Source organism: Rhodamnia argentea, chromosome 2 (assembly GCF_020921035.1).
Source record: "Rhodamnia argentea isolate NSW1041297 chromosome 2, ASM2092103v1, whole genome shotgun sequence".
Classification (NCBI taxonomy): domain Eukaryota; kingdom Viridiplantae; phylum Streptophyta; class Magnoliopsida; order Myrtales; family Myrtaceae; genus Rhodamnia; species Rhodamnia argentea.
In genome coordinates this window covers 17,094,816-17,166,904 of record NC_063151.1, presented here as the reverse complement: position 1 = coordinate 17,166,904, position 72,089 = coordinate 17,094,816, and the positions used below count along the sequence as shown (strand labels likewise).

At 39.1% G+C, this 72,089-nt stretch overlaps 3 protein-coding genes and 4 pseudogenes across 3 annotated transcripts; 1 reads left to right on the top strand and 6 right to left on the bottom strand.

Annotated features, from left to right (window-relative positions):
* Positions 1–6,447: 6,447 nt before the first annotated feature.
* LOC125313654 lies at positions 6,448–7,681 on the bottom strand. Its single transcript, XM_048273458.1, has 2 exons — positions 7,289–7,681; positions 6,448–6,882 (listed from the first exon to the last, which is right to left on the bottom strand). Exons 1-2 carry the CDS (start codon positions 7,679–7,681, stop codon positions 6,448–6,450), a joined length of 828 nt encoding a protein of 275 aa, XP_048129415.1.
* A 3,690-nt stretch (positions 7,682–11,371) lies between these two features.
* On the bottom strand, positions 11,372–14,492 carry LOC115730868. The gene is made up of 2 exons (XM_048273457.1): positions 14,151–14,492; positions 11,372–12,793 (listed from the first exon to the last, which is right to left on the bottom strand). Exons 1-2 carry the CDS (start codon positions 14,490–14,492, stop codon positions 11,372–11,374), a joined length of 1,764 nt encoding a protein of 587 aa, XP_048129414.1.
* Positions 14,493–21,878: 7,386 nt separating this feature from the next.
* Positions 21,879–24,052, bottom strand: LOC115727806 (F-box/FBD/LRR-repeat protein At1g13570-like). Its single transcript, XM_030658089.2, has 3 exons — positions 23,192–24,052; positions 22,905–23,060; positions 21,879–22,225 (listed from the first exon to the last, which is right to left on the bottom strand). Exons 1-3 carry the CDS (start codon positions 24,002–24,004, stop codon positions 21,917–21,919), a joined length of 1,278 nt encoding a protein of 425 aa, XP_030513949.1. The 5' UTR covers positions 24,005–24,052; the 3' UTR covers positions 21,879–21,916.
* Positions 24,053–32,895: 8,843 nt separating this feature from the next.
* Positions 32,896–33,486, bottom strand: LOC125313653 (annotated as a pseudogene).
* Positions 33,487–37,419: 3,933 nt separating this feature from the next.
* Positions 37,420–44,131, bottom strand: LOC115727808 (annotated as a pseudogene).
* Positions 44,132–47,726: 3,595 nt separating this feature from the next.
* Positions 47,727–49,925, bottom strand: LOC125313875 (annotated as a pseudogene).
* Positions 49,926–64,891: 14,966 nt separating this feature from the next.
* Positions 64,892–71,680, top strand: LOC115727809 (annotated as a pseudogene).
* The last annotated feature ends 409 nt before the right edge of the window (positions 71,681–72,089 follow it).

The following is a 72,089-nucleotide window of genomic DNA, read 5'->3' as shown; positions in this document are numbered from 1 at the left end:
AACATACAAATCCACACATCAAATCTACCATCAGCTCCGGTGATCGATATCTATAGAGTTTAGGATACTTATCTGGAAGTCCGATTGCTTTGGTTCAAGAGTAAACGAGCTCACAAACTCATTACGGACCGCGGGGGTATGAAGTCGATGCGAGGGATTTCATGCATTAGAAACCACGGAGGAAGCACAAAGACAGGTTCGGGAGAGTCGCAGGAATATTTTAAGCCAAAGAGCACGGAAAAACAACGATCTAATGGAGTCGGGCTACGAGAAGTCGAATCTGGAAAACGGTGAGGAAGCTCACCTGTTTCGAGCTTGATGGCGACGGCGGGAAGCTTCAAAATCTTCGCGAGACCGATAGGACTCGAGTGATGCTATCGGCGAGGGAAGGCGTCGCTCGAGCCGGCCGGCGACGAAGCTTTGAGCTCTCGGTGCTCCTCTCTCTAATGGCGTCCCCCTCCTCTTCCCGTTCGCTCTCTCCCCTTTTTCCTTTTTTGAATCAGAATGCCCCTCTCCCTTTTTGTTTACGAGCGCTTTCTTTTCGTTTGTTTTCCTCCTAACCGATTTCCTCTAACCGTCGAACCTTCTCGAAGCTTCTTTGAAAAAAAAATCCCTTCGTAAAACCGGTTCTCTCCCATCCTTTTGCGCCCGTGGAGCTTTGGGGGAGACGATGAACGATCCACGGTCGCCGGGTCGGACCCGCCCGACCCGGCGGGCCCGGTTCGCGCAATGAAAGGCCGAATTGAGGTAGCAATCAACATTTTTTATGAAATTGATGCCAAAAATCATTTTCCCAACATGGATTCCCTTTGAAAATGTGATTTGTGTGAAAAATTTCTTTGAAATTGAGAGAAAACCCCAAATGTTGGGTAGGATCCGAAATCGATTTTTACAAAATTGGAACCCTTAATGAAAGAATTAGCATCAATTGAGCCCGTCATTAGATTCAGGAAGTGGACAATTATAGGATAGGGGTCATGGGGTTCCATGGGTGTCTCTTAGGAAGATTTAATTTCGGATTTGGCATGATAGGGACTAAAATGAAAGGAATTTTTGTGCAATTAAGTCTCTAGTGCCAAAATTGAGCAAATTAACCTGCAATTGGATCAGAATGTGAAGTGGAATACTAGAGAATCATGTCACAACCCTCAATAATGGAGAAAGAAAATAAAATGACCCAAAATGGTATTTTTATGTTTAATTTGTGGGTTGTATTTGTGAAGGAACACACAAATTCGATTTGAAATTTTCAAATTTTAAGAGGTCAAAGTGAAAAGAAAATTAAAAGAAAAATACTGACCATTTTTCTGTATTTTTGTGACCTCGAATGGTATTTTTCTTGATTTTTTGGGTATTTTCCTATTTTCTGAAAAATATCAAAAAATGCGAAAAATATGAAAAATTATTTTTTGATCAAAAATGGTTCCTTGAGCTTGGCCAAGGCTACCAAAGTTGATTTTACAATTTTCTAATTTTTTTGTGAATTTTTATGAATTTTCAAAAAATAAATCGAAAAAAAAATGACTAAAAATCGGGTGTCAACAACTGCCCCTCTTTGGGAGTGATCTCGTGAGAGGTCACTTCCAAAGATAAGGTGACACCTGAAATCTAATCGACTCGATTGGGGAAAGAGAAAAGAAAGAGTTGTGACATTTGATTTTCAAGCATTCCCGTTGATAAGCTTTTTATCCAAAATAAGGCTCCATGCGGTGGATATAAGATGAGAGTAGGAAGAGATTTACCTGGCACTTACCTGTCCGAAACTCCAGAGGTTTTCCCGTGAATATGGATGGATTCTAGAAGATACCTAGGGATTCATCGTCAGAATGTCCTAGGGAGGTTAAGCTCTGATCCGTATGGTAGGTCAAACCATAATGGAATTCCTAATTAATAGGAATGTGAAGACGACCTATCCCATCTGTGGGATTCGTCGGGAGATTTGATCCGTATGGTGGATCAGCCCATAAAAAGAATTCCTACTTGAAGGGATTCTAGAGACGACCTATCCCGTCTGTGGGATTCGTCGAAGGATTTGATCCATCCGGTGGATCGGTCCGGAGAAGGCTCACCTACTAAAAGGTTTTACCTGTAAGATGATTTATCCCACTTTCGGGACTTGTCAAAAATCTTTAGAAAAGGCTTACCTACTAAAAGGTTCACCTAATAAGATGACTGATCGGGGATTTAGGGGATACTTGGAATCCTGCAGAAAATCGAATCTGAAAATTCTTTTTAACGAAAGAGGTGTCATTACGGGATGCGGGGTTACCAGAAATCCTGCAGAAGTTTAAACCCGAAAACTTTTCTCATCAAAAAGTGGAAATTCTTTCTTACCACGAAAGACGTCCTTACGGGATCTGGGGTTTCCATGAGTCCCGCAGAAGTTTAAACCTGAAAATTTTTCTCCACAAGAGAAGATTATCCATCTTTTATGGGGAATACATTATCGAACCGACAAAATTTCTATGACTTAAATCGAAGTCATGAAAAAGTCTGAATGGATGTATTATGATGTCGGAGGTTATCCAAAACATCCGGCAACATGCTAAAGTGATCAAAAATTCCTTGTGAGGAAAGTTTGAATCCAACGATCTGAAACTACCAAAAGAGTTTGGTTAAAACATCCATTGGAGTATTCTCATCAAAGAGGGCTTCTCACCATTTCGAGATAACGGTTTTTTCATTTTGAAAGCGCTCAAATTTCCTATCGAACCTATGCCTAGGATTCGGGATCATTCGCAGCGCATACATCTTGATCGATCGGGAGGTCTTCGAAAGGACCGTAATGTTGGGCTTGGACAATGGTTTCCAAGTGGGACTCACAATTGAGTCAAGGCTATTTGAACGAAAATCTTCAACATCTGCTCCGGGTTTACAAGTCAAGAAACCTGCAAAATGAGAAAGAAATGATCTTGCTCGTACTTCTTCGAGCTAAGCTTCTACGTTAATCCAAGTGCTTTAATCGGAAAAGACTTTTCGGGGTTGTAACGTAGGTAAGGATTGGGGACCGAAAAAGGTTTATTTTTGGGCCCGTAACATGTAAATGGGTGTGTCGTTGGTGATCATTGCAGCTTTACCACCGATATCGACCCTTAGGGATTATCCTTCGAAGAATGTTTCTAATCTTGAAGGTATACCTAAAATTCTTTGGAGAGCATTCTCGGTCTTCAAAGTACACATTTGTCTTTAGATAGCACCTCTATCACATCAGAATGGTGCAAACTTTTATCTACGTTCCGGTCATCCGAGAATGACATAACTACTGAGTGATCTACCTCACCTGGGGATTTTCTTTTTACAACCAAATCTCATTGGAGATAAAGATATCATGGAATCTTTTGATACTTACAAGATCGAACACATGGTTCATCGGTGTACGAATATTTGAATGGGCATTGGCCTTGCTTTTACCAAGCACTTTGCTTTTTCTTGATGCCCGGGATCGGCTTTTTCTTTCTTGCTCTTTTTCAAAATCCCACCTTTTCCTTTCTTTTTAGGAATAAGATTTTCAATGGTTGTGCTAGATATTCAATTGAAAGTTCTAGCATGCCCCAAGATGGGCTTAAGAATTTCTTGTAAATCTTATTTCTTGAACTCTTCCGTTCTTGGAGTGTTGTCGCTCACACCTTGATATATGCAGCGATCACCAACGGGGGTTCATGAAACGAATATGCAGGCTCAATTGGGCTATGCAAAGGATAAAAGTGTATAAGATAGAGAAACGAGTGCTTTTCGTCATCCTAAAGCACTTGAATTATCGTATAAGCAACACACGAAGATTGATGTTAGTCCAAGCAAGAAAATTTCTAACCATTTTCCTCCCGATATTGCCGGACTTACCTCCATTTGACCCCAATGAGGGGTGGTTCTTGACAGGGGTAAAGAATGAAACCGCCGTTCAAAGGGGTTATCAATGGTCACCTGTAGTGTTTAAGATAGAGAAATGAATGCCTCCGTCGTCTCAATCCATGTAATCGCTGCGAATAACCCCTATGTCCGCAGGTCAAGGTTTTACTATACCTTCCACTCCACTCATCTCTCAAGTGTGTATGGGACGTGTTTGGATAAGGTTTGCCTCTCGTCCGAGGAAATATCCAATGAATGGTTTAAACAACTCTTGTTGAAAAAGTTTATTTTCTGTTTTTCAATTCATACCCTCAAAGGGAATTTATGGTTCACTATGCATGTTCCAAATGTATTTGAATAACCTCCGTTTTTGAAGATGAATGCGGGTGACATGACCAATAAAAAGTCTAATTCCGAAATCAAAGGCCTCTGTGAATTACCGACATTTACAACCGTCTCTCGTCTTGTGAGATGATGGAAAGAATTCTTGCATCTATTCCGACGTCGATCTTTGGTCGTCTTTTGTGCTTGATCGTCGTACCTTGGCAAAAAGACACGATCACTTGATGAGCAATGGGATTAAAATAGGAGTAATGGAACAGATACATATCACCTGTTTTCATTGCTTTGAGATGAACAAACCCCTAGCTCTTCTTGAACAGGTTGGGTCTCGGATTTCCTGTTTTTGAACCCCGCAAATTTTGTGCATGTATGTATGTATGCATGTATGTATGAATGCAATGCGGTAATTCTATGGCGACTCGGATCCTTCGGAAGAGAGCCATAATCATTTCCGATTTTATTTCGGGGATAATATTTCTTTATTGCATCAGCATTTACGGGATATCCCAATTCATCTCCCTCTGAATTTACAAGAATCAAGGCCCCTCCCGTAAGCACTTTCTTGACAACATATGGACCCTCGTAATTTGGGGTGAATTTACCCCCCGGATGAGCGGCGTTTGGCGTTGTCTTTCTCACTACGAGGTCTCCCACCTCAAAATATCTTGGTTTCACCTTGCGATTGAACGATTTGGCTACTCTTTTCTGATAACTTTGGCCATGACGGATGGCTTTCGGGCGTTTTTCGTCAATTAGATTCAACTGTTCCCACCTCTGCTGTATCCATTCAGCTTCAGAAAGTTTGACTTCTGATAGTACCCTCAAGGATGGAATCTCCATTTCTACGAGCAAAACTGCTTCCATGCCATAAACCAGGGAATAAGGAGTTGCCCCGGTTGAAGTTCGGATCGAAGTTCGATAAGCCATCAATGCAAAGGGTAGCCTCTCATGCCAATCCCTATAATTTTCCGCAGTTTTCGACAGGATCTTCTTGATGTTTTTATTTGCGGCTTCAATCGCCCCATTCATGCTCGGGCGATAAGGAGACGAGTTAAGATGTCGAATGCCAAAGTGATCCAGCAGATCGTCGACAATCTTGTTATTCAAATTGGACCCATTGTCCGTGATAATTGCCTGGGGAGATCCGTAGCGAGAGATTATATCTCTCTTAATAAATCTTGCTACGCTTTTTGCGGTGACGTTTACGTAAGAATTGGCTTCAATCCATTTGGTGAAATAATTAATCGCCACCATAATAAAGCAATGACCATTTGAAGCAGCGGGGTTTATTGGCCCAATATCTATCCCCCACATAGAGAAAGGCCAAGCTTCTGACATTTGATGAAGTTCATTTGGAGGAGCATTAATCCTATCTCCATACATCCGGCATTGATGACATGACCGCACATGTTGATTGCAATCTGACTCCATGGTCATCCAATAATAACCGAGTCGCATGATCTTTTTTGCAAGGAGATGACCATTCATGTGAGGCCCACATACTCCTTCGTGAATTTCTTTCATGAGTATGTTCGCTTCCTTGGCGTCTACACACCCGAGCAATATCGAATCAAATGACCTTTTATACAGAGTTTGCCCGCTCACAAAGAATTTGGTAGCCATCTTGGCAATATATTTTTTATCTCCAGCCTGACTCCCTTCAGGAAATTCTCCTTTCATAAGATAGTTCTTGATATCATGATACCATGGTTCACCATCAAATTCCTCTTCTATCGGCATGCGATAAGCTGGCCGGGTGATCACATCAATTCTCAAAGGTTTTATATCCAGCCCGTTTGTCACCCGCAACATAGAGGCTAATGTTGCCAAGGCATCCGCAAACCGATTTTGCGTTACGGGCAAGTATTCGAAAGATATTTCTTCGAATTCAAAAGCAAGTTCTTCCGAAAACTCATGATACGGGATGAGCTTGGAATCCTTTGTTCTCCATTCTCCTTGAGTTTGAAGAATAATTAGCATAGAATCGCCATACACCTGTAATTTCTGCACCTTCATGGAAATGGCTAACTGTAAGCCCATGATGCATGCTTCGTACTCGGACACATTATTGGTACATGGAAATACCAACTTTGCCGTAACGGGGTAATGTTAACCCTCCGGGGATATCAGCCTTTGCCCAGTATCGGCTCCCGATAGGTTAACCGCACCATCGAAATACATAGTCCATTTGTCTTACATTAACGCCAGGACTTGATCTTTAACTTCTATTTTATCCGGAATTGGCTCTGACCGAGAGCTTTACGCTAGCAAATCTGCTATAGCGCGTCCCTTAACAGATTTCTGAGGTGAACTTCTTATGTCAAACTCTGACAACATCACTTGCCACTTGGCTAGTTTCCCAACCAATGTTGGTTTTTCTAGCAGATACTTAATCGGGTCATTCTCTGTCACCAATTGAATGTGATAATGCAGAGTGTACTGCCTCAATCTGCGAAGTACCCAAACTATTGCAACACGGGTCCTTTCGATGGGAGAATAATTCATTTCTGAGGTGGTGAACTTTTTGCTCGGGTAGTAAATGGCTCTCTCTTTTCCATCTTTAGGATTGGTTTGTGCCAACAATGCTCCTAGCGACTCTTGATGGATCGTCAAATATAATGTCGGCGGGTATTCTGGAATAGGTGGTACCAAGACTGGTGGGGAAATCAAATACTGTTTGATCTTCTCCAATGCCTGATGACATTCGGCATCCCAGACCACTTTGGCGCCTTTCTTCGAAAGTTTGAAAAATGGTCTAGCCGTGTCGGAGAGTTGGCATATAAACCTGGCGATGTAATTCAATTTTCCCAATAAGGCTTCTCACTTGCTTAACTGTCGATGGAGCGGCTATGTCGATGATTGCTTTTATTTTGGACGGGTCCACCTCAATGCCCCCGTTATTGACCATGAAACCGAGGAACTTTCCCGATCTTGCCCCAAATATGCACTTGTTGGGGTTTAACCTCAGCTTATACCTTCTCAAATGATCAAATAATTTTCTCAATATTTGAACGTGATCTTCTCCGGGTCTGGATTTGGCGATCATGTCGTCAACATATACCTCGATCTCTTTATGTATCATATCATGAAACAAAGTCACCATGGCCTTTTGATACATTGCCCCGGCATTTCTTAGCCCAAAAGGCATGACCTTGTAACAAAAGTTTCCCCAAGGGGTGGTGAATGAAGTTTTATCCTTATCTTCCTCCTTCATCGGTATTTGATTGTATCCGGAGAACCCGTCCATAAACGAAAACAATTCAAACCCCGCTGTGCTATCAACCGTTACGTCGATGTGTGGTAGAGGGAAATCATCTTTCGGGCTTGCTTTATTCAAATCCCGATAATCCACGCACACTCGAATTTTCCCGTCCTTCTTTATGACGGGGACGATGTTAGCAATCCAGTCCGCGTAAGGAATGGTTTCAATAAAGCCAACTTTAAGAAGTTTCATCACTTCCTCTTTAATCTTGTCCGAGAGTTCGGGTTTCATCGTTCTGCATGATTGCTTCACTGGTTTGCATCCTGGATTAATGGGTAATGCATGTTCTACAATGTTCGGATCCGGTCCTGGCATATCCGCATATGACCATGCAAAGATATCTTGATATTCTTTGAGCAACTCTGTAATCCTGGACGCGTCCGCCCGCGATAAATGTCCTCCGATTTTCACTTCCTTGACATTTTCAAATTCTCCAATGTTAACAACAATTGGCTCTTCTTCGGTGGGAGGCTTAGATTCTTCAAAATTAACCCAATCCCTCTAGATAGCTATCTGACCCTCGTCTTCTTCTTCTATATCGCAAGAATAATCCCCCTGATCATCGAAGTTGCATAACAACCTAGCATGCATGTTTGGGATGATATGCCCGAAATGTCATGGAAATGGTCGATATATGCAAATCATAATGGATGATTTTATGGAAAAATCCTTTTTTGTTTGTGAAAGACATTTTAAAATCAGAAAATCTAGAAAATTGAACTAGTCCTCATATCCTCGGACATCCTTGTTCCAAAAAGATTATTTTGGAAAACAGGAAGCACATGGCAAATCGGGCTTCAAGCTTCGATTCACAAAGACGAGCGTAATCATTAGGCTGATTTGTTATTCCACATGTCCTTAATGAAACATGAAAAACTTTATTGGATGTAAAAAGGATCGCATTACAAAGTGTGCTATTTGGACCAACGGTCAGAGGTCCAAAGGTGTTTTCCTTTTACATTCTAAGTAAAAAAGGCACTAAATCCAAATGCGGAAAAGGAATACAGCAGAAATGCGATAAAGTAAACACAAATGCTAGTAATGAAGGAAAAACTGCAGAGAAGATCTCTTTACTCAGTAACATCTTCGTTAGCCTCGAGCCACTCGACTATCACATTCACAGTGTTGTCATCGAGAAACGGATTGGTCGGGTTCGGGTCCGCCGCAAGGAGCGCCATCTCGTCTGCCAGCCATTTGGAATCCTTAGAGGAAAAAAAGGTTCAACCGATTGTCGAACATTTTAGATTTGCCTTTCCGGGTGGGAGAGCCGATAAAAGAATCACCTCGGCCTCCTCGGCGTCCTCGGCTTCCATGGCTTTTGCCTTTGCCTCGGCCTCGGCCTCCATGGTGATTTTTCAAAGTGGCAAGACTGCTGCTATCGATTCCAAAACCCAATCCCGTTACGTGCTCATTGGACTCGAGTTGTAAAGGAGTGCGGATCCCTTGGCCAAATTTCCCTAGGCCATCTCCCGGAAGATATCCATAAGCCAATAGCATTTTTGCGGGTAGAGCAGCGAATTCGGAAAGATTAGGAACTCTTAGCTTGGTCCCAGCTGGTGTATGGACCACGGCCACTAGTTCCAAAGAATGGTAACTTGCCTCTTCTTTAGCCTCGGGCTCTATGTAGGGTATGGCACTGTTACGATAAGACCGGAGATCCACCTCGCCGTGGACGGTAACAATCTTCCCATCTACTATGAATCGCACCTTTTGATGTAAGCTCGAAGGGACAGCCCCAGCTACATGAATCCATGGCCTTCCCAATAAAAACCCAAAAGCACTCGGGAGATCCATCACCTGAAAATCAATAGAGAATTTGGTCGGGCCTATGACAATATCAAGCTCGATCTCCCCAACCACGATTTTCCTCATTCCGTCAAAAGCCCCGACGGTCGCTTTGGAAGTTCGAATCATCTCCTCTTTTATGCCCAAATTCCTCAACGTGGCCAAAGGGTAAATATTGAAAGCGGATCCATTGTCTATTAACACATGGGCCACTCGCTTTCCATGACACTCTGCGGTAATGTATAGCGCTTTGTTGTGCACTCGCCCGTCCATGGGGAAGTCTTCATCCGAGAAGCTTATTTGATCCTTCAGCAAGATCGCCCTAACAAAGTTCTCTAACTGGATCTCATCAATCGTCTCGGGGACATGCACCTCATTTAACACCTTCGGGAGTGCTTGTTTATGTTTTTCTGAATTAATAAACAGATCAAGCAAAGAGATCCGGGCCGGCATTTTCCTCAACTGTTCTATCACCTCGAACTCGCTCGTCTTGACGATGGATAGAAGTTTTTCAGCGTCTTCTTTAGTCACCTCTTTCTTTTCGGGTTCAGCTTCCCGCGGGGCATAAAATCTACCCGATCTCATTACAGCATCTATTTCTCCGGTTCCATAATTCCAATGGACCGCTTTGGGGTTATACGGCTCTACCGGTGGAACTTTAATCACCACCGGTGTTACTTTTTCAATTTTGACCTCCGGTTCATCATCCATCTCATCGTCGGAAAAGCAAATCACTACTGGCTTGACCGGGCGATCGTCTTTCTTGTCGCAGCCATCAACTTTATCCAGTCTAATCACAATGGGAGCTACAGTCCCAATCATCCCAATCATATCATCTAGATCTTCCGAATTATATCCGCACTCGAGCTCTTGGTAAAATACATCGTGCTTCTGAACGGTCGACGAGATTCCTTGATCTAAGGCAATCTCACTATCTCTTTTGCTTGAGGATTCAGCTTCCGCACCTTGAAATTTTTCAGTCAATAAGCTCCTTTCAACCTCTTCGCCCACTTGCACCAAATGAGCGAAAGAATAGAAAGTCGATGGAGCGTTTTCCTCAAAAACTTCACGCGAGAGGGGTTCCAAAAAATATCCCCCCAACTCTTCTTCAACCATAGGAGTATAAACTCGCGAATTTCGCGTCTTCTCTCTACACGCATCCAACCCCAATTCTTCATCCTCCTCATGGGTCAAATCAGCCTTAGTAAAAATTGCTTCGAGACGAGCGAGTTTCCGTGAAGCAAATGATTCGGTAGCTTGATCGGCGGCGGGGGTGATTCCGGTTGAAGCCAAAGAGCTTAAAAGTTCTTTCGTTTCCGTCAACAACGCGATCAAGTTCCTAAACTGGCAAATCAATCTCATCATCCTCAAGCTCGTTTTACGACTACGAGTGCGGGGTTGTATAGCATGCATCTCATACGTCGTCTGCGACCGATCCAACACTGCCGGTTGTTGAGCAAAATTTTTTAATTCATGAGAGAAATCAGCCCCGTATTCCATCATGTGAGACAACAACTCCATAACCTCGGTATTATTCATTGCCCCCGAATCTTTCGGATGAGGTACGACTTTGACAGCATCATCAACTACGTCCGGCTCGATAACTTCATCCATACCTCCCCATCCATCTGGTACAATATCCTCAGCCTTTATGAAAAAGCTAGCGGGAGTGGAGTATTTAACTTTGAAATTGTACCTCCCCGAGTCTTCGCCCAAATTATCCATAGTTTCGCCCTTTTCATGAGCCTCCAATACGAATCTTTGATCGCCCACACGAGTCTTTTCGGCTTTCGGATCATCCTCATTAATCTCGGACTCGGGATTCATAATCAATTCTAAATCACCCATCAAGCTTTCATGAGGAACCCTCCAGTAGTTGCCTTGCTCGGTTTCCATCACGAACCGATCCCGATCCAAACTCACGGTAGCCAGCACTCCTTCAAATGTCTCGTCGGCGACATCCGCAACTATCCCGAGGCTCATCAATTTGGCGATACATAACATTTTTCGTTCAATCGACATTTCCCCTTCATTTGGATAAGACGAAGCAATTGCCAAAATGTCGCGCAATTTGCTCATGTTTACCTTGAGCTCTAGATGATTCTCTTCTTCTCCGTCAAAAATCATCCCTACCACCTAGTGATCAGGGAGCGGATTCTGTTGTACATTAGGCGCCGTCTTGTCAAACTCCACAAGATGGTTATCAATAAGGGCTTGCACCTTGAGTTTTAGGATGTAGCAGTTGTCGACATTATGTCCTCTCTCCCCCATATGATAGACACACGACCGGCCTTCATCATATCCGGGATATTTCATTGGGTTTGGCCTTGGCGGTTCTTTCGCAACTAAACGCTCCTCCAATAGCATCGGAAGCAACTTGGATAATGGCCTAGGAAGGGGCGTGAACCGCTTAGGAGGTGGCTTCTTCCTCGGTTCTTGCACCTTTTGCGTCGACCATGACGACCCTCCCTGTGTTGGGTTGGAATTCGAGAACTGTTTGGGCTTTGGTGGATTCGGTACAAAGGCAATGTCAACTCCCGCCCCACCTTCTTTTCTCAATGCATACTGGCGTCTTGCCGGCACTTCTGGGGCTTTTCTTTCTCTCATAGCCCATTCCGGCCTTTTCGCAACTTTTATCGGATGGACAAATGTCTGACAACCCGACATGTTCAACTTGTCAAAGTATTCGTATGGGAGTGCCTTTAGAAACAAGTCCACCAATTCATCTTCCGGGATAGACGGTTTAACTTGCGTCGCCAAGGCTCGCCACCTCTGGGCATACGTGCGGATCTGCTCGTTTTTTCCTTTCACGGTTCTAAGCAAGTCTTCTCGAGTAGGGGCTGTAGCGGTGTTAAACTTGTACCGATGCAGAAAATCTTCAGCTAAATCCTCCCAACCATCGTAATCTTCTAAGTCTAACTCGATGAACCAGGCCAAAGCGGCGCATGCCAAACTTTCTTGAAACGTATTCATTAAGAGAGGGACATAATCCGAATAATGCGCCATCTTGCGCAGATAATATTTCAAATGAGCACGAGGACGGCCTGTCCCGTTGTACTTTTCGACAAATTCCGGTTCCTTGTAATCTGGCGGCACCTCAATTTTCGCAAAAGGGGAGATCTTATCAAATCTGGCTAGCTCATAGCCTTGACTACTCAGACATTCTTCGATCTTGGCCAACCTCTTAGCCCCTTCTTCCGTTCTAACCGCAGATTTTCCCTTCTCCTCCTTCTCCAAATTGATAACTACGAGCAACGCTTTAGGTTGTGGATTAACCCGAGGAGCTTGAGTGACTTCGGGAACAGGATGGGCGCCTTCATGTTGCCCCTTATCGCTAACGTTAGATGGTGATGGATGAGCAGGATTGTTCAGATCCGGTATCGCCGGCTGTCTTGCATGAGAAGCTTCCAGCAAAGCTTTCATCTCTGTTATCATCACCACCAGCGAGTTCACTTGTGTCTCGAGAACACCGACTCTCGGGCTCGGCTCTTCCCGCTCTATTCTGGTTCTCGGACGAGTTCTAATACGACCTCTTGGTTGTTCCGTGATTAAAATCACCTGTTTTGAAGAACGAAAATAAAATAAGAATACTGAAATGAAGCAATAATAAAGTACCGAATCCTTTTAATTGCATGTTTTCTCTTGATTAATGAAAAAAAGGACTACTTCATGAGCCCTATTCTCATATAAGTAGCTCTTTTCCTCATTCTCCGGGAGAAATCATGTAATTAAAAGAAGCGTAATCCATGGCAATAGTTTTAATGCATCATAAAGAGAAACATCTCAATATGTATATATATAAGAAAATCAACTGAGTTCATTACAACCTAAATCTCAAAGAGTGTTTGAAAGTTAAAATGACATAATGTTTCGATATCCTAAACTCGATGGAGTGATTCTATCCAAGTCTGGGACGTTTGGGATCTAGGGTGTCCCGAATATCCCAAGAGAGGTCAAGTTCCCCCATCCGAGACTCTCCATCTTTATGATAAATCGACGATCTCATATCTTCGGGTACATAGGGTTCCACTCCCGGTATATGAGGAACGATGTACTGCGGCACGTATGGCTCGACAAAGCTACGTCTGACGGTCTTGAAATGGCAGATGTACTCGGGTGATGCTCAGTGCGGGTTCATCTCTTGAGTCATATCTTCCGGCCACTCTATATCCCCGATCAGGGATTTCTTCAGGGAATCCTTAATGTACTCAACTTTGGTCTCGAACGGCTCCTTATCTTTGCCTTTGAGAACCTCCTTCGGCATGTCAAAAGAGAAGACTCCTGGTGTGGGCGGTGTCGGCATCTTACGTAAAGCTCCAAACTGTCCGATGACCCTCATCGGATAATATGCAGTAGCTCCGGTAAAGCCCAGTAAAGGAACTAGATCTCCATCACTACAAGTGAGTCGAGCCTTATATATCCTTGGCCATTTAAGCCGCCATCGGAGTTGTTCTGATTTTAAGGTCCTAAGAAATTCTTTCCAATCCTTAAAGTTGAGGTTAGGGACTCGAGGATAAGTTTGAACAAAGGTTCTAAAGGGGTTGGTGTGAGGACTAATCTCAATGAAACCCATACGAAGGTTGAATTGTTTGATGTGAGAAGTGAACCACATATATAGAAATCCACTAGAAGCCCTAAAGATTCCCTTATTCCTAGCCCGGAAACGGTTTAGAGACATGAAAGTTTTTGCTAAAATCGGATTGGAATAATCCCACCCACAACAGACCTGTCTAACTACCACAACCATAATAGGATCAAAAGTGGTGGTAGAAATAGGAAATAATACGAAACTAAAGAAGGCTAAGACAAAGACCCTACCCGACTTAGTCTCCTTATTTGCATGAAGGTTTGAGAACCTATTTATGAGGAAAGCAAGGGAAATGCGTCCACAATTGCTCTTGGCATTTAGGGTTACCTCGAAAAGATTAGTATCTAAGAATTCAGCTAAGGAACTAAGGGGTTCATATCCTATCGGGGGTTGGACAAGACGAGGTGTAAAATCAACTCCGATGGCGGCACTATACTCCTCTAGAGTAGGAGTGAGCTCGAGTCCTTCCATGTTGAATGTGGCGGTGATCGGATCCCAAAATTGCGCCATGGCTTGGATGAAAGCGGGAGGACATTCGATCTTCATCAAGTCCAGCAAATATCCCAGTCGTGTCTTGGCGTACGTCCGATTGGCTTCACCCATACTATCCCACCAAGCTAGGAGCTCATCTCGAGGGATCTTGAATACTTGGATATCATTCTTCCCCATCAATTCTAGAATATTCAAATGATGTTGAAAAATTAATTGCCTTGGATTACTTTAAAATGCATGGATGCCAATGTCATGAAACATGCATGATGCGATCTAATTGCATATTCCAATTAGTGAAATAGAAATTAGATCATCTCATCTAGGCTAAAGACCCAACGTGAGATCTAATTTAAATTTCAAATAAGCGAATTATGCAATTGATCGCGATCGTCTCGATGATTAAGAGAAATATCAAAGTCACATTCCATTGATCAAAACAACAAATCGAACAAAGTAGGGGAAAACATACTAAAGTAGGGGAAAACATACTAAAGTAGATTCCTAATACATGAATATCTAATAGAGAAAAAGTGGTAGAGATAAGAGGAAATCCCGTGAAAAGGGAATCCTATACATGTAGACTAAAACATGAAAATGGTAAAAGATGAATGGAATGTGAAACCTAAGCTTCGAACTCCTCGAGATCACCATGTTCTACTTATCCTCATCTGATTCCTCTTCGGGGTAATCTTCGTTGTCTTGGGCAGATTCTTCGGTTGGGATCTCTTCGGATGAGTAGTCCATTGGAGGTTCTTCCTCGAGCGACCCCTCACTAAGCTCCTCTTCCGGATAAGGCTCCTCAATCGGTACCTCTACTTTGATTGGTTCTTCCTTGAGATTCTTTTCCCCTAGGGGTTCTTCCTCCAAGTCTTCTCCCGAAAAGGCGTCATCAATGGTCTTTCCTCCCTCAATGAATTCTCCATGGTGGCGTAGTTCCTCCGGCCATTCTCTCGTCCATATCATTGTCGCTTCAGGGGACTCCTCAGCCATTTTGAGTTTAGGCTTCTTGAGCACGATATGCTTTGGCTTGGTTTTGATAGCGGGACGCTTCCCCTTCTCCCACGGAGCCAGCATGGGTCGGTTTACTTTGATCCGACGTTCAGCTTTTCGACGGGCATACACTTCTCTAGCCAATTGGTTGCGACGCTGTCTTTGTAATTCCATAAATTCCTCATGACGTCTATCCATTTCGCGCTTGAATTGCAAGTCAACCACATAGTATTCGGTGTGGCAATCTTCGGCATATCCTAACTTCTTCCCCGTCGGTTCACGTCCATGCACGAACCTGGTGAAGTGCGGGCCTGTATTGGGTCCGGGCCACACTACCTTCCTCCGATGGATGAATGGCTCCAGCTCGGTAGAACTTCGGAGAAACAACGGCATCCTAATCTACCATTGTTATTTTTCTTAATCACCAAGACGATTTATAAGCATATGTCGTGCTCATGAATGCGAATGATATGCAATATATGAACAAATTATGATGAAACAGCATAAAGAAATACATCATAAAATAAAATGCCTTACCAACCGATACGAAAGGGAATGCATGATTTTCCCTGCACATTTTTGGTTTTAGGTATACCAACCATCCACAGACATGCGCATGAGACAAGTGAGGGGTATACTCTAAAAATCAGCAAATCGGGTATGGAACCTATGGCTAAAGGCTCCCACGATCCAAATATGACAAATTCGCCCTCGAGGGTACCTACTCGAGAGGGTTGGAACTTGCCAATCAAGATCATGAGCGGGAACGAATACAAAAGTCTCAAGTGCCATCGAACACAAGATCCTTTCGCACCCTTTCCCTATCTAAGGTAACCTATGGGTGGTTGCGGTCGGGGTTTGACCGCCAATGTGTGAAAAGTGTCGTGATCGCCAAAATGCAATTTCATGCACAATAGTTTATATCAAAACACCGCTTCTATAATCACATCCACAAACATACATTCCTTACTCCGACCTGCAGGAAACAATGTCAACAATCACTCCACCCCTTATTTCTCCCATCCGCAAAAACATCTCACACATAGGTTAGCGTACGTACCTCACCTTCAAGAGCATCCGCATAAAATCGGGTTAGGAAAAATCAATCAACTTTTTAATCGGCTCAAGTCCTCTAATGGCTTCGTAACCGGTCCCCGGTGGAGTCGCCGGTCTGTCGCGACCCTCGATCTCGTCGGCGGGAGATCGTGGGCTAATGGGTCGCCCTTCCGGCCCGGTGGCGTGTGGACCTTCGGACGCGGGCCTCTCCCAAGGCCCATTACCCAAATCGCGGCGGAGGATAAAATCGTAGTCGACCTTTCGGTGCGGTCTAGTGACATGTGCTACGTGTGCATGTCAAGGAGTCGCCACCAATCGTTTCATGGAAGGTACGATTGGAAACCCTATCAAATAGTCGGGAGTTTCTATTCGATTACGTAAGAACCAGAGAGGTGAGTTCGGGGACTTAGTTACGCCAACTATCAGAGTTGACGCCCTTTCGGTATCTAAGTTGAATGGATTTTTCTAACTTCGAGATTTCATGCAGAAGAGTGGGGTACGGATCCTAATCTAGGAGTTCATGCGGATGGGAGTGACTATCCTAGCAAATCACGATCAATTAAAGTAAATGCGCAAATCAAAGAATCCATGACATGCGAATAAAAGCACACCAAATCATCATGGCATTCCTAATATAGCCCTATTGGCTTAGAGAAAGGGTATTCAAAGCATAAGAGGAGGTCGGGAATGATTTGGAAGCGATTCGCCCATGAGGGGCAAAATCGTAATTTTAAGAAATTTTGGAGACGATTTGCCAAAAAAGGCAAAATCGTCATTTCGGAAAAAATCTGGAGTGAGAAATGTTGAAAATAGGATTGGCCACCTAAATTGACCCATTTCCTAATTTCCGACATTTTTTGGAATTTTTTAGAATTTTTTATGAAATTTTTGGGGACAATTTGCCCTTGAGGGGAAAAATTGTCATTTTTGGAAAGATCGAGAGGAGAAATATCAAAAATAGGATTGGCCAGTTGATTGTGGCCATTTCTCAATTTTTGAGAATTTTTGGAATTTTTGTGAATTTTCTACAATTTTTCCTAATTTTTTTTCGATTTTTTAATGATTTTTCGATTTTTTTTTTGGGACCGGGTCAACTCGGTCAACGAACCGAGTCAACCCGGTCCACGGACCGGTCCGCCTGGTCCGGACCCGCGCCCGGACCGGTGTTCCCCAAAACGGCGCCGTTTGAGTCTCGGCGCGCGCGGATTTTCAAAAATCCCGCCCAAAATCAAACAAAGCTCTAGATTGTGCCACGTGGTGTGAAGACGACGGTCGGATCACACGACCGAAATCAACGGTTCGGATCAAAGGTAGACTTAATCTCTACCGCACGATTTAAAGGGACGGATCAACGGTCCAGATTGAATGGAGCTAACAAATCGTGACCGTTCGATCCCGCTATTTTTTATTTTCTGAAAATGATTTTTTATTTATTACTCGAAAATTCGAAAATTTGATCCAACGATCGGGATGGTGACACGCGGCCAAACCTGGGCCGCGCGATCACAAAATTCGGATTTTTATTTTTCGAAAAAAAGAATAATTTCGAAAAATGATTTTATTTTTTAAAATTCGGAGATCTCGACACGTGGCGGGTGCCCGGTCAACCCGTTCACTTGAGAAGACGATCGGCGCCGGCGAAGTTCGCCGGTGCCTCGCCGGAATTCGATTCCGAAGCCCAAACCACCAGATTCTTTCCCGATTTTTCGTTCATTCTACTCCTCAACCATCCTACATCCACATATCCCAAGTTTGACCCAAACGACAAGCCGGAACTAACCTACACCGACCTCCAACTTCCGGCCAAACCCGCAACTTCCGGCGAACTAAAGAAAGATATGAAAACAACGACAAAAATCGACGATTCTTCTGCAAATCTAGTTCTTATCAACTCCGAATCAATATACCCGAGATTTCAGACGAGAAATAGTTCTAACTCAACCCGACAAAGCTTTGATCGAACACGCGTGTTCGGTTGTCACGAAACATACAAATCCACACATCAAATCAACCATTAGCTCCGGTAATCGATATCTATAGAGTTTAGGATACTTATCCGGAAGTCCGATTGCTTTGGTTCAAGAGTAAACGAGCTCACAAACTCATTACGGACCGCGGGGGTATGAAGTCGATGCGAGGGATTTCATGCATTAGAAACCACGGAGGAAGCACAAAGACGGGTTCGGGAGAGTCGCAGGAATATTTTAAGCCAAAGAGCACAAAAAAACAACGATCTAATGGAGTCGGGCTACGAGAAGTCGAATCTGGAAAACAGCGAGGAAGCTCACCTGTTTCGAGCTTGATGGCGACGGCGGGAAGCTTCAAAATCTTCGCGAGACCGAGAGGACTCGAGTGATGCTATCGGCGAGGGAAGGCGTCGCCCGAGCTGGCCGGCGACGAAGCTTTGAGCTCTCGGTGCTCCTCTCTCTAATGGCGTCCCCCTCCTCTTCCCGTTCGCTCTCTCCCCTTTTTCCTTTTTTGAATCTGAATGCCCCTCTCCCTTTTTGTTTACGAGCGCTTTCTTTTCGTTTGTTTTCCTCCTAACCGATTTCCTCTAACCGTCGAACCTTCTCGAAGCTTCTTTGAAAAAAAAATCCCTTCGTAAAACCGGCTCTCTCCCATCCTTTTGCGCCCGTGGAGCTTTGGGGGAGACGATGAACGATACAGGGTCGCCGGGTCGGACCTGCCCGACCCGGTAGACCCGGTTCGCGCAATGAAAGGCCGAATTGAGGTAGCAATCAACATTTTTTATGAAATTGATGCCAAAAATCATTTTCCCAACATGGATTCCCTTTGAAAATGTGATTTGTGTGAAAAATTTCTTTGAAATTGAGAGAAAACCCCAAATGTTGGGTAGGATCCGAAATCGATTTTTACAAAATTGGAACCCTTAATGAAAGAATTAGCATCAATTGAGCCCGTCATTAGATTCAGGAAGTGGAAAATTATAGGATAGGGGTCATGGGGTTCCATGGGTGTCTCTTAGGAAGATTTAATTTCGGATTTGGCATGATAGGGACTAAAATGAAAGGAATTTTTGTGCAATTAAGTCCCTAGTGCCAAAATTGAGCAAATTAACCTGCAATTGGATCATAATGTGAAGTGGAATACTAGAGAATCATGTCACAACCCTCAATAATGGAGAAAGAAAATAAAATGACCCCAAATGGTATTTTTATGTTTAATTTGTGGGTTGTATTTGTGAAGGAACACACAAATCCGATTTGAAATTTTCAAATTTTAAGAGGTCAAAGTGAAAAAAAAATTAAAATAAAAATACTGACTATTTTTCTGTATTTTTGTGACCTCGAATGGTATTTTTCTTGATTTTTTGGGTATTTTCCTATTTTCTGAAAAATATCAAAAAATGCGAAAAATATGAAAAATTATTTTTTGATCAAAAATGGTTCCTTGAGCTTGGCCAAGGCTACCAAAGTTGATTTTACAATTTTCTAATTTTTTTGTGAATTTTTATGAATTTTCAAAAAATAAATCGAAAAAAAGATGATTAAAAATCGGTGTCAACAAAGATATCGAAATCAAAGCTTAGTTATTGCGTTTATCCTATGCCACCCTTAAATTAGATGGGCCATGTGGGGCCTAACCCATCAAAATGGTGAATCTAAGTTGGCTCACATGCACCGGTCATACTTGACATTTTCTCGAGTAATCCCAATTTAAGCTAAAGAATGCATGTAGAGAAGATAAATTGTTATTCGATCTTTCATGAGTAAAACCAACTTGGGAAACCTCATTGTATGCAATCTATGTAACACTTTTTTTTGTATGGTTCTATCTTATTTTATTTTATTATACAAGCCACATTATCGGTGTTATGTGCGGGTTGCGAAACGCTGCTTCCTCACTCACTCGTCTCCATTCCAACCCTCCCGAAAAGGTGGGGAATCAAACTCTCCACCTTCCCCTTCTCAAGTGAAAAGGTGGGCACTGGGGCAAATCTCCAATGGTTGTGTAACATTTTATTTACACTGCTATTTTGGATTTGTTGTGTGTAATATGTAATATATCTGATGCAGACAAATACTTTCAATATTTATTTCAATTCTAAAACAACTCTTGCCATTGTCGATAATAGACATTTTAAAATCAATAGTGTTCTGAAAATTCTTCTCGATTTGTAAATTTCAATTACGGTTTCTTCCGAGTTACCTTGTCTAGATTAGGAATTTGATTATGTTTTTAGTCCATTCGAATTGACCTTTTGGGTAGGTTCATATTCACATAATTTTTTACTTAAGGTTTTTGAAAATTTGACCATATTTTTGTTACGATTCGGAACAAAGGTTTATCTTGATTCACCCTTAAACTAAAGCTACATCCAGTAAAAATTCCACTATAATTAGTACCTTCCACCTCTCTGTTACAACTCTTAATTACAAGAGAATGCATTATATATAATTGATATCTATTCATAGACTTAAGCCCAAACTAATAATAAAACATGTGTTCAAACTATAAATATGAATTATAAGAGCAAGAGTGAGACACCTGTGCTTTCCTGTTGATGGAGAGTATGAATAACACTCCAATAATTTGACTTGTAAATCTCCTGGGCATTCAACTTGAGGGCACAATTGGATTATGAAGATTTTTTTGAAAAAATATACAACCTTTTTCAATCCAATGGTCGGGTCTGAACACATCATAATTTTTAATCGAATTGTCCGATCTTAAGGGTATCAAGAAGTTTGTGATTTTTGACCAAAAAAAAAAAAAGAAGAAGAAGTTTGTGATTTTTCATGATGAAGTTGTAGTATCACAAAGATCCGGTCACAAGATTTTCGATACATTAAGAATCACCTGAATTAGATTTATAGCGAAAAAGAATGCAACTTCTCGGTATAAATGTGCATTTGGCTTGTTCGTTTCTAGATAGGCGACAACCAACTCTAAACAATTTCGTCCTGATTTTTTGTGAAAGAAAAACTATGTTGATCGAATGTCTCGTGAAAAAACATACATACAGTCAAATGTTGGTCTAGAGGAAAAATGTGGCTTCGAGTGGCGGCTCGCGCAATTGGAGTGACATGCCCTTTATCAAATCGAAGGGTCGTGCCGCTCGATTTCATATTTTTAAGTTCTATTTGATATTTTTAACATCATAGTTACGTTCCATTTATTTTTGTTGTATTCTTTCGTGATCCACTTACTTGAAATATCGCTATCTCATATAAAACACATATTTATAAGAACTTGAAAGAATAAATTTTACAAAAACTCCATTTTTCTCTAAATTGAGTTAAAAATCGTAAAAGATTGATGCAATATTTCATTTATGAGGGTCCGTGAAGGGGCCAGAAGGCGAATGAGGGCATAAGAAAAGCAACCACCATGCTTCCAAATTGATGATGAAAGTTGTAATCCGCCAAACATATAAGGAATGAAGTACTCCTTGCAATAGACTTAACACAAGATGAAAGAAGATGATTCTGATTTTTCTGAGTAATACATAAACTCTGCGTCACAGTTTATTCAAGTTCCACTCAGCATAGTAAAACAATGCAGTTCTTTTTAATTCCATGTATGATTCAATCTTAATGTGGCTTGGCTTCCGAATCAACAGGATCAAGAAAGATCACCTCCGCTTGGGCCGAGGCTCGTCGGAAACGCAGCAACTCCCTAAACAACTTGCCTTCTCCACTCATGGAATTAGGCCTGATCGTCATCGTTCGTAGTTTCGGCAAACAGGCAAGAAGAAACTTCATAATTTCCAGCTCTGGCATACTACCACAAATTCCGCTCATTGATACAACTTGTACTTGTTCTAGGCAATACGACTGGTGGTCTTCCCAAAAATCGGCCATTGTCCTGATCCATTCAGTCTGTTGATTCTCAGCACGAGACTGTTTTTAAAGATCAAAGAGCACATCACGATGCGGGGAAAGAGAGAGAGAGAGAGAGAGAGAGAGAGAGAGAGAGAGAGAGAGAGAGAGAGAGAGAGAGAGAGTAATCCAGTTGTTTATTCAAGAGAGTAGAGTACTTGATTTTTCCACTTCCTGTATGAATTATGACCCCGAATTGCAATATCTTTCTTTTTCGGGTGAACTAGATCATTATACCGTCATCTATTATGTGAATGTATGATATACTCGCGGTAAAGTATAGATTAGCTCTCCATTTCATCAGATTCAATGATTAAAAAGACCAAGGTAATATGATGATCAAATGGAATTATTTCCAACATATATTCTAAAACTTGATACAAAGGAAGCATCAATCTTCTGATACCCATTTATATTTCTTTAAATCATTAACAATTTTGCCAAATAATAAAGGTTTCGATCAATTGTTTCATTATGATATGTTATAGCATATAATATAAGCAGTAAAATCCATTTAGTCTATAGTGATAGATCATTGGACTTGAAGTTTGGCTCACTATTTACTAATTTATATATTTTTTGCCAAGTAACAAAAATTCGTGGAGAAGATCACATATATACCTAAATATTATCTTCAGCAATAGTTTCGAAGAAACACAAGATTAGTCCGCTGAATACTAGTCTCAAATATCATACTCACCTGAAAGTCAACCTGTTTCAACTGGGGAGACCTTTTTATCAGGCACATAACAGTCAAAATCTCATCCACATTATTGAAGTCTATGCATAAGAAGAGGTGCTTCAAATGAACAAGTTCATCTGGCAGTGTCTGTGGAACATTTCCAACAGCCAAATACTACACAAATCAGTCAAAATCAAGTGTCAATATAATACCAACTATTAGTAATAGAACCCACATATTTTCATCCCAAAAATAATAGTGAACAGAGTCCTAGCAATTTCAGAATTTATGCCCTTAAAATGTACCTTCAGTGAATAATCTTCAAGCTTGAGACTCTGAATATTGGGCAGGTTTCGGAAAATTTTTTGCAAATTGCTCAAGTTGGCATTGTCGGGTCCACGTTTGTTAGCCATATCATCACTGAAACCTATCGTGACTGACTTCAAACAGTTCATAACACCAAAATCGACATCTTGAAATCGTCCTCGAAGAGAAAGCCACTCGAGGTTGCAAGCTTTGATGTTCACTTGTTCAGTCCCCTTTAACAAAGATAAATTTTTTAGTAGTGGGCAACGAGAAATCAGAGCCTCAAGCTCATCCGGAGATAGCTTAACCTGAGAAAGATATAAAGTTTTCAAGTTTTTCCATCCTTCAAACGTTGACGGAATTTTCACCACACAGCGGAGGAGTTCCAAATGAGTCAAGTCCTGGAAATTGAATAAGGTGGTGGGAATCTTGTAATAGTTCCCTTTCCAGATGTGTAGCACGATTTCTTTAACGGAGACTCTGGATAGATGAAGAATCCAGTGGTCAATGTTACTCGTGGCGTAAAATCTTTTGTGAGAGAGCATGAACTTTTGTATTGTGCCAGTATGAAGCAAGAGGACCTCGTCAATGATCTTCACTAAGTTTTCATTCGGGGATGGTTGCAGAGAAGGAACTCCCGTGGCCACGGTACATTGGTTATCAAACACAAGTTTTGGAAGAGAGGACCATTTGTACCTCCACTTTCTTGACAAAATGCTGGTCCTCACTGCCTCCTTAATCGGCAAGCACGACAGTATTTGATCCATTATGTGCCCCGGTATATTGCTGATCTTGTCCAACTCATTCGTCATTCTTACTCTCACCTGCGATATTCTAGAATTTCAGACAAATAATGACGAATTGGATAGCAAATAAATTAAAAAATCCAATGTAATTCTAAATAAAAAATAAGAAATATATGAACTCTCAAGAAGAAGGATGGCACTAAATCTTAAATATGAAAATGGTTAGCTAGTCAAAATCGGAAAAAATAGGTAAAGTTCGGCTATATTGCTCACCGGCGGAATTGTTCTTGCTTAGCGTTGGATTCGCTCAGCCTTTGAGAGAGAGAGAGAGGGAGAAACAAGAAGGGGAGTAGTGAAAGTGGAAAGAGAACAGGGAAACAAGGGAAGCGGGGTGGCCTTTTAAAGTGGAAAAAATTCGAAAAGAGGCAAAGGGCAACCCCTTCTGTGACAAGTTTACTTACTTTACAACTCCTTCGTCAACAAGTTTTTGAAGTGTGCCCCACCCCTTTTCCAACTCTGTCGCCTTCTACTTGTCTTTCCTCTTGAGCATTCATTGAAATTATGTGGTGCGTGCCTCCAACTTTAATTTATCATCAATGTTGCTCCGACAGTGGCGCCCCTCATTTCCCTAAAAGTGAGTTCTAGGACCGCCAATCATGGTCAAAGATGATTTTGCTTTGTAAGGAGTTGAAGTCGCGGCCGAGTGGACTGAGTCTATGGAGACCAAAATCTTAGCTTCGTGATCTTCGGAACTTACCCTATCAATATTGAACTCGATGAGAAGCTCTTGCCAAGAGCTTTCAGACAACGTGAAGATGCATAGCAATTTTGTCGTCACTGCCATCCGTAGAATATGCATCATCGGCGTCTGTCATCTTCTGCAGATCTTCGTGAGGAAGCTTTTAAGTGCAATGATCTTTTCCTATTTAGACGTCTTTTCGTCAAAGTGTTCAATCTCAACTTCATGTGCCATGAAGGATCCAATTAGCTAATCTAGCGAGAGAGTCGATAGAGGCTTTATAGTGAGGTCTTCTTGGGTCCCCACTCCTTTGGTTAACACCATAGAATTGTCTTCACTAGGTCAACATTTGTGAAGGTTTCCCAAGTGCTGCTTATTTTCCAAATGTTTGAACATTTGTATGATGTTCTCGTCTAACTTCATCTCGAAGAGCTCGTAATCCCTGACCAGTATCTTGGCTTCACACTCCTTTACACAAGTTGCGCCTTTATGTGTCAGAATAAGTTTATTCCAAATTTCTACATGAAGAAACACAATTAAATTCAATTGGAGATAAGGGCACAATATAAAACTTTCAGAGCCTTGCAAATTAAAGATATAACATCCACAACAAACTTTTTTTCCTCTTTGGGAGACGATGTTCCTTCTGTGCAGTCATAGGAAGAACTCACCCATTTTGCACAATCCTCCTAAGCTCATAATTCACGGATTTTATAAGCATAGTCATCTTGGCACTTGCAATATGAAAAGTAAGAGCCATCAAGTAGAGGTGGACGCGCGATTGAATCTCCTTTATTGATGCTTGTCCCAACAATGGGTTGCCATTCGATTTTTGACTCTGCCGTGAAAACACTTGCTGAGATCTTGACCACAAGACTGATACCAAATATAAGGTTCAGAGACAACAATCAAAAGGGGGTGAATCGGTACTGATCAGATATAAAAATAAAAAATTCTACCAATTGTAAATTTTGGAACTTCTAAAAAACTGCGCGAGTGCATTCATTGAAAGTGACCTTATGTAAGTATAGGCAACAACAAAGAGAAAAACGGATAGAGATTACGAAAACAACATTTATAGTGATTCAGCCCCAATTTGCCTAATCCCTGATGTAACAAGTTAATTACTTTAGAACTCCTTTGTCAACAATTTTTTGAAAGTGTCCTACCCCTTTTCCAACTCTGTCGCCTTCTACTTGTCTCCTAGCATGTCTTTTGTCTATTATAAGAATGAAAGTTGGCAGTATTCTTGTCGGCTTAAGTACATTAGAAGTGCCAAAACTTGTATACGGATATCATTTTAGTATCAAAATTTTCAAAACGATCACTTAAGTGCCAATTTTTTTGAAAAACGATAACTTAAGTGTCAATTTTTTTTAAAAAATAATCACTTTAGAGTCAACTCCACCGAGACATGTCAACTCAAATATTAATAAAAAAAAAATAGCACGTGTCGGATTTCTGACAAGCCACGTCAGCTCAAATTGAAGTTGGCATTGAAGTGATCATTTTTAGAAGAGTTGGCACTTAAGTGATCGTTTTTAGAAGAGTTGGCACTTAAGTGATCGTTTTTTAAAAGAATTGACACTTAAGTGATCGTTTTGAAAGTTTTAGCACTAAAGTGAGCGCCGTACACAAGTTTTGGCACTTCTAGTGTAATTTAGCCTTTTCTCGTCGGATGAGGTCACGGCTCCCGAGGGGCGTGCGAGGCTCGCCATTGCTAGTGACCAGCGAGGTCGACCTCGTACCCATACTCTAGCTGGTCACTATACCTTTTCAATCGGCCAAACGAAGAAGGAAAGGAAGAAAAAAGAAAGAGAGAGAAAGAAAATAAAAAAGGAAAAAATAAATGAATAATAAATAATAAAAATGAAAAAAAAATGTTAAAATATTATTTAGAATTGTCCATATCGGTACCAGGTCAAGCTATGTTAGAGATTTCGAGCCAAAATTGGCTGAATGAATTGAATTGGAACAAATACAAAAGCTTTAGGCTCAATTGAGAAAAATAAAAAAGCTTAGACCTGAATTGGCAAATTGCAATAGGTTTAGGATTTTTTTTTTTATAATTCTCTCTTTTGTTGACATGGGCTATTCTTTACATGTCATGTGTAATTTCTAATATATCCGATATAAAAAGTATTTTCAACGTTTTTTTTTTTCAATTCTGGAGTTTGTCTCTTGCCATTGCCAATAATAGATATTTTAAAATAGTGAATTTTCTCAAAAATCTTCTTGATTTTTAATTTTTAATTTTAGGTTTGATACAGTAGCTCCTCTAAGTGTTCTAGTGGGTAGAGCGATTCTAGGCCCAATTTTCAATGTGCTTGGAGAGCCTGTTGATGATTTAGGACCCAGTAGATACTCGTACAACATCTCATATTCATAGATCTGTGCCCGCCTTTATACAGTTAGATACAAAATTATCTATTTTTGAAATAGGAATTAAAGTAGTAGATCTTTTAGCCCCTTATCGGTGAGTTATTTTTATCTAGGTTAGGAATTTGATTATGTTTTTGTCCATTCCAATTGACCTTTTGGGTAGGTTTGTAGCCACATAATTTCTGACTTAGGATTTTTGAAAATATGACCATTTTTTAACCGATACTAAATCTTATTAACATTAAACTTGAGGATATAATTGGATTGTGAAGATTACTTTTTATAAATATACACAAATTTATTTTCAATACAATGGCCGAGTCCGGACACATCACAATTTTTTAATTATATTGTCCGGTCTTAAGGGTGTTGAGAAATTTGTGATTTTTCATAATGAAGTGATAGTATCATAAAGATCCAATCACACAATTTTCGATACTTAAGAATAATGTGAATTAGATTTACAACGACAAAGATTGCAACTTCTAAGGATAAAAGGATACTTCAAGTGCCAATATTTGTGTATGACGCTTATTTTGGTGTCAATATATATATTTTGGATTACTTAAATGACAATTGGAGAAAAAATGATCACTTTAGTGTCAATGGCGAGAAATTCCGACAACCTCATTGGAGTTCGCACCTAAATAATCATTTTTCAAAAGATTGCCACTTAAGTGATCCAAACAAGATCACTTTAGTGCCAAATCAGAGAAAAAACGATTACTTTAGTGCCGACGACAAGAAATTCCGGCAACTTTATCGGAATTGGTACTTAAATAATCATTTTTAAAAAAACATTGGTACTTAAGTGATCCAAAAATAATATTGGTACTAAAGTAAGCGTTATACATAAATATTGATACTTGATGTGTTATTATGCAAACTTCTAACTATAAATGTGCATTTGGCTCGTTTCCACACGGGCAACAACCAACTCTAAACAATTTCGTCCTAATTTTCTTAGGTAAATTGTACTGATCGGATGTTTCACGGGAAAAGTACAAACGGTTAGATGTTGGTCAAATTTTTTAAAGAAATAAATGTGGCTTCGAGTGGTGGCACAGCCCAACTAGGGTGCGCCAGGTGGACAAGGTAGTACCAAATCGGTCAGGCCACTGGCAACCCGGTGAGGGGTAAATACTGGCTCGTTTAGGCTTATAGATTGTGCGTTTAACAAAATCTCAAGTAATTTTGCAATGACTTGTTTGTCGACCCTTCAAATTTTACTAAAAAAGTTACGGGTTTTGACCAAAGGATTAACCCGATGCTTGGAATTGATTATTAGTTTTGACCATTTTTCCCTAAATTGAGTTAGAATTCGTATCAGCTTGATATAATTTTTCATTTGAATGAAAGTCCCCGCAAGGACCAGGGGGCCTATCAGATCGGGGCATAAGAAAAGCCACCATACGCTTCTATAAAGTTGCAAATCGCTAATTATATATAGAACCAAGAACTCTTTACAATAGACTTAAACACAAGATGAAAAAAGAGGATTCCCATTTTTCTGAGTAATACGCAAACTCCGCGGCATAGTTTATTAAAGTTGCGCAGCATAGCAAAATATTGCAGTTCTTGTTGATCCCATGTGTGATTCAATCTTAATGTCGGTTGGCTTCTGGATCAACAAGGTTGAGAAGGATCACCTCCGCCTGTGTCGAGGCTCGCCAAAAACGCAGCAACTCCCTAAACAATTTGCCTTCTCCACTCGTGGAATTAGGCCTAACCGTCATCTTTCATAGTTTTGGCGAACTAGCAAGAAGAAATTTCAGCAGTTCCTACTCTGGCTTACTACCATAAATTCCGCCCATCGATACAATTTCTACTTGTTCTAGGCAACACGCCTGGTGGTCTTCCCAAAAGTCAGCCATTGTCCAGATCCTCGTAGTCTGTTGATTCTCAGCACGAGACTATTTTTAATGATCAAAGAGCAAATTTAACATCATGATGTGCACAGACCATAATCTGGTCATTGAATCAAGACAGCAGGGTACATAGATTTGTCTATTTGCTTTATGAATTATGATCCGGAATTGCCATATCTTTCTTTTTGGGTGAACCGCATTACTATACAGTCATTTAATCTGAGAATGTATGATTGATTGCTGTAAAGCACAGATTCGCTGTCTTTTTCATCAAATTCGCTATGAAAGCACCAAGGTAATATGATGATCTCTAAAAATCAAATCAAATGAAATTGTTTGCAACATTTATTCTAAATCTTGATACAAAGGAAGCACGAGTCTTCTGATACCCATTTATCTTTCTTCAAATCATGAAGAATTTTCCTAATTAGAAACGTGGTTTCATCAATTGGCTTCGTTGTGATGTGTTATGGTATATAATTTAATCAGTAAAATCCATTTAGATTACAGTGATAGATCATTGGACTTTAAGTTTGACTCATGTATTGGCTAAAAATATTTTTCAAGTAAAAAAAAAAAAAAAAATTGTGGAGAAGATCACATAGATACCTAAATAAGATCATTTATAATACTTCCGAAGAAGTACCAGATTAGTCCGCTGAAGAAGAATCTAAATGAGCGTACTCACCTGGAAGTTTACATGTTTCAATTGAGGAGAGCTTTTGATTGGGCACATAACATTCAAAATCTCCTCCACGCTGTTTCAAATGAATGAGTTCGTTAGGCAGTGTCTGTGGAATATTTCGAACAGCCAAATACTACACAAATCAGCCAAAATCAAGTGTCAATATATACCAACTAATTGTAATAGAACCCACATATTTTCATCCCAAAAATAATAGTGAACAGACTGCTAATAAATTCCAGAACAGACTGCAGGGCACTCACGTTGCACCATCACTGATCCTAAAAAGCAAAAGCATCGACTCTTTGATTGATATCCGTTAAGTGTTAACCAAAAGAGCATTTTGCAAGTTGCAAGCTCCACAGATGGTCGCACTGAGAAACTTCCCTAGCAGTCCTGTCCGAGATACCAAACTCGGGACGAAGTACCACTGAGCCGGCGAGTCCTTGCACCATCATCACGAGTAACCAACCGAGAGCCTCCCCGTCGGCCGCCGCTCTGTGATCCACAAAGCCTGGTCCACAATATTGGAGCAAAAAATCAAATTCGGAAAGACAATCTTTGGGTATAATTTCCTATCCTAAATTAAATATTGTCTTCCCTTTTGTGTCACATATTGCATATCATAGTTGCATATCTTGCATAAAAGTAGATATTTTTTCAAAATTCAGGTTGATTAAGAAACTGCAACTTGCCATATGATTGAAAAAGTCCATCTTTAGGATTATTTATGGAATATTCAATTAGACAAGTATTTGAATTCAATCGTTAACCATAAGATTACGAATTAAAGATTAGATTCAGATATTTGCGAAATCTTTTCAAAAACTTGATTGATATATCCATTTTTTAATTGAATTGATCAGCATATTCACTCTCTCAATTTGATTTGAATTGCTTGATTGTCATATCTTTTTTAGAATATATCCGTCGCATGATGAAATCTCGAAAATTGTAAAAGAAGATTGTATTAATTCATCTTCCATATTCAAAAATTGCATGTCTCAAAAATAGCATCATGTAGATAATTGCATATCTAATTCTTTTTGTAAATTATGAGATTAGACTGCATTTAGGATAGAAATTGCATGGTTAAATAAAATTTTATGTTTAAAATAATCTATCTTTAATATGTTAGGGTTTAGGTCAATTTAAACTCTAAAATATGCAAGATAAACATTGTTTTGGCATAGTTCTAATTTAGGAAATAGATTCATCCTAATTTTTTTTTTAAAAAGATCATTCTTGCCATGTCATACTAGGTTACATTTTAGCTTAGACTTCATATAGAATTGCATGTTTAGGTTTTAATTAATTTACACATAACTTAGTTAATTAAACCTTAATCTTATTCGTATATTTGCACGTCATCTACCCTAGTTTTGCATTTAAACCATGACATTTTAGGAAATAAATTCATCCGAAATTTTTTTTAAAAAAAAGATCATTCTTTGTGACACCCCAAAACTTAGGGCTAGTTCAAACTTAGGGTTTGGACTAATTACAGAAAGTTGTCAAAGTTGAGATAGGCCACCAAAGGAATAGAGATCCCCTTCGATAAGGTTCGTGGCTCGGTATGTCAATCAGCTATGCTGTTGATTGAGGTTCGATTATGTGGTGACCTTAAATCAAGCATGGGTCGATTATGATCGGTCTTGTTTAGCCATGAATCAACCATAGGATCACTATATAGCTAGCCAGGGATTGATCCATGGCGTGATTTACGTGCTAATATCGATCGACAACCAAACTAGCCATGAGTCCAAAGAGGGTCAATTCATGTTAGAACCCCGTATCAGCCACACAATAGTCCAGTTAAATTTGAGTGGCTCTCAACTCGATAGGCAACCAAACACATATTGAAGCGTGTTAAACCATAGATTGGGCAATGCCTCTGGACGTGCTTATACGTGAGCCAATTTTATTCGGCAAAATAGATAGTGCGACCTTTAGCTTGTTAGGCGCCTAAAGTAGAGAACTACATAAATGTCTTGAGAGTTTGACGAGCAGCACTTTTTAAAGTCTTAGAGCAATGAATAAGAGGTCGATTACTAGACGCCCTTACCTTTTTAAATAGAATGCCCAAATTGGCATTAACATTAGTTATGCTTGGCATCTATAGAATAGAAAAGAAAGCCTACGGACTTTCTTGATTGGGCGACACCAAGGGGTACCGAGATTTATGTGTTAAATCTCTATTTTAAATGTAAACCGAAATAAAAGGAATGGTCTTCTCATGTAATATAGGTGTGAGAGACATAAGAAAAAGGAAATAAGATATTCAATAATAAAAATACTATCATATGGTCTAGAGATCATAGAATGAGACACGTGGCGCCATGATGGAATAGATAAAATAAAATTATGTGATTGGACTGAGGAACAAGAAAGGGGTTCTAGAACATTCAAAAATTAAATTAGAAATGTTCTATATAATTGGCTTGGAGAGCAAGCTAGCACATGGAGATAAAATAAGCTTAAAAATAATTGGCTTGGAGAGTAAGCAAGCACCTGAAGATAAAATAAGCTTAGAAATAATTGGCTTGAAGAGTAAGTTAGCATATAAGGATGAAATTGGCTTAGAAAATAAGTCGGAATAAGAGAGCGACACTTGAAAAGTGCATAAGATGAATTCGACTTGGAGAACAAGTCAAAAATATAAGATAAGTAAAATAAAGATATAAAATAATTTTTGCTAGAGGAACAAGTCAATCATATAAGACAAATTTGGATTAGAAAAAGTAATATAGAATAAATAAAAATATCTAGTTTTTGACTTGAAGAGCAAGAAAAATAGCCTAGGATCTTAGGATATCCTAGAGTAGCTATATGGCAATTACTAAATGACAACTCTAGAATATTCTATGCCAATTATTAATATAGAAAAGACAAAAGAATTAATTAGTACACTTAAATAAGAAAAATAAAAATGAAAATAATGTAAAATGCCCTAGAGTGGGTGTGTAAGAGGGAAGAGGGCATTCAAGGAATTTAATCTTGTCTTAAATAGCATAAGAAAAATGTGAGAATTAGTAAAACTTGAAGAGCAAGTTAAGACTTCTAGAAATAATAAAGCTTGGGGAGCAATACAATGCTTAGAAACATGTGACAATTTAATAAAACTTGGGGAGCAAGACAAGGTTTATAAACATGTGACAATTTAATGAAACTTGTGGAGCAAGTCAAGAAATCCTGTAAATAGACTCAAGACCACTTTATTCTCACCATTTTCCCTCTCACCGACTCTCTCTCATTCCCTCTCTCACTCTCTCTTTTGGCCACTTTAAGCCACCATTTCACCACTACAAACCCAACACCGCCGAATCGCCTCTGAGACCGTTACACAAGCACAAGACGACCGACTACTTCTTTTGTTTCTAATGTTCGTCTGCGTGAGGTAAGTGATATCAAACGTCGACAGCACTTCCATCCACCACACAGTTGTAGAGTTCCAAACAATTCAATTCCTGGCAATTGAATAAGGAGCTGGAATCTTGTATTTCTGCAATTTCCCGATGCAGCGCACGATTTTTTTGATGGGGACTCTGGATAAATGGAGAATCCAGCAGTCAATGTGATTCGTGGTGCAAAACCCTTTATGAGAAATCTTGAAATTTTTTATTGGGCCTTTATGAAGCGAGAGGACCATATCGATTATCTTCGCCAAGTTTTCATGCAGAGATGGTTGAAGAGAAGCAACTCCCTTAGCTCCGGTACATCCATCATCAAACACAAGTTCTGGTATAGAGGACCATTTGTACCTCCACTTTCTCGACAAAATACTAGTCTTGACTGCATCCTTAATCGACAAGTACGACAGGATTTGGTTGGCTATGTGATTTGGTAATTGGCTTATGTTGTCCGAGTCTTCCATCCTTCTCTTTGCCATATGTGATAGTCTAGAATTTCAAACAAATAATGATGCATTAGAAATGGTTAAACCGGGTAATTTAGAAAAACCCTAATCAATTCTACGTTTAAAATAGGAAATATACGAACTCAAGAAATGTAACCTACTAAATCTTAATATCTATATGGATGACTACTCAGAATTGAAGAGAAATTACCGAATCTCATGACTTCATCCGCAAAATAAGAAGACAAGGAAAAAAAATAGAATATTGTTACAATGATAATGTAACTCCGCATCAAAAAGTGTCAGAAATCAACTATTGCTCTTTTTTGGCCATCAATTGGAATTCCCTTAATTGCATGGATTACTAGAAGTAACTACTATGGTTCACTCCCGAAATCTCATGGGAATCATGTCGAGACATGAAATGCAGGGGTCTAAATTTTTCCTATGTGTCACGACATTTTCAAAGGTGAACCACCTGAAGAAAGCTAAGGGAATACTGAGCCCAAATACCTAGGACAAACTCTCCCAAACACCACCAATCGCAACTTTTGAGTTTCGATTTAATCGATTTTAACATGTAATTCTTCAAGTATGAGTCTCCACAAAACTTTGGTGGGTCGATTAGTAAGTAAAAATGTGGTACAACACATACGGGAATTTGGAGACGCTCTAACGTCCTTTCGGTTTCTTTTTCTATTTATTTCAAAGATAATCACTGATACGTGGGGTGATTATGCGGGTGTGCAATCAATAATTTAACACTAAATCAAAGTAGTAAATAAAAAAAATTGCTAGAACTAGGGCAAACTTCAATGCAAGGCAGGCATAACCTCACTATGTTTATTATCCCAATATCTACAACATGTTAATAAAAAATGCATGCCCTAAACATAATTTCTAAATACACTGATGATTATCTCTTTTTGGGTTTTTCTTTTATTTGTTTTTACTATTTATTTCATGATGAACTCGATAAAAATTTAAACAAACTAAATGATTTAGCAAACTTATACACAACTGCAAGTCACAAAGAGAGGAAAAAACCTTGCACCCGTGAACAATGACAACGTTTGTGTGTAACCTTTGACTTATTGTACTAAAAGAGTTAATGCACAACGGAAAATATTGAGTCCATAAGGTATGCAATGCTGGAAATTCAACGTTCTGTGAAAGTGGACTGAATCGGCGGGACGAGTTGCCGAAGCTCGTGGCTGTGCTTGCGCGTTGCCTGTTGATCGCCAGGAAAGATGAAGAGTTCCGGGGAACGTCGATCAAAGGCTGGGTTGAATCGCCTTGGTTCTGACGGAGGACAAGCAGTCTGCAGTAGCGAAGAATCGTTCTTTTTGGATGCCTCCCTCTTTCATGAATGAACACCTTTTATGTAACGTTAGGTCTAGGGTTTTCTTTGCAATTTACTTTCCAATCTCAGATCCTATGGGGAAAATTACCGAAAAAGTCCTAAACCTATTGCGGTTGTGCCAATTCAGTCCTAAAGCTTTTTTATTTTCCGATTCAGTCCTAAATCTTTTGTAATTGTGCCATTTCAGTCCATCCAACGAATTTTAATCGGCTGGCAACCAAATATTTTAATATTTTTAAAATTTATTTTCTTTTATTTTTTATTTTTATTTTTATTGTTATTTTTCCTTTCTTCTCTCCCTCTCCCCTCCCTACATCCAGCCGATTGTCAAGGTTCGGCCATCGGCCGGAGACGCACCTGAAGAGGCCGAGCCTCACTTGGCCATGGCAGGGGTTGCCCTCGCCACCACCAGGTGAGGCAAGATGGCGAGGTTGAGCCCGCCACTACCGCGCGAGGCTTGACCTCACAAGCCCAAATCGGGGTCGGCGAGGTTGAGCCTCGCCCGGCCTTGGTGGGGCTCAACCTTGCCATCGTTGCCTCACTGTCGCCGAGTGAGGTCGAGCCCTGCCATGGCTGCACAAGGCTCGACCTCCCCAGCCTAGATTTGGGCTTGTGAGGTTGAGCCTCGCCAAGCCCCGGGCGGGCTCAACCTCGCCGTCGTTGCCTCGCCCGACGACGGCAAGGTCAACCCCTGCCATTGCCGGGCGAGGCTCGGCCTCTCCGGCCGCATCTCTAGTCGGTCGTCAATCGGCGACAGGCTAGGAGTTAGGGAGGGAGCGGAAAGGGAAAAAGAAAAGGAAAAAGAAAAAGAAAAGAAAAATTATAAAAATTATAAAAAATATTGAAATATTCGATCACGGGGCTAGCCGGTGTTTACGTCTGCGTCGGCGGGCCAAAATTCGCCGAATGGACTGAAATGGTGCAATTACAAAAGGTTTAGGACTAAATCGGCAAACAAAAAAAAAATTTAGGACTAAATTAATACAATTGCAATCGGTTAAGAACTTTTTTGATAATTTTCCAGATCCCATGACATTTAGCGTATCTTAAACAATAGGAAACCTCTTATTATCTCTTATGCTGGTGATAATATCAAATCAAATTGCTCAATTATCCTCTAAATCTGCTTAAATAAACCGATATTTCCAACTTGGCACCTCTTCCATCTATATATTTCGGCCAGTTTTAGTGTTCTGCGAGCCTGGCCAAATTTCATGCTCTTATGGGCTCAACTCAGTTGATTCAGTTGAACTCAGAGCCTCCTGCCACCAGTTTGTTAAGTCTTATTCCATATCTTATGGGCTTAATTAAATGCTCCTCCCGACCAAAAAGAAATATATATATTAAATGCTCCTAACATTTTTTTTTTTTTTGTGACCCAGGGAACCCCGCACGGCCGGTAGCCGGGGGTAAACCCTGGGAGTAACATGTGCTAGCCACCATACACATACCATCGATTAAGTCACCCTGCAACGCCCCTGGGATTCGAACACTCGACCTTTTGCAAGAGGAAGAGTGCGCGAACCAGCGGCCCCACCCAGGTGGGTGGTGAATGCTCCTAACATTTATGTGCAATTTAACTGATATTTTTGTTTAGGGTTGGGCCCGATTCCTAATATTTACAACATGAATGACTAAATATGCCGACAGCTTGCCGGCATATTCCCGAGTTGACAAGTGCGTCATCTGAAAAACCTCTTACTACTTTCTAACATTGCTAGAGTGGATATGTATTGCTTTTGCATGAATACCCTATGAAGTTCCGTTGCAAAAATGAATATCGTATTGTTCGGCTATTTTGCTCACCGAAGGAATTGTGAGCAGAAGAGCAGTTCGACTTTATCATATATGAAAGGAGCCAATGAAGTCTTTGACCCTCTTGACCAGTCATAAGACTCCTTTGCCAAGAAGCAAAGGTCCATTAAATTTTAAATGGTTCAGTGCAAGTGGAAGAATTCGTTGACGTGGACTTAGCCGATCAAAGGAGTTGACACACGTCTTATTCTTTGTATATTGCTAATGTAATACTTGACGTCCAACACACCATTTCGCCCAACTCATCGGTCCGGCAGGCTAAATTGACAAAGGTACTTATGGTGGAACAATTGAAAAATCATGGAGGCCGTTTTGCTATAAAAAAAAAAAAAAGGATGGTAGAGGATTGATTCTCAAATTTTGAAAGGATTAAAGAGCCACTGACGGCTTTGTCCCTAGGAAAAACAAATGCTGAGAAGTCGACAAATGACCGTTTTGTTGCGAAATCCACTTAGACTACAGTGATAGGTCATTGTACTTTAAGTTTGGTTCACTATGTGCTTCATTCTCATGGCACTACTCCGAGCTAAAACTCATACAATGAAGGTCGGTACGACTACCAGAGGGCTAAGCAGGCCCATAAGCAAAGCAGCCATTTTGCTTCCAAATGATGATGAAAGCTGCAAACCGTTACGACATATATTGAATGAGAAACTCCTTACAAAAGACTAACACAAGATGAACGAAGAGGGTTCTCATTTCTCGGAGTAACACACAAAGTGCGACTTTATTCAAGTTCTACACAGCATGGTAAAAACAATTGCAGTGACTCCTTACTCCGGAACAACAGGGTCCAGAAAAATCACCTTCGCTTGCCCCGAGCCTCGCCCCGAACCTTAGCAAATCCCTGAGCAACTTACCTTCTCCACTCGTGGAAGTAGGCCGGATCATCATCCTTTGTAGGTTCGGCGAACTAGTAAGCAGAAATTCCATCAATTTTAGCTCCAGCTCAATGTCCAAACTTCCGTCCATCGTTACTTCTTGCACTTGTTCTAGGCAACACGCGCGGTAGTCTTCCCAAAAGTTGGTTGTTGTCCCAATCCTTGTAGTCTGTTGATCCTCGACCCCATTCTGTGTTTTTTAACGATCAAAGAATAACTTTAACATATAGAGATGCGTAGAGAGAGAGCTTAATCTCTATCAAGAGAGGCAGAGAACTTGATTTGGCTTCCGCATATTATGATCTCTTTTATTTTGGCTGAAATGGATTATTAAACCGTCATTCTTTTGAGCTTGTATGCACATTCGATCACCATAGAGTGTAGATTAGCTCTCTTGTTCCTCAAATTAATGATCAAAAGCACCAAGGTAACAGGATGATCACCGAAATCAAATCACATCAAATTAGACCTAATACATAACTTAAAAATTGATACAAAGGAAGCAACGCTCTTCCGATACAGATTTATTTTTCTTCAAATGATTTCTCTAAAAATAAAAAAAATTCCTTGATTCAACTTATTATGATATGTGCTTCAAATTTTTTGCCTAAGTAAAAAAAATGTTGAGAAAAATCACCCATTTAACTAAATAAGATCCGTGATCATGGTTTCAACGACATACTAGATTAGTTCGTTAAAATCTAACCTCAAAGATCATCTTCACCTGGAAGTGTACTCGTTTCAACTGAGGAGATCTTATCTCCTTCTTCCTATTGAAGTCTATGCATATGAAGAGGTACTCCAAGTGACTAAGTGCATAAGGCAGCGTCTTTGGAACAGTTCCAACAGCCAAATACTGCACAAATCAACCAAAATCATATGTAAATAGATACCCATGATTTAGTAATAGGATGACATGTTTTCATTCATCACAAACATTATTTCACAATTTCAGGAAAAGCATGAAACAAAAATAGCTTGAACGGTGCGATCACACCGAATGTACCTTCAATGAGTAAATGCCAAGCTTGAGATTGTAAATTTGGGACAGATGTTAGAAGAATTTGTGCAGATTGCTCGAGTTGGCATTGCCGGGTCCACATTGGTTAGCAATATCATCAGAGAAAGCTATCCTAATTGACTTCAAACTGTTCATAACACCAAAAACGACATCTTGAAAAGCTCCTTCAACATCATGCCATTCGAGGTTGAGAGCTTCAATGTTAACTTGCGTAATCCCCTCTAGATTCTTCAAAATGAAAATTTTAGTAAGGGGCAGTTCTTCAAAATGAAACATTTTAGTAGAGGGCAGCAAGAAATCAGAGCCTCAAGCCCATCTGGAGACAACTCAACATATTGGAGATCCAAACTTTCCAAGTTCTTGAATCTTTCAAATGTCGAGGTGATTTTGACTGAACATCTATACAATTCTAAATTAATCAAGTGCTGGCAATTGAACAAGGAGGTGGGAATCTTGTAATTCTACCCGTCCCAGATATTCAACATGATTTCTTTGACTAAGATTCTGGATAGATGAAGAATCCAACGGCCAATGTCACTCATGGCACAAAATGCTTTGTGAGAGAGCTCGAACTTATGTATTGGGCCAGTGTGAAGCAAGAGGACCTTGTCAATTATCTTCACCAAGTTTTCATGAAGAGATGGTAGAAGAGAAGGAACTCCTTTGTCACTGGTATATTGGTCATCAAACACAATTTGTGGAAGAGAGGACCATTCGTACCTCCACTTTCTCAACAATTTACTAGTCCTAACTGCCTCCTTAATCGGTAAGTGCGATAGGATTTCGTCTATTAGGTTCTCCGGTAACTGGCTGATCCTGTTCAATGCAATCGTCATTCTTCTTCTCACTTGAGATACTAACAATAACGTATTGGAAATGGTTAGTCAAGTAAAATTTAAAAAAAAAAAAACACACAAAAAACACTAATGAGACTCTAAGTTTCAAAATGAGAAATATAAACTAATAAAAACATAGAACATACTAAATCGTAAATATATAAATGGATAACTACTCGAAATTGAAAAAAAAAATCTAATATCCTTACGTAATATCTGAGATAAGATGATAAGAAAATAAAGACAAATTTGTCATATATAATCTCAGGCACTTATGCAAAGTGCAGGAGTTCGCTGTCCCTCCACTTTTAGAGGACAGCTTAATTTCTAAATTTATGCAAAGAAAGTGTATTGTATATACACATCTTGGATGAGCATTTGTTATCTCATTATAAGTAAACCAACTCGGAAAAAGCGCATGAATGTATGTGATGGAACAATGATGACGAAAACACCTACGATGATCAGTTTGAAGCGAGAATTCGAGTTCAAATATGTTACTTAATATACCTTCGACGTAGATAATGCTTAGATCAGTCTTTTGTGTTGCGGACCTCCATCCAATATTTGTAAGCCAAAAGAACAATAGAGTGAATAAGAGAAGAATGAAACGCTAGATCACAATATGGCCATGTGAAGATTGTGGGACGTTACAAAAATGCTTCCTTCAAGCACAAAGATAGGCTTTTATATTCTCGCAACGCACCGTCAATCCCTTCATATTCTAGAGCGTATATCAATGTATCGTTAATTACACCGTGTCCACCATTTTGGCTCATTTACGACAGAACATTGAACCGCTCTTCTATGTCACATGAATAAACCAATGAGAATGCGAACCCTTCGATTTTGCAAGCTTTAGTGGTGAGGAATCGAGGAGGCAAACTGAGTAACCCAAGAGTTTCATTATTATGTGTAGATTAACACATAACTTAGGGAAGCAAATAATATGGGGAATTTTAGTATTTCGCATCCGAGAAGAATACGTCATCCCATGACTCTACCATCAAATATTCTAAAAATGAACTACTAACCCGACAATTTGACAAGATCGTCGGTTATTTCTGACCGCACGATCTCTCAATCAATAAGTGCTTTATGCAAAACATGCGGTGATGGTGTGTGAATCTACGGTTGAGATTATACCGTTCTTGATAGTACTATCGGGGAAGCATTTCCCTTCTGAAAATCAAGACTAAAGCTCAATTATTGCCTTCATTCGGTGTCACCGTTAGATCAGATAGGTCCCATGTGGGGCCCAACTCATGAAACTGTGAATGTGAGTTGGCTCACACGAACCGTGGTTTTTTTTTTTTTTTTTTTGGGAGTGTAACGTTTTGTTTACACGGGCTCTTTCGGATGTGTTGTGTGTAATTTGTATCTGATGCAAAAACAATATTTCCAATATTTATTTCAATTCTGGTGCTTATCTCTTGCCAATGACCAATAACAGATATTTTAAAATGAGGAATATTCTGAAAAGTATTCTTGATTTGCAAGTTTTTTGGGTTTCTTCGGGGTTATTTTTGTCTAGAAGGAATTTGATTATGTTTTCGTCCATTCGAATTGACCTTTCTGGTACGTGTGTAGTCACATAATTTCTCACTTAGGATTCTTGAAAATTTGACAATTTTTGACCTGATGCTAAATCTCATTGACATTCAACTTAAGGGTACAATTGGATTATGAAGATCCCTTTTTTTTTTTAATATACAACTTTTTTTCAATCCAATGGCCGGGTCCGAACACATCACACTTTCAAATCAAATTGTCCAACCTTAAGGCTGTCAAGAAATTTGTGTTTTTTTCATGATAAAATGATAGTTTCATAAAAATTCAATCACAAGATTTTCGATACTCTAAGGATCGTGTGAATTAGATTTACAACGACAAAGAGTGCAACTTCTTAGTATAAACGTGCATTTGGCTCATTTCCATATGGGCGGCAACCAACTCTAAACAATTTCGTCCTGATTTTTCATGAAAGGATTTATGTTGATCGGATGTCTCATGAAAAGTGTACAAACAATCAAATATTGGTCATATTTACATTCGACTTGTTTGAAATATCGCTATATCATATATGACACATATATTTAAAAGCTCCATTTTTCTTTAAATTGAGTTAAAAATCGTAGGAGATGGATACAATTTTTCATTGAAATGAAGGTCCCTGAAGGGGCCAGAAGGTCAATCAGGGCATAAGAAAAGCAACCACTATGCTTCCAAATTGATGATGAGAGTTGCAAACCGCTAAACATAAATGGAATTAAGAACGCCTTACAATTGACTTAACAGAAGATGAAAGAAGAGGATTCTCATTTTTCTGGGTCATACACAAACTCTGCGTCACAGTTGATTCAAGTTCCAATCAGCCTAGTAAGACATTGCGGTTCCTGTTAATCCCATGTGTGATTCAATCTTAATGTGGGCCAGCTTCCGGATCAACAGAGTCAAGAAATATCACCTCCGCTTGGGCCGAGGCTCGTCGGAAACGCAGCAACTCCCTGAGCAACTTGCCTTCTCCACTCGTGGAATTAGGCTTGATCGTCATCGTTCGTAGATTCGGCGAACTGGCAAGAAGAAACTTCATCATTTCCTGCTCTGGCTTACTACCTGAAATTCCACCCATCGATACAACTTGTAGGTTTTTCAGGCAACACGCCTGGTGGTCTTCCCAAAAATCGGCCATTGTCCCAATCCAAGTAGTCTGTTGATTCTCAGCACGAGTCTGTTTTTGATGATCAAAGAGCAGCTTTAACATCACGATGCGTAGAGAGAGAGCTTAATCCATTCGTTTATTCGAGAGAGCATAGTACTTGATTTATCTATTTCCTTTTATGACCGCCGAATTGCGATATCTTTCTTTTTCGGGTGAACCGGATTATTATACCATCATCTATTCTGAGAATGTATAATATAGTGGCTGTAAAATATAGATTAGCTCTCTTTTTCATCAAATTCAATGATTAAAAGCACCAAGGTAATACGATAATCAAATGATATTATTTCCAACATATATTCTAAAACCGATACAAAGGAAGCATCAATCTTCTGATACCCATTTATCTTTCTTTAAATCATGAACATTTTCGCTAAAAAGAAAAGGTTTCATCAATTTGTTACATTGCGATTTGTTATAGCATACAATTTAATTAGTAGTATCGATTTAGACTATAGTGATAGAGCATTGGACTTTAAGTTTGACTCAATATTTGCTAAAAGCAATTCGCCAATTAAAGAAAATTTGTGAAGAAGACCACACAAATACCTAAATAAGATCAGCGATAATAGTTTCGAAGAAATACCAGATTAGTCCGCTGAACACTAATCTCAATGATTATACTCACCAGAAGGTCAACATGTTTCAACCGAGGAGAGCTTCTGATCAGGCACATGAAAGTCAAAATCTCCTCCACTCTATTGAAGTCTATGCATAAGAAGAGGTACTTCAAATGAACGAGTTCATTAGGCAGTGTCTGTGGAACATTTCCAGCGGCCAAATACTACAGGAATCAGCCAAAATCAAGTGTCAATATATACTTCATGGAAAATCAAAGATTTGGAAAATATTTTCCAAAAATGATAGTGAACAGAGTCCTAACAAACTTCAGAATTTATGCCCTTTAAAGTTACCTTTAGTGAGTAATTTTTAAGCGTGAGACGCCGAATTTTTGGTAGGTTTCGGAAGAATTTGTGCAAATTGCTCAAGTTGTCATTGCCGGGTCCATGTTTGTTGGCAATATCATCACAGAAAGCTATTGTGACCGACTTCAAATGATTCATCACACCCAAAGTGACATCCTGAAAACCTCCATGCAGAAGAAGCCACTCAAGGTTGCCAGCTTCGACAATAATTTGCTCAATCCTTTCTGAGTTCACCAACATCAAATGTCTTAGGTGGGGGCAGCGAGAAATCAAGGCCTTGAGCTCGTCCGAAGACACCTTAACTTGCAAAAAAGACAAAGTTCGCAAGTTTTTGAATCCTTCAAATGTCGATGGAATTTTCACCACACAATGGAGGAGATCCAAATGAATCAAGTCTTGACAACTGAATAAGGTGATGGGAATCTTGTAATAGTACCCTTTCCAGATACGGAGTGTAATTTCTTTAAGGGGGATTCTAGAGAGATGGAGAATCCAGTGGTCAATGTTACTCGTGGCACAAAATCCCTTGTGAGAGAGCGTGAAATTCTCCATTGGGCCAGTATGAAGCAAGAGGACCTCGTCAATGATCTTCACCAAGTTGTCATTTAGAGATGGTTGAAGAGAAGAAACTCCTGTCTCCCTGGTACATTTTTCATCAAACACAAGCCGTGGAATAGAGGACCATTTGTACCTCCACTTTCTGGACAAAATACTGGTCCTCACTGCGTCCTTAATCGGCAAGCGTGATAGGATTTGGTCCGTTAAGTGCTCTGGTAACTGGCTGATTTTATCCAACTCGTTCGTCATTCTTATTCTCACCTGCGGTGCTTTAAAATTTGAAACAAATATTTATGCATTGGAACCGGTTAGATGCAAATAAATCAAAAAACTCTAATGAAATTCTGAGTAGAAAATAAGAAACACGTAAACTAAGAAGAAAAGCGAACGTCCTAAATCTTGAATATAAATATTGATAACTACTAAAAATTGAAAAAAAAAATCCCTTAATATCATAACGTAATTGTTAAGCTAAATTTGGAGATACAAAGTAAGGATGGATTCGGTCAACCTTTGAGAGAGAGACAGAGAGACAGAGAGACAGAGAGTGCAGTGAAGTGGAGAGACAGGGAAACAAGGGAGGCCGGTTTGGCCTTTTAAAGATGAAAAATTCGAAAAGAGCCTAAGGGCAACCCCTTGTGTAAGAAGTTACTCACTTTATAACTCCTTCGTCAACAAGTTTTTTCATAGTGTCTTTTCCAACTCTGTCACCTTCTACTTATCTCCTACCATGTCTTCAAGAATAAGTTGTCTGTCTTTCTCTCAAAACTATTCATTGAGCTTCCATGGTGTACGGTGCGTGCCCTCCAACTTCAATTCTTCATCAATGTTGCTCCTAAAGGGGCGCCCCTCATCTCCCTAAAAGAGAGTTCTGGGACATCTAATCGGGAGATGCTTTCTGACAACGCGAAGATGCATAGGAGTTTAGTCGTCACTACAATATGTAGAATATGCATCATCTGTGTCTGTCATATTCTACAGATCAGCTTGAGGAAGTTTTAAAGCTTCATTTGTTTCTGCGAAAAAATAGATTGATTTGCAAAACATTTTCCTAAAAATGATCGCTTGTATCGCTTAAAATAGCTAATCAGTAAAAAATATTATAATTATGAATTGAGGTTATCACATGTCGATAACAACAAAAAATCGGTTACTTTTTTGTGCAAACAAAACTCCTACAAATTGAAACTTTCGGAACTTCTAAAAACCACATGAGTGCATTCATCGAAAGTGATCTTATGCAAGTATATGCAACAACAAAGGGAAAAATGGACAGAGATTATGAAGACAAGATTTACAAAGGTTCGGCCTTCAATTTGCCTACTCCCACTCTGCCAGCTTTAATAGCCCAATCAGACCATGTCGATTAGTATGAACAAGTATTGCACTACTTCCATGAAAAACATTCCGCCTTCAAAAAGACTAGTTTCTCTGTTGATGCCTCACAGAAGAAATAACCATTTTTTTCTGCTGATGCACCCACAACAGCATTAGAGCTCTCACGTTCTCCAATTATTGTACTTATTATAACTTTGATTTTCCAAGCTTTATTGGAGAGAAATCGTGGAGGCAAAATGAGTAACCCAAGAGTTTCATTAATATTTATAGATTGATACACAATTGTTCATATGCAGTATTTGAAGACAGACGTGAAATGATTGAGGACTTATATCGTGATGTTAAATTCAACCTTTTGGGGAGCATGTGGTATGTTTAGAAGCATGTCGTTGTTGTTTTTTTGGCCTTCTTTTCATTTAATGTAGTTCTTTTTTGGGTCAACATATAATTTAGTTAATCACTTAGGATTGCGAATTGCATTAGTGAACGAGCGGAAATGCTATGCCAATCAATCCAACGAATGCATTGATTGTGATAAATAAAATCTTTTGGCACAAGTAAATTCACAAACAAAAAAAATGAAATATCTACGAGTATCTGCTACGCACACATATATATACAGCACACATCTATATACTTATACATGTATATAGGACAAATAAAATTTCTAAGTTCTTGGATGTTTTCCATTGCAAATTATTTTCTTGAAAATAATCGCTTCATCAATTATCAAAATAAATAGATGAAAAAGATAATTGTTCACAAAAATTTTTAGACATAAATTTTTTTTCGATATGCTGAAAACATTTTTCATAACGATACAAATGATCATTTTTACTAAAATGTTTTTCAATTATTATTTTTCGTAAAACAAACAAAGCTGAATCTGATTTTTGTTGCTAGGGTTTTATGGCTTATCTATTGTTTAATGGGGAAAAGTCACTAAAAACCCTAAATTATGCCCACTATGACATATTTACCTCAAACTATTTTTGTGACACAAAAAACCTCTAACTTGTACCATGTGACACATTTACTCCAAACTTGTACTAATGTGACACATTTATTCCAAATTTTTTGTTGTGGCACCAAAAACCTTAAAGTTATATTCATGTGACAAATTTACCTCGTGTCACACAGGTATAAATTTGAGATTTTTTGTGTCACAAGAAAAATTTAGGGATAAATGTGCCACATGAGTCCAAGTTTGGGGTTTTTAGTGTCGCAAAATTTTGGGATAAATGTGTCTGTATTATTGAAGGTTTTTGATGATTTTTTCCCTAATTACTTAATAGTTTGACCAGATGTATAGTACTATTCTTTCTCCTTCTACTTTTTTTTTTGGGTTTTTTTAGCGACTTCCTAAAAGCATTTGAATAACTCATAAAGAGATCATTATTAGTAGAGCCACTACAAAAGGTGGAAAAATACTTGGCTTGGCTCTGTTTGTTTCACAAAAAATAACTTTCAAGAAAATATTTTCCGAATTTATCAGTATTTGGTTCAATAAAAATAAGCTAGTTAATGAAAACATTTTCCATCAATGGAAAAAACTCCTTCAAAAGTGAAAAATTATTTTTCTCTTTTTGAGAGAGGAAATTATTTTCCTCATCTTTCCTTCCTCATCTCTTTCACATTTCCTTTCTTTTTAATTATTTTTTACTTTCTTTTCATTTTTTATTTATTTTTTAAAAAATAGTTTTTTATTTTTTTATTTTCTCTTTTTATTTTATATTTTTTAATATTTTCCGTTTCCCTTCTTCTTCGAGTGGTCTCTAGCTATGGCCACGGTCGACGACTAGCCATAGGCAAGCAAGGCCAAGGCTCGCTAGATATGACTAGGCGAGAATTCGCCGACCTTGAACGAGGCCGGGCGTTGGCAAGGCTCAAGCTTGCTCGCGACCTGTTGCCACCTGTCACCATGGCCGACAACCAGCAGAAAAAGAGAAAAGAAAAAAAAATAAAAATAATTACAATTTTGATTTTTTAAAAAGATAAATAAAGTAAAAATTAAAAAATTAAAATGAGTGCACAGAGGAAAATCAAATCAGATTTTTCATACCAAATAGTGGATAATATTTTCTAGTTTATTAGCCAAACACTGAAAAATATTGTCATTTTCTTAGAAAAATGACTCGCTAGAAAACATTTTCCAGAAACGTTATATTTTCCTCAAAACAAATGAAGTTTAAATGTCCGTACGAATTTCCTTTTACTTCCTCTTCATTTTATGGTCTGTGTTTTCCTTTTTTTCCTTTCTTGGTGAATGGACGACTATTAAACTCTTCCAAGCAAACCCTGAATTTAGTTCCCTCTAACTTTAAAAAGATGGATCTTCACGGCGCTTCTACATTCAATTCCAATATCACATGACTCTACAACCAAATATGCCAATTTTGTAAATCGTGATTGAAGCTCGGTCATTGGCTTCATGCGATGGCAATATGTTAGATGAGTCCGACGCAAGGCCTATATCATCCCACGCGAATTTGAGTTGGCTCACATGCATCGAGATTATACTTGACAGTTCCTCTCTATATTAATAGAGCCAGTATAGTAATCCCAATTTAAGCCATAGAATGGATTTAGAGAAGATAAATTGTTACCAGAGCTTTCATGAGTACAACCAACTCGGCCACCATCATTGTTAACAGCATGTAAGGGATACTCATAAACCCATGGATGATCAGCACATACGTAAGAATTTCATATCCCTTTTGACACCGCTCACGAAGATAAGACACGTGAGGAATAGATACCAGTTCTTTGCAATACAATGCAACTCAAGCATATTCAACACAGCATAGCAAAACAATTGCAGTGACTGTTACTCCAATGTGTGATTCAATCTTAACGTGGGTTGGCTTCCGGATCAACAGGATCAGATAATGATCACCTCTGCTTGTGTTGAGGCTCGTCAGGACCGCAGCAACTCCCTGAGCAACTTGCATTCTCCACACTTGGAGTTAGGCCAGATCATCATCGTTTGTAGGTTCGGCAAGCTAGTAAGCATAAACTTCATCAATTCCAGCTCTGGCTCACTGTCAAAAATCCCACCCACCGATACAACTCGTACTTGTTCTAGGCAACTCGAACGGTGGTTTTCCCAAAAGTCGGCCATCGTCCCAATCCTTGTAGTCTATTGATCCGTGGCACGATTCTATATTTTTAACAATCAAAAAGTGACTTTACCGTGGGGATGCGTAGAGAGAGAGTGCTTAATCTGGTCATTTTATGAAAAGAAACAGAGCTCTTAATTTGTATATTTCCTCTATTATGATCCCCGTATTACGATTTTTTTTTCTATTTGATGAAAAGGATTATTATACCATGATTCATTTTTGGAATGCATAAATTTAATCACTATAAAGTATAGATTAGCTTTCTTTTTCCTCAAACCAATAATCCAGAAGCACCGAGGTAACATCATAATCACCGAAAATCAAATCAAATCAAATTTACCTAGTATATATTCTTGAACTTGATACAAAGAAGAAACACTCTTCCAATACCCGTTTATCTTTCATAACGATGAACAATTTTGAAAATGGGAAAGGATTCGTCCATTTATTTCAGTATGACATGTTATAGCATACGGCTTATTTAGCAAAATCCACTTGCACTACAGTGATAGGTCATTGTACTTTAAGTTTGCTTCACCATGTGCTTCAATTTTTTTGCCAACTGATAGAACATGTGAATAAATCACAAAAATAACTAAATGAGATCTGTGATAATAGTTTCAAAGAAGTACTAGATTAGTCCGCTAGATGCAAATGTCATTGATCGTACTCACCTGAAAGTCCATTTGTTTCAACTGAGGTGAGCTTCTAATTAGGCAAATAACAGTCAAAATCTCCTCCACACTATTGAAGTCTATGCATGTGAAGAGGTCATTCAAATGAAGTAGTTTATTAGGCGGCGTCTGCAGAACATTTCCAATAGCCAAATACTGCACAAATCAGCTAAAATCAAGTGTCAATAGATGCCAAGGTTTGTTAAAGAACCAACATATTTTCATCCCAAAAAAAAAATAATTGTCAATAGAGTCCTAACAAATTTTCAGAATTTGTACCTTCAGTGAGTAATTTCCAAGCTTGAGACTCTGAATTTCGGGCAGATTTCAGAAGAGTTTGTGCAAATTGCTCAAGTTGGCATTTCGGATTCATGTTTGTTAGCAATATCATCAAAGAAACCTAACTTGACCAACTTCAAACTGTTCATAACACTGAACGAAACATCTTGAAAAGCTCCTTGAACATCAAGCCACTCGAGGTTGCGAGCTTCAACGTTAACTTGCATAAGCCCATCTAGATTCCTCAAAATCAAACGTTTTAGTAGGGGGTGGCAAGAAATCATAGCCTCAAGCCTGTCTGGAGACAGCTCAACGTACTGAAGATCCAAACTTTCCAAGTGCTTGAATCTTTCGAACATCGATGGGACTTTCACCAAACATCTAAACAGTTCCAAATGTTTCAAGTTCTGACAATTAAATAAGGAGGTGAGAATCTCGTAAAGCTGCCCTTTCCAAATGTCGAGAATGATTTCTTTAACGGAGGCTCTAGATAAATGAAGAATCTAGTAGTCAATATCACTCGTAGCATAAAATTCTTTATGAGAGAACTTGAACTTCTGTTTTTGGCCAGTATGAAGCAAGAGGACCTTGTCAATTATTTTCACCAAGTTTTCACGCAGAGATGGTTAAGAGAAGAAATCCTTGGTACATTAGTCATCTAACACAAGTTGTGGAAGAGAGGACCATTTATACCTCCACTGTTTCGACAAAATACTAGTTCTGACTACGTCCTTAATCAGCAAGTGCGACAGGATTTGGTCCGTTAAGTGCCTTGGTAACTGTCTGATCTTGTCCAACTCATTCGTCATTCTTATTGTCACCTGCGATACTTTAGAATTTTAGACAAATAATGTCGCATTGGAAATGGTTAAACGCAGATAAATTGAAAAAAAAAATATAATTAGATTCTAACTATAAAATATGGAATTGAAAAGAATCTAATGAGATTCTAAGTATAAAATAAGAAATATTTAAACTATTTTACCAGTCACGTATAACTTGTCCCATATCGCTTTTGAAGAAAGGCAATCTGCAATGCTTTTATATTCAATAGAAGATAATGTCCGATAAAATAAATAAATCGCTTTAGCATCAAGTGCATCTCTTTTTTCCAATTCCATTGCAGATAGAGTAGTAGTGGGATTAGTATTGTTGTTGTTGCTGTTGTTGTCCCCTGCATTTGAATTTGAGCCGCTTGTTGTGTTTGTAAAGGGATCAACGTCTCTTTGTACATCTCATATCTGTGGATCTTGGCATCCGAGAAATGCCTTGAATTTGTTCTGCCAATCGTTGTACCCCTTTCCCTTGAAGTAAGGTGGGCAGTTGTTGCTTCATCCTTCAATCCAAATGGAAGAAAAATTGCTAGCCATGGAGATGTTAGCTCAGAAGTAATAACACTTCACAAAATATGAGCACCAGGCTCTAATACCAATTGTTATTGCTAGCGTTATCATCTAGAGGGGAGTGAATAGGTGATTACAAAAGATTTTAGAAATCAATGCGGAAATTCAAACATATAAGGTCAAAGCTTTGTTCAGATTAATATCACTAAACAAGATCTGCGGTGTCCTCGGATGCAGCAACGTGCACAATTCTACTATCACAGAATAATAGAGAGTTTAAAGGATAGAAAATTTGCACAGAGAATTTATAGTGGTTCGACATTATTCAAGCATACGTCCACTTCTTCATGCCGACGGCCAATCGGTTAGATTCCACTAGTAAATGGCTCATAAATTACAACTCAATGTAGCTCTTGAGTTGAAAGACTTCTCGCCTAACACTCACACACTTGAATGTTCTCCTCTAAGTATTATAGTATTTAGACCAAATGTATGTAAAGAATGTGAAGCTCTCTTGATCTTGGGATTTAGAATTATGCTCACTCGTCGTTTTTGCCCTTCAACCTTGAGGTCTCCTTTTATACTCTTTTACCTCCAACTACCCGTTGCAAGGCATCTAAAGGATTACTCTCCAAACTTTTCCGTTTTTGACGAGATTGTATACAAAAGATCTCGTAGCCGTTGAGGTTGATAAAGGAAAGAATTCCCCATTGGATCAAATCGCCCATACAATCATAATCCTGAATTTTCATAGATAAGAGTTCTTCATTAGGCAAGTCATCATCGTCTTCCTTAATCCAAGTCCTTGATTAATCTTCAAGATTGAGAATAATCAAGAATGATCTAGCTTGATTTGCTAGTCGTTGTGATAATGTAATATGTCAATTAAATCATCTAGAATATATCTCTTGGTAATCTGATTGTTGCGCATGAAATACCCTCTTGGAGCTTGAGCCTCCTTATAACGTTTGAGCTCCTCGCTCAATATCCGAGCCCTCTACAACGTCTGATTGATTTTGAAGTTGTTTTGTCAACTTCAAAATCAATTAGGATTTTTCCTAACAATTAGAACTTCAGTATCTTCGGGATAAGTATACCGTGAGTGCAATAACTTGTGTACGGCGTTCACTGGAGTACCTTAACTTTGAAAATGTTCATTTAAGTGCCATAACTTTCAAAAATCGTTCACTTGATTTCCACATCAGAGCAAAATCGTTCACTTAATTGCAACATCAACATTTTCTGGGGTGCCACGTCAGCTTTCCGGCTGTCACGTCAATATGTCACTCAAGTGAACGATTTTTGAAAGTTGGGCACTTAAGTGAACATTTCAAAAGTTATGGCACTTAAGTGAACGCCGTATAAAAGTTATGGCACTTCTAGTGTACTTTTCTCAGTAACTTCCTCATTTTGTGGACATCTGCAATGTAGCACACGTTTACAGAGCTCAAGAATCTGTCACAACTCTCTAATCATTGGTCAGTCTCCATAGAAGATACTCCGACAGCAGCCTTCTCATCGTTTTTCTGACTTACATGTTTTACTAAATAACGGATGGAACATTTTATCAAATCATGGTTCTCAATATTCATTCCTCAGAAGCTGTCCAGCTGCAAGTTTGCAGCCATGTCCCATCCGTGTCGTTAACAAAGTGCTTCTTCTTCTTCGTGTGTTGCCCTTGATTCTCTCGAAATACTGAATTCTAACGATGTTTTGCAGTTGCCGGATACTGATAAGATGAGAAATTGGCTCGTCCCATATAGAAGAAGTTGCATTCAAGCTCATCGGCTTATCTTGATCAACATCTTGCACAGTGGCGAAGTTCTCAAGGACTGCTTCAACCTTCTTTTCTTATAATCCCTCTTTTTTTTTTTTTTTTTGAATTAGACGGCAACTTATCTTGCGTGAATTTGGACATGTCTTTGGATTTGTAATGTAATTGAGCACACACAGTCATGGACCGCAATTTTCTTATCAATTTGGAATGTAGGAATAAATTTCTTCATCCACTCGAATTGTAGCTAAATTTATGCTCTAGCTTTGCAAGATACATCCCCTCGCAGAACTTTTGGGGAGCGCATGTGAGGCTTGGTTCTCAACTCTCGTCCATCACTATGAGACTAGCAATCTCTTTTAGCATGATCCCGTTACTGGTTTTCGCCATGTAGATGCAGGAGGACCTCTATACCCCGAGTTTGTCATTGACCTATATCACAGACACTTTTTCGCAAATATAGTGTAACTTGCTTTCTTACCAGTTCTCTGGTTCTTTTGTCATGATATTACGGAATCGGGTTCCTATACTCTAGATATGTGCGCTGTACGACTGACTTTTGAGTTAGATACTGAGTGTGCTTTTGCGGAATTTGGCAAAGGTCAGGCTTTGATATCATGTGGCCGGGAAACCATCCGGGTTAGTTCATCTTGAATGCTTATTGCTTTCAGTATACTTGTTTGTGTGTTTGTTCTTTCATGAGGAAAATTTTGGTGATTGCAAAGGAAGAATGTCCTCGTTGGCGTGGTCATTATTGTTTCCGGAAAACTGCGAGTGTTGCCTAGTACCCAAATTATTTTCAGCTAGTGTGTGCTTTTGTAAAGAGTTCAGGGACAAATCATTCACAGAATCGTCAGTCAACTCAAAACGTTTCAACAAAAATTCACGGATCAGTCATAACGCCAACTATGAGAACGCTTGTTGCAAAAGCAAAATAGGACCAGACTGGGTCAAATCCGGATTCGACCATGAAACAATGAATCATAACCATTTTATTCTGGTCGATTTGCATCTGTTGGATCTTTCAGGTTAAACATCCTTCCTGCTACGAAACAGAGTGTTGTGTTTGGACCGAAAATGCAAGTCTAAAGAACATCCTTATAGACAGATTTAGTGATCGTTCCTCTTATTAGTAACTCAGAGATTTTAAACTTGAGCTGTTAGATAAAAGCATGGTGGACATATTTAATTGGGGAGGCAAATAGGGCCTGGAAAAATTTGAATTCGAGACCTCTTGCTCAAATACCATGTTACATTTTGTGGGACCATTGCCAACTGTTGTAAAAGCTTAACTGTTAGATAAAACGGTGGTTTAATGTTTCAATTACTCTATCATGTGGGCTCAATCAAGATCGAGAGAGACAAAAAGCATGGCGAGGCTAGGTATTAAGAGCAGTTCATAGACTAGACGACATTGATCTTATATCCAATTATGCAACTGCTATTAGAAATCGAAGTAATCAATTTTCAAAACTAAATCAGATCCTTTTGTGACCGAAACGAGTTTTAGCAGTCAGATAATGACTAGATTTCGTCATTGAACGTCTATTCCAATCACTTCACCACGATTTTCTTTCCCTTGCTTTTGATTATTGGATAAAATTAAATTGAGAGTAAGGCATTGATCGCCAACATATTACATGTGCAATCCCTCAGATTCGATTTAGGTTCAACCTAACCAAGGAATTCTCGTATACATGATTAAAGACATGTTGGCACCTAAATTTTTTGTGATCCATGTACTCTATTTATCCGATCAAAAATTAGGGGCCAAATTCAACTCCTAAACAAACATATGAATATTGCAATGCATTTAGGCATTTTAAAGCATGTCCGCATTGGATAATTTTATTTGGCTCTTGGCAAGATTATAGGGCGAAGCAAAAAGGAAAATGGGGGATCAATATTTATATGATTCTTGGCAAGAAAATTAGATGAGATTCGCAGCAATATGGAAAGAATGTACACCCACCCGGCCAAATCAATCCAGCAAATCTCGGCCAGCCAAGAGGAGGAATTCGTGTAATATCTCGAAGTGCAGTAATATGGAACATAGCCGAGAATCACTCACAATAGTAATTTACAAACATTTGACTTATGTTTCACGTCTATTATAATCAACGGTTTTTCATGATGAAATAAAATCTCAACGAAAATTTAATGTCATCCGAATATCACTATGGTCCTTTTTAAATATTGGTTTATGGACTATATGCGTTCATTTTTTTTCCCCATAATTCATGGGCATAAGCATAAAGAGCCAGTTAATATGCACCTATAGAACAAATTGCAAACCCCATCAACGGTTAAATTTACGCCGTTTAGTATATGCATGTATGGTCGTTTAGTGTAGTTTGATGTAGTTGGCGGTATTTGAACGGGTGATTTCGGCTCTTGATTTGGAAATCTCCTAACGCTCCAAGTAACTATTCCAACTCTGGGATGTTGTATGAAAAAAAGATGAGATAAGAGAAAGAAAGGGTCAACAAACTGAGTATAACCATTTCTTTTTCATTTTCAAGGTCCTTTTTCATAATTGAAGGGAAATTTAAGCCACACTATTTTGATTCTTAATGTTGACGTGCATATATAATTATGGAATTCGTCTACCATTCAAGTCTAGGTTGAAACTATTCAAATATAGTTGACTAAATTGAATTCTTATCCTCACATGTCACAAATAGAAGTGCTAATTTGAGGTAGTCCTCCTCTGTCTCCCAGCAAATTTTACCCTAGATAATATTAAAATTTACAAGTTGTCTATCCTGCTCGACACAAAATGTAAGAGGCCCATGAGTTTTGTCTTAGTCCCAATCCAAAGTATGTTTTAATTGCAAAAGAACTTATAAGACCAAAGAGGCCCAAAACAGAATTGTATGTACAGTGGCAGTAGTTCCATGGCTTGCTACATTTGAGTCGAGGGGATGAGCAAACTTTTGGGAGAAAATGTCAAAATTTCACCTTTTTCTTTCTCAAGAAAATTCTAAAGTTTTCTTCATTTTCCACCCAGACCTTCGTTTTCTCCATTCTCCTTTGTTTTCCAAACAATAAAAAAGTAACTCTACCATACTAATTAACAAAGGTTAAACATTGCCAATTGACACATGACTTCTTCTTCAAAGAATGTAATGATTTCTCTTTTTGTTAAAAAATGACAGACTACATTTTTTCACCTCATAAGTGCACTCAATAAAAGAACTCTTCAAATTGTACTCAAATGCCAAAAAAGAGAAAAGCAAAATCATCTTAGTTTTTTTTTTTTGGTCCTATCTCTAAACCTCCTCTATCTGACATTTTGCTCTGTCTCTATAGAGAGCGTAGGATTCGAACCCCATACTTAAGATACTAGTGTCCCCAACCCTCCAATCTCTTTATCAACAGGGCCGCATGCTTATTGGAGGCCATAGCTTAATCTGCATTGCTAACTTTCTATCATTGTTTCAGACTTAAAGGGAAGTGATCACACCAAGCACTCAAATGATTTAAGTGAAATTCATTTCTTGTGAGAATGACCAAATCAATTAAAATAAGCTTCACATAAGTCCATACGGCCAAATAAAATAGGCTTGTTATCAATTACAACAATGGTGGAAGTTTCTATCTACGAGCCGTCCATCAGCTAGATGTTTTCAAATGTAGTAATTCATTAATAAATTTATTTAATTGTGCACACTAGTGTGAGAAAATGTGCATGGTGATGAAGAAATTATTACGTAGGCCCTTACTATTATGTTTATGTCTTGTACGAATCAAAGCTTAAAAGAAGAACGATATTAGTGTCTTTCCGGACAATTGTAAGGGAGAAAGTGGAATCTTATGGTATGCTCATGTAAATTATTGCTCACTAATAAAAAATTGTCCTTATTAGATGGGAAGGGTTCGAGGAAAACGTCCTACTTTACTTTATGGGACCACATCGCGTTAGAGAATAATGCTTTTTGGATGAGGGGAAGAAAATAAATCAGAAGACCTTGACCATAATTTTGCCAGTTAAGGAGATGATAACTTGCATCTTAAAGAATAACATAACATGTTGAAACTAACGTAAGCATCGTTCGTTTTTTGGCCAAAGACCTAAATGTAGATTAAATCAAAACGTCTTTCAGCAAAAGACCAATTATTTGAGAACGTCTACTAGCAAAAAGACCAATTCGCGACCATATTTCTCTCCTTCGCTGAAGGTTGGCCCATAGATCAATTTGCCGTCCTGCGAGTTCCAATTGCAAAGACATTATGATTTTTAGACTTGGTATCGCTCTAACTCCATTCTTGATGAAACGTTTCTCCAATCTAACGAGTACCGGTGCTGCATACATTTTCCAAGTGTTTCATGAAATTAAGGTTTTTTTCTCTAATATGATTTGTTGAGCTTTTTTAGGAACCATGAACGCGAATGTTTGGATTTCTTTTTCTACAAAGACCTTTCAGAAAGTACTTGATTTGTCCGTGGGTGCATTAATTCAGTAATCTACATGCACTCATGTGGATTAGTCGGCTTTAAAAGTTCAGGTACTCCATGTTTTTGATAAACGAAATATTTCACAGGGACAAATTAACTTTTTTCATTTTGTTTTTCTAGGACGAGAAAGATTCCCTTCAGAGAAAATTCAGAGTCCACAAAAAAAAAAAAAAAATTCATCAAATAAGCACGTATTTATATATGGTGGGGGGACAAAAGTGGCCCCACTTTTATAATGTCTCCAAAATGCATGTACTTATAATCTTCAGCGTTTTGTTTAGGCTTCATTACCCACAGATTGGTTTCTTTTGCCGACTTTCAAGCATTTTATTTTTTGGTTGTATAATTTAAGGAAAGGATCAAAATTATTTAAGTGAAATTCATGGTTTGTGAAAAGGGCCAAATTAACTAATATAAACTTCACCTTAGTCCACACGGCTAGATGAAATAAGATTGTTATCAATTACCACCACATGAGCCGTCCATGACCTAGATATTTTCAAGCATGGAGTAAGTAATTGATGAATTTACATTATTGTGCACACTAGTGGGAGAAAATGTGTATGGTCATGAAGAGATTATTACATAGGCCCCTGTATCATGTTTTTTCCTGTTCTAGTGATCGCGTAAACAAAGAATTATTAGTCTCTTTACACAAATTTGTAAGCGACAAAGAGGGATCTTATGTGAATTATTGCTTACTAATCAAAGCTTGTCCTTTCGACTAACAAACAAAAAAATCAAAGTTTGTCCTTATTAGACTGGAAGGTTTCGAGGAAACGTCTGAGTTGAAGGAACCACACCCCCACCATAATTGTTGCCTTGTTTTGTTTCTCTTGTCCGATGATTACGTGGCTCTTGAAGAATATCATCATGCAAAAATTAATTTCCATTATGAACAGCTGGACTCTAACATTAGTATAGATTCGTTGAGAACGTCCATTAGCAAAAGACAGACCATATTTCTTTCTTTCCGTGAAGGTTGACCATAGCATTAATTGTTCCGAAAGTTTCCTTATGCTGTCCAATTTGCTCTCGTTCAAGTTCCAATTGCAAAGATATTGGGACTTTTTTCACTTGGTTGTGCTTTATAACTCCTTGCTTGCCGAAACGTTTCTCCAACCTAATCCGTGTTGATATTGCATATACTTTTAGAATGTTACGAGAAATTAAGCTTTTTTCCACATTCGATGTCACGACCCGAACCCTATGAGCCGTCGACATCCCACTTGGCCACGACCGCATACGGTTCTTCAGGATTCAAAGGCCAACAAAATTAAAACAACACATGCGGAAGCAACAACAATCCCCATACAGAAACCAACAAAACTACGATAACTTGGGATGGTAAAACACACTTATGTACATATATATATATATATATATATATATATAAACTACTACAAACTCGTCATACCTAGGGCTTCGGGGGCCACCGTACCACCTATCACAAAAAGAGACGTGGTCGAAGCCCGCTACACGACCAAAATACAACACTTTACAAAAACCGAGAGGCCAACTATCCTAAGTCTCGTCCTCGCTATCCGGCACAATCTCATCTACTGCTGCTAGCTCATTCTCATCCAACTCTAGAGGCTGCTCGGCATCCAAAGGCTCCACAACTTCCCCATTTTCGGCGGGTACCACGGCTACGGGGTTAGGTGCTAAAACTCCAGGTCCAGCATCTAGATGCACTACCGCGCCATCCGGAGGAGTAACATTTACGGGATCAAACTCTCCGACTCCATCGAAGGGAACATCAAATCCTCTCAACGGTCCCACGGTCATATTACCGTACATCCAAGCTATATACATATGGGACTTCCAGTAGATCTCCCTCGTGTCCACCCAAATCGTTGTCGCGTGCCTACAATAAACTTTGTTTTCCCCCACCGGATATTCCGTTACGAAGGTATCCATGTCTTGGGGGATACCGAACCTACGAGGCGGGACATTCATGCTTGCGGTGGAGGGTCCGAAAAGAAATTCCACGACAGGGTGAGAATAAATCTCAGCAGGAAAATTTCTAACCCTAGATCAGGTTGCTAGTGCCTCCAGACACAACCTAGGTGAGCAATACTCAAGAAACCTCTCCTCAGTCAATGACTCACAAAATAAATCTCGGAGAACACATTCTTCTTTCTCTCAACTTGCTACACCTCTAGAAAAATTCCATGTTACTCCAAAAATATTCCACCTTACTCCGAAAATTCCACGTTACTCCACCGACATCATACAAGTTCATAACATTGAGCCTCGGACCTTTATAGAACATGGCTCTATATATATATACCAGGGTCTCAGACACAAAGGAACACGACCCATAAATCTCGATCTCGGACACATAGGAACACGACCGGATTAAGTCTCGGACAATTAGTCGAACACGACCCACTTTGGTCTCGGACGACTTAATTGAACACGACTTTCATACCTTATCGGTCTTAGACAATCAGACGAATACGGCTCACTTTGGCCTCGGACGACTTGATTGAATACGACCCTCATATTTTCCGAGAATAGATCGAGACCGTATGATTCGTTCACGTTAGAGAATTAATAAATCGGGACCACCCGATTAATTCACGCTAATCCATAGATTAATCCAAACCACACGATCAATTTATGCTACCACAGAATTCAATCTACGCCATACGACCATATTTATGCTAACGTAGCAATAAATAAATAACGTACGATTAAAATTACACTAACGTGCAATCAATACGCACCATACAATTTAATTATACCAACGTGGGAATTTATCGGGGCTGAACAATTTAAATATTCTAACGTGCAATTAATTCACTACTATATTACTAAACTATAATAATACCACATTTAATTAATTCCATAGCATAACAACATAATGTCACATAAAAGTTACTATATTTAAAATATAATCTAACCATGGTTAAATAATAGCATAAAGTAACTAGAGTTAGCAAAAGTAACCATGGTCTAACTTTGACCATGCAAATATCCTCTTGAATTCACTATTCACTTTAAAAACATGATTTCTCTCTCCTCACTCCCTCCATTTTCGGCCATAGCCATTCCAAGCTCAATTCCAACAATTTCTTCATCAAAATTTCACAAATTCATGGTCTATTAGTAACCTAACCGCCTAATTTAGGTTTAGAAATAATCCTATCTCAAAAACTAGCAAAAACCTCCAATGAATGGTTGAGAAAAGCTTGAATCAAGCGGCGATTCCGGCGGTCCTTGCACGGCTTTTGATTCTACGACGATCCAACAACTCCAAGCGATCCAAAGCGATACCGGTGAAAGCTTGAAGAATTTTCGGTGAGAATGGTGGTGGTGTAGAGAATTTGGCCAAGAGAGAGAGAGAGAGAGAGAGAGAGAGAGAGAGAGAGAGAGAGAGAGAGATGGTGAGGTAGAGAGAAAGTGAGCTAGAGAGAGAAGGTTCTTGAAAAATAAAGAGGAAGAAGGCCAAAAATAATAACTAATATAGGTTAGGATAATTATTTGGGTGGGATATTTTGGGTCTACAAAGTCAAGAGGGGTAAAAATGGAATCCCCCCCCCACAAGACTAGTCAAATTTTCGGCCAAGAGAGAGGGTTGACCGAAATGCCCTTCGGTCCAAATGAAAAATTGGGTACTCCTCAAGGGCAAATGAGTAATTTCCCATTTTCAGTCCAAATTTATTTTTCCTGAACCTCTTGGAGCGAACCGCAAAGAATTCGTACACTGGATGAGGAAACGTCCAAAATTTACTTATTGAAACCTCCGAAGGTCCGACGTCAAATTTTGAAGCTTAATTCGCGATCAATCTCGGTCAATAGAATTTTTAGCGTATCTCAAACTAACGGGCGGCTGTTAGGAGTTACGCGTATCGACCCGTGATAAAAATCACGTTTAAGAATTTCTCGAGTCATGGCGACTTTGGTTGTCATTCAATTGTGAGGGTCAATTACTAGTCCCGAGGGACACGATCGTTAGAAAATAATTCGGGGACGTTCGGAACCCATACGAGGTCAAACAGAATCACCCATGATCCAAGCGTAGGGTATTATCCAAATTGTTCCTTAATCATTCTAGGATCGGCCTATATTGGTCCAAAATATTCCCTCGACCATTTTCATGGACAAAGAGTTGATCCATGATTAAGTTCTTAGATCCACGTACTTAATTTTCCTAGCTAGCCATTCTCATTTGGTTAGTCCGCTCGAGAGGGATCAATTTCGAGTGAGATTAGACTGAAATACATCGATGAGACTTTTCATTTATTCAAGGTTTCAAAACGAGTCGGATTACGGGATGTCACAATTCTTCCCCCTTACAAAAATTTCTTCCTTGAAATTTACAACAAAACTTATCTATTCAAACAAATGGGGGTACAGTTGCCTCATCGTTTCTTCATTTTCCCAGGTTGCCCCTTCCGTTCTATGGTGCTCCCATATCACCTTTGCCGGTGGAATTATCTTGTTCCTCGAGACTTGTTCCTTTCTGTCTTCTATTCGCACCGGCCTTTCCACGTAAGATACCATTTCATCAACTTCCACAACTTCGTGATCCAGCACATGAGTTGGGTCCGGCTCGTACTTCCTCAACATGGACACGTGAAAAACGTTATGGACTTGGGACAAGTTCGGCGGTAAGGCAAGTCAATAAGCTAACGTCCCAATCCATTCCAGGATTTCAAATGGACCTACGTACCTCGGACTTAGTTTTCCTTTCTTCTCAAACCGAGATAAGCCTCTCATCGGAGACACTTTCGAGAAAACATGGTCTCCCACCTAGAATTCCAACGGTCTACGTCATCTATCCGCATAACTCTTTTGACGACTGCGGGCAGTCTTTAGCTTTTCTCTGATCACTTTCACTGCCTCAACAGTTTGCTGAACTAGCTCTGGTCTCGTTATACTTCTCTCGCCAACTTCATCCCAACAAACCGGAGTTACGCAAGCTCTGCCATACAACGCCTCAAATGATGCCATTCTGATACTCTGCTGGAAGCTATTGTTGTAGGCAAACTCCGCTAGATGCAGCTGTTCTTCCCAACCTCTTTTAAAATCTATCACGCATGCCCTCAACATATCCTCAAGAGTATGAATTGTTCTCTCCGATTGTCCGTCTGTTCGAGGATGATACGCGGTGCTATATTGCACTTGAGTCCCCATGGCGTTCGAAGACTTTTCCAGAAAAGTCGTGGTAAACTTAGGATCTCTATCCAATATAATTGTTATTGGCACTCCATGCAACCGAACTATCTGGCGCATATACAACTCGACATACTTTTCCATTGCGAAATCCTTTCGCACTGCCCGAAAATGTGCGGACTTAGTCGATCTATCAACTTACTACACCTTTAGGAAAATTCCATGTTATTCCAAAAATATTCCACCTTACTCCGAAAATTCCACGTTACTCCACCGACATCATACAAGTTCATAACATTGAGCCTCGGACCTTTATAGAACATGGCTCTATATATATATACCAGGGTCTCAGACACAAAGGAACACGATCCATAAATCTCGGTCTCGGACACATAGGAACATGACCGGATTAAATCTCAGACAATTAGTCGAACACGACCCACTTTGGTCTCGGACGACTTAATTGAATACGACTTTCATACCTTCTCGGTCTCGGATAATCAGACGAATACGACTCACTTTGGCCTCGGGCGACTTGATTGAATACGACCCTCATATTTTTTGAGAATAGATCGGGATCACGTGATTCGCTCACGTTAGAGAATTAATAAATCGGGACCACCCGATTAATTCACGCTAATCCATAGATTAATCCAAACCACACGATCAATTTATGCTACCACCGAATTCAATCTACGCCATACGACAATATTTATGCTAACGTAGCAATAAATAAATAACGTACGATTAAAATTATACTTACGTGCAATCAATACGCACCATACAATTTAATTATACCAACGTGGGAATTTATTGGGGCTGAACAATTTAAATATTCTAACGTGCAATTAATTCACTACTATAGTACTAAACTATAATAATACCACATTTAATTAATTCCATAGCATAACAACATAATGTCACATAAAAGTAACTATAGTTAAAATATAATCTAACCATGGTTAAATAATAGCATAAAGTAACTAGAGTTAGCAAAAGTAACCATGGTCCAACTTTGCCCATGCAAATATCCTCTTGAATTCACTATTTACTTCAAGAACATGATTTCTCTCTCCTCACTCCCTCCATTTTCAGCCATAGCCATTCCAAGCTCAATTCCAACAATTTCTTCATCAAAATTTCGCAAATTCATGGTCTCTTAGCAACCTAACCGCCTAATTTAGGTTTAGAAATAATCCTATCTCAAAAACTAGCAAAAACCTCCAATGAACAGTTGAGAAAAGCTTGAATCAAGCGGCAATTCCGGCGGTCCTTGCACGGCCGGCGATACTACGACGATCCAACAACTCCGAGCGATCCAAAGCGATACCGGTGAAAGCTTGAAGAATTTTCGGTGAGAATGGTGGTGGTGTAGAGAATTCGGCCACAAGAGAGAGAGAGAGAGAGAGAGAGCGAGAGAGAGAGAGAGATGGTGAGGTAGAGAGAAAGTGAGCTAGAGAGAGAAGGTTCTTGAAAAATAAAGAGGAAGAAGGCCAAAAATAATAACTAATATAGGTTAGGATAATTATTTGGGTGGGATATTTTGGGTCTACAAAGTCAAGAGGGGTAAAAATGGAATCCCCCCCCCACAAGACTAGTCAAATTTTCGGCCAAGAGAGAGGGTTGACCGAAATGCCCTTCGGTCCAAATGAAAAATTGGGTACTCCTCAAAGGCAAATGAGTAATTTCTCATTTCCAGTCCAAATTTATTTTTCCCGAACCTCTTAGGATGATCCACGAAGAATTCATACACTGGATGAGGAAACGTCCAAAATTTACTTATTGAAACCCCCGAAGGTCCGATGTCAAATTTTGAAGCTGGATTCGCGATCAATCTCGATCAATAGAATTTTCAGCGTATCTCAAACTAACGGGTGGCTTTTAGGAATTACGGGTATCGACCCGTGATAAAAATCGCGTTTAAGAATTTCTCAAGCCATGGCGACTTTGGTTATCATTCAATTGTGAGGGTCAATCACTAGTCCCGAGGGACACAATCGTTAGAAAATAATTCGGGGACGTTTGGAACCCATACGAGGTCAAACGGAATCACCCATAATCCAAGCATAAGGTATTATCCAAATCGTTCCTTAATCATTCTAGGATCGGCCTATATTGGTCCAAAATATTCCCTCGACCATTTTCATGGCCAAAGAGTCGATCCAGGATCAAGTTGTTAGGTCCACGTACTTAATTTTCCTAGCTAGGCATTCCCATTTGGTTAGTCCGCTCGAGAGGGAACAATTCCGAGTGAGATTAGACTGAAATACATCGATACGACTTTTCATTTATTCAAGGCTTCAAAACGAGTCGGATTACGGGATGTCACATTCGACCCCGATAAATTGCGCTACAGATTTGTTCAACTTTTAGGAACCATAAACACGAACTTTCCTATTTATTTTCGTACGATAATACTATCATAAAAGTATTTGGTTAGTCCTACTGTACATAAATTGGTTGATTTACACGCATTAACGTGGATTAATCTACTTCAAAGGTTCAGGTGCTCCATAGTTTCAATCGAAGATTGTTTGACAAAAGAAAAAAATCAATCTTTGATTATCTTTATTTAGGACGAGAAAGATTCCTCACATCAAAAAGTGTATGAACATCTTCATAAAAGCAATATGTTATATACGGAGGGACAAAAATGGCCCCCCATTTCAAATGTCTTTAAACAAGAAAGCACGTATTCCTAATTGAAGGACAAGATGACCACCATTATCTTTTCCATCTAAATGGACCTACATGGCAACTGATGTGACAAGCGACATTTCCATGTTCTCAGTCCCTCTTCGTCATTTCCCTCTAATGAGATACACTATTTCTCAACTAATCAATACCTTAATTGCAAGTTGTGTGTTGAAAAAGTTGTGAATTTACTCAGTGGCCTTCTTTTATTTGTCTTTCTCCAAAGGTCATTAGCAGTTATTTATGTGGGCAAGCTGGACAGAACAACAGCGATGAATTTGTCCTCATCATATCTCTCTCTCTCTTGTTGATCCATTGCTGGAACTCATCAAAAGAATCCGTCCATCCTCTAGTCTTTTCCAAATCGAAGCTGAAGGTATTGAAACATCTTCCTCCATTACGTTTTCTCTTCCATGATTTTTCAGTTCCCTGCTGTTTTCTTCCCCCAAAGTCTACACTAGTATTTGCGTCGTGCTGATCTGTGCAGTTTAGGCCTTGTTGAGACCTGCATTCCTCTTCATCCATCTTGGAGACAAGTCAGCAACCAAAGAAATCTTAGTTTCTCTTGCATCCTTACAGTTGAAGCCACTCCCGGTATGTGCTTCACCATTCATCTACTTTCCATGTGCTATCGGGGCTTGGGTGCGCCGAGTGCAGTAACTGTACATTCTTTTTTGCATGCATTGTGCTTCTCTCTCTCTCTCTCTCACACATCTTTGGTTTTGTTTCTCTCTTCTCATTGTTTGTCACTTTCCTCTTCCTGTCTTTCTTTTCATTCATTAAGTGATTAGTTCCGTTTTCCTGTTCAGTTTCCTTCGCCCAGATTTGTTTAAGCAATTAATCATGGGAGGCAACAACAAAAGGAACAAAAGAGCGGGCAAAGAGGAATTTCTATAGATTAAAGAAGGAATTATGGCTGAGGCATTTGCTACGTCCGTTGCATCAAAGCTTTTGTCGAAACTCGGTGAGTACTTGTTTGCTCCCATTGGACGCCAATTCGGTTACGTGCTGTGCTACAAGAGCTACGTCAAAGATCTCCAAAATGGAGTCGAGAAGCTGGAGACTGCAAGGGAGAGGGTGCAACACTCTGTTGAAGAAGCCGAGAATAACGGAAAACTCATCGAAAGCGATATTAAGATTTGGCTGGAGAGTGTGGAGAATATGGCTAAGGAAGCACGAATCCTGATAGAACAAGGCAAAAGTGCCGAAATTGCTTGCTTTCGTGGGTGGCTTCCCAACCCCATGGTGCGCCATCCAATTGGTAGGAAGGTGAAGAAGATGACTCCGGTCATTCAGGGACTCCATGATGAAAGCACGAATAGTAACTTTCAGAAGGTCTACTATGAGAATACTCCAATAGGAATTCTCCCCGCTACCGCTGCCACTTCCACTCTAAGATCTCTTGACAAGAAAGAAGATGTCTTGGAGTCTAGGGCTTCAATCACAGAGGATGTAATTCAGGCTATAGCTGATGACAAGGTCTGTGTGATTGGGGTGTGCGGACCAGGTGGGGTTGGCAAGTCCAAGCTTTTGGTGGACATCGAAAGGCGAGCAAAGGAAGAGAAGCTATTTGATGTGATTGCCACGGCAAATGTATCACGCAATCCAGATCTAAGAAGAATCCAGGGGGAAATTGCTTATGCATTGGGTCTGAAGATAATGGACGAGGAAACTGCCCGTGGGAGAGCAAATCTTTTGTGCAAGAGGTTAGAGAGTGACTCCAAGAAAAGCGTTCTCATAATTTTAGACAATTTGTGGAAGAAGTTAGAGTTGAACGAAATTGGAATCCCTTGCGGATACGATAATAAAGTAAGAGGCTGCAAGCTATTGCTAACATCTAGAAATCGATAAGTTTTACGTGCTGACATGGGCTCTGATCGAGAATTCCGACTCAATGAGTTAGAGGATGGAGAGGCACGAAGACTTTTTGAAAGGACAGTGGGGGACAGAGCTAACGATCTTGATACTAAACCCTGGGTTGATGGGGTGATCAAGAATTGCGGAGGCTTGCCACTTTTAATTGTTTCGTTGGGAAAAAGGTTGAAACACGGAGATCTGGCTGCATGGAGGCTTTCTTCGACTCATATAAACGTGTCGGATGTGAAATCAATAGTGGAGCTAAATTACAATGACTTAGAAGATGAGAGGATAAGACAATTGTTCTTGGTTTGTGCTCTAAGCTCTAAGTTCCGTGAGGGATTTCCTTATCTATTGCATGGGTTTGGGTTTATATAAAGAATTCAGCAATACCATCGAAAACGCTAGAGATAGGTTGATTATGGATTTACGTACCCTTCACGACTCTTCTTTGTTATTGGACAGCGATGATATGGAAAAGCTCAGAATGCATGACATTTTTGTTGACGTGGCCATCTCTATTACGTCCTCCGAATGGAACGCCTTGGTCGGGAGGAAGGGTTATGGGTTTAAAGAATGGTCAGAGGATGAGCTTAGAAAATGCACCGCGATGTCCATCGTTGTTGTAGGCATTGATGAGCTTCCTCAAATATTGGACTGCCCAAATTTGCGGATTCTTTTATTAGCCGAAAGCAACCCGTCTCTCAGGATCCCCGAGTCATTTTTTGAATCTAAAGAGAAGCTCCAAGTCTTGGACTTGACTTGCTTATCTTTCACCTCCCTGCCATCGTCGATTGAGTTCCTTGAAAACCTCAATTCGCTATGTCTCGACTTCTGCCACCTGGAGGATGTGACGATTCTTGGAAAGCTGAAAGGATTGCAATCCCTAAGTTTTCATGGAACGACAATCGCTTGGTTGCCCAAAGAAATAGGCAAACTAGCGAAATTGAGATTTTTGGACTTGACAGGGTGTACCAGGCTCAAAGTTATCGAATATGGTGTGCTTGGAAGCTTGGTTAATTTAGAAGAATTGCATATGGAAAACACTTTTGATTAGTGGGAGGCCGAGAATGAAGCAACGGCAAGCAACGCCAGCCTGGTTGAGTTGAAGAACATGAAGAAACTGAGCACACTATCAATTTCCATTCCTCATTCTGTCAATCTTCCAAGAGACTTGCCATTTGAGAAACTGGACAAGTATAAAATCCAAATTGGGGAAGTTTGGGATTGGTTGAGTGACTACAAGGAGTCCAGAACTTTAAAGCTTAAGCTAGATTCAGGCAATCTTCTTCTTGAAGAGTGGGCACAAAAATGTTTGAAGAGTACGCAAGACCTTCGCTTGGATGGATTGCAAGATGGCCATAATAACATTCACGATTTATGCGTCGAAGGATTTCAGGAATTGAAGCATCTTCACGTACAAAATAGCCCTTCATTTCAGTATGTTCTTCTCTCTGGAGATAATAGCCAATGCACCGCATTTACGAGATTGGAATCCTTTTTTCTCGAGAGTCTGAGCAACTTGGAGAAGATTTGTCAGGGCTGTCTTGCCCTAGAATCATTCAGCAAACTAAAGATTGTGAAGATGGAGAATTGTCGTGAAATCAAATATATGTTTCCTTTGTCCATGACAAGAATATTTTCACAGCTCGAAGAAATTGAAATAAGCAGATGCCACTCGATGTAACAAATTGTTGCAGTTGCTGAAGCTGAAGGAGCAGATGAAATAGATTATGATACCAATGTGAAGTCATGCAATTTGCGTAAGCTGACATTACGAAACTTACCAGAGATGACGAGCTTTTGTAAAACCGCCGACCATTCAGTTGATTTTTTTGACGGGCAACAGGTATGTAATTTGTTTTTGATATTTTGTGCATAGATATTATATGTAAGAGTATAATAGGATGTAGGAAAAATTGGATAGATGATTTTTTTTTTTTTAGATTTTTTTTTCAGAATAATTAAGACAAATAGTAATTTAATTTCTTTAAAATGGAATTGCTATGTGAGGTGTGAGTACATGAAAACATTTATACATCAGTTAATTACCGGTCACTATTATGTCACCAACATAGTAAGGAAGTATTGTACAATGTATATATATATATATATTTTAAATACTTTTAGAAGTTTATAATTGCTTAATGGTAAAATCGAATATGTATACAAAAACACTTATGGATATATTCATAAGTTGAAGGTCGAATGTACGACCTATATAAATTTTATGAGCTTTATTTAATAATGAATGGACATAAGATAGAATTATACTGTATCTGATTGATTAAATTAAGAAATAACTAAAAGAAAATTCAATAGGTGAATTTAACTACTGTGACTACACGTCATATAATAATCCAATTTAACTAATTACATATTAGCAATTTCAGTCGTAAGTACATTAGCTTTAGAGTAGTTGAGACGATTAAGTTTCTTTTTTTATTTCCACGATGATCGTAAAGAGTCGTGGTAGGTGAATGGACCTTTGTGGAATTGAGATTCAACAGAAAGTTTCATTATACGTTTATTTGTTAAATGACGGATGCATTATGTGACTACAAATGAAAAATCAAACATAATATTCCATAGGACACATTGTTTTTATAACCTTGGTACGTCAATGAAATGTTAGGGGGGGTAATCAACTTTTGTTTTTTTTGTTCTAATTCACGTAAGCTATTGAACCGTTTGTGATGATCAAATCTATGACTAATCTTTGCTCTAATAAATATTACTGGCAGAATTTATGTGCACTTCACATGTTTAAATGTCTTTTTTTAAAATAAATATTTCTCGAAATTATTAATTAGAAACACATTTAACATTCATTTGTGCACTATCCCTATGGTTTAACAATGGCTTTAATTATTTTTATCATGTGAGCTAAACCGCAAAAGCATGACGCTCGACTAAAACCATTTGCTGAATTATGCAATTCATTTTCTTGGCTAAAAAATAAAATTTTCCAGGAAAATTAGCTCTTTGATAAGGAAGCGCGTCTGAGGTTCTTATATAGGTAAAATTGACTTCGATTACCAGAAGGTATTGCTGGGGTCCGTTCGGGTGCTTATGCCTGGCCATGGATCTTATAGTTATGAACCATTTATTTTCATTTTTTTACTTTCGGCCAATGCGGCATATATTTTGTGTAATATCTATGATATGAAATAATTAATCCTACAGTGCTATGCATGGAAAAACAAAATCTTCTGACTACTTTAGTGTTTCGACAAGATATGAAAATACTTTGAAAAAAATGCCAGGCTCAAATTAGAACTTTGGCTAGCAATGTCACCTAAAGAGAGGGTGAATAGGCGATTCTAAACAACTTTGACTATAAATTGCGAAATTAAAATAAACAAATCAAATGAAACACAAATTCGGAATTTGAATGATATTCAATAAGTGATTCTAAATGCTCGTATGCAATAAGTTAAGAGTTTAGGAATAAGAGAAATTGCGCACAATGATTGTAGTGGTCCAACTTAGATCAAGCCTACATCCACTCCCCCATGCTAACAGTCAATAGGCCGGATTCCACTAGATTAATCAATGGAGGTTTACAATAGGTGATGACACTCTCTTTGATAGATCACACTATATTCTCTCAATCACTCTTACAAAGCCTCTCAAATATTTTCGAGTAACGCTCATGAGGACAAGTATATTTGTGAAGCACTCTAACATTTTGGAATTTGTAATTCTGATTGTACATGACGAGCAACACCATGGATCTCCTTTTATACTCCTTCACCCCTAACTAGCTGTTGGACGGTCTTCAAAGATCGCTCTTCAATCGCTGATTGGACGTCATCAATCTCGACCGAATGAGACCGTATCTAGGGAGATTTGGAGACCATTGGTGCAAAATCTGAACCCTTCAGACTTAGTCGCCCATACAACTAAATCTTCAATTTCCATAAATGTAGTTCTTCAAATATAGAAGTTGTCTTGTCATTTTGGAAGGTAATATCCAATCAAGGATTTTCCGCTAAATTGATTGTAGAAAGATTCTGTCAATCAAATATTATAAACTTCCATAAATAAAAAACTATAATGGAAACCTGTCAAATGTAGGTCTTCTCAATCTAAATAAATATATCACAGCATCTGAACATATCCTCATAATCGGACTTCAAAAACAGAAGCTATTCCTTCAATTTGAATGGATTAGAACATTGACTCTTGAGCTTGATAAAGTCTTCCTTGATGTTTGCATATTAGACTTCCTCAAAGGAGCTTGTGGAGATCTTCCTGATTGATTAACCCCTCAATCTGAATGACAAGATCCAACTCCTTTAGAAGCACATATGCTTTGACTTCTAGCCTTATGTCCGAACACCAATGTAGATCAATATAAGTTTCTTCATTCATATGTTACACCTATGATTAAGCATTCAGAGCATTTAACAAATTCTAAATTATAAGAGACAGTTACGTCAGAATCAAAATATTCAAAAGGAGATTTTCTCAACAAAATCAACTAAAAGTATAGTGTCCTCTGTTTGTCAACTTAGTTCATGACTATATGGTGAAAAATAATTCGTTTGAGATATTAAATAAAATCATTATCAATGACCAAAAAAAAAAAAAAAATCAATTGAGCGTATGCCATGAATTTGGAGAATTTAGGTAGAAATCACAAACTGGAAGGGTAAATTGGGACTATGAATTCTGTCTTAGTATTACTTATCCAATGGAGTCCAAGTACGTGATAGATAAATGATAAGTAAATGTAAAGTTGATAAATTTTAAAGAAGAATATGGTAATATTCAAAAATCACTACTCCGCTCTTTCTTCAATTATCTTTAAATCTATTGTATGAGTTATTTCCTATATTATTATTTCACATGTTATAAGCATTATTATGAGATAGTGTGGGTTTATTCACGCTTTGCGGGTAATAAAGCTACAGATTTTGGAAGCCATAACCATTGAAAGTTGTCGGTTAATACGAGGAGTATTTGACCTGGAAGGATTGACAACCAATGAGGAAGTTGAGATTCTGTCTCGTTTGACAGAAATAACCTTGAGTGACTTACCAAATTTAGGTCACATATGGAACAAAAATCCACGAAAAACATTGTGTTTCCGAAACTTAAAGAAAATAAAGGTCCAAAACTGTGAGAAACCGAGGTTTCTTTTTTCTTATTCCATTGCTAAAGCGCTACGGCAAATTAAAGAAATAGAAATAGTGAGTTGTAAACTGATGGAGGAAATTATGGATGTGGAAGAAGAAGAATCGGAGGAAGCTGCAACCACCGACACTTTAGAGTTCCCTCTGTTAACCTCCATGTCTCTTGATGATTTGCCAAATCTTAGGACATTCTCTTCCGGAAAGTACTGCATTCACTGTCCATCCTTAACAAGATTGACGATAGATGGATGCCCCAAAATGATGACATTCTCTTTATTCGAAGGAAAGCAACATGCGATGACAGTTGACGCAGGTTCACAACAAGGGTTTAGTCGTGCTAACTATGGCTTGTCCTGGCCTGTCTTCTTCAATGAAATGGTATGTAAGCATCTACAGTATTTTTGTGTCAACTATTCTTCTAGTTTTAGTTCGTGAAGCATTGTAATAGAAACTGGATGATTATTTTGAACCAAAAGTTTATCGGTTTGCGGTGGAAAAACTAAGTTATTATTCGGTCCCAAAGGTGCCCCCAAATTTTCAGCATGATTAAATTCTGTACCAAATATGCAATGTTTTTATGCAGGTTCATTTTCCAAGCTTGGAGGACGATGTGCAAATTGAAGAGGATATGGCCCAATCAACTCCACGGACAGTCCTTACGCAAACTCGAATCCCTCATCGTTGGACATTGTGA

What these genes read in the sequence shown, in the direction of transcription:
- LOC125313654 (XM_048273458.1), bottom strand. Translation starts at nt 7,681, where the DNA reads ATGAAACCCGAACTCTCGGACAAGATTAAAGAGGAAGTGATGAAACTT. An exon ending in CAATGTATCAAAAGGCCATG is followed by an intron (nt 6,883 to 7,288) that starts GTGACTTTGTTT and finishes GAATGTCATCAG; the next exon opens with GCATTGGAGAAGATCAAACA.
- LOC115730868 (XM_048273457.1), bottom strand. Translation starts at nt 14,492, where the DNA reads ATGGGGAAGAATGATATCCAAGTATTCAAGATCCCTCGAGATGAGCTC. An exon ending in TAGATACTAATCTTTTCGAG is followed by an intron (nt 12,794 to 14,150) that starts GTAACCCTAAAT and finishes TCTTCAAAACAG; the next exon opens with GTGATTTTAATCACGGAACA.
- LOC115727806 (XM_030658089.2), bottom strand. Translation starts at nt 24,004, where the DNA reads ATGACGAATGAGTTGGACAAGATCAGCAATATACCGGGGCACATAATG. An exon ending in TTGAAGATTATTCACTGAAG is followed by an intron (nt 23,061 to 23,191) that starts GTACATTTTAAG and finishes TGATTTGTGTAG; the next exon opens with TATTTGGCTGTTGGAAATGT. An exon ending in TGAAACAGGTTGACTTTCAG is followed by an intron (nt 22,226 to 22,904) that starts GTGAGTATGATA and finishes CTTTAAAAACAG; the next exon opens with TCTCGTGCTGAGAATCAACA.